Source organism: Podarcis muralis, chromosome 3, assembly GCF_964188315.1.
Source record: "Podarcis muralis chromosome 3, rPodMur119.hap1.1, whole genome shotgun sequence".
In the NCBI taxonomy this organism is placed as follows: Eukaryota; Metazoa; Chordata; class Lepidosauria; order Squamata; family Lacertidae; genus Podarcis; species Podarcis muralis.
The window spans coordinates 99551135-99623223 of NC_135657.1; the positions used below are offsets into that span (position 1 = coordinate 99551135).

General features: G+C 42.4%; 2 protein-coding genes across 3 annotated transcripts in view; both read left to right on the plus strand.

The window, feature by feature from the left end:
- The window catches only part of MCPH1 (microcephalin 1), a 105847-nt gene extending 105296 nt beyond the window's left edge, over window positions 1-551 (plus strand). The window contains exon 15 of the mRNA XM_077925341.1: window positions 141-551. Coding sequence (XP_077781467.1) covers window positions 141-187 — 47 coding nt within the window. The 3' untranslated portion in view covers window positions 188-551. The remainder of the gene's footprint in view (window positions 1-140) is intronic.
- A 19951-nt stretch (window positions 552-20502) lies between these two features.
- AGPAT5 (1-acylglycerol-3-phosphate O-acyltransferase 5) lies at window positions 20503-50457 on the plus strand. 2 transcript variants are annotated; one of them, XM_028722380.2, is made up of 9 exons: window positions 20503-20620; window positions 20915-21156; window positions 24459-24528; window positions 25718-25833; window positions 33018-33107; window positions 34306-34396; window positions 40270-40431; window positions 45667-45790; window positions 46702-50457. In XM_028722380.2, the coding sequence occupies exons 2-9, from the start codon at window positions 20938-20940 to the stop codon at window positions 46925-46927; spliced, it is 1098 nt and encodes a 365-aa protein (XP_028578213.2). In that variant the 5' UTR covers window positions 20503-20620; window positions 20915-20937; the 3' UTR covers window positions 46928-50457. The 2 variants fall into 2 exon arrangements, with proteins under 2 accessions (XP_028578213.2, XP_028578215.2); XM_028722382.2 differs by having other exon boundaries at window positions 20569-20586.
- The last annotated feature ends 21632 nt before the right edge of the window (window positions 50458-72089 follow it).

Sequence of the window (72089 nt, forward strand, 5' to 3'; positions counted from 1 at the left end):
GCTGCAAATAGATACTTTTGTTTATGAAACCAAAGCCTATAAAACATGAAGACGGGGTAGATGAATTTCTAACTTTGCCAATATTTTTGCTCTTTATGCATATAAAATTTTATTTGCTCCTTTCATACAAATGGCAATAGAAGACTCTCTGCAAACGAGGAACCACCTTTTACAGACAAGCATATGAACCCCTTTATTAGGAAACTTGCTGCCAAGACAGCAATATATCATGGACTGAAATAGAAATAAATAAAAAGTGGCATGTGAACACATGGTTCCCAGTAAAGAGCAGAATATGATATCAAAAATTATTCTTAAAAGTTTGTGTATCATGATCTCCTAGCCCTCTCATAAATGTTTTATGCACAAAAACCTGTCATCACTAATTTATGTAACCCAACATACCAAATTGATTTTCTCATAAGTTGTCTTGAAATGAAATTTCAAGTCATGTACAGTGCAACCTCCTGGGACAGATGCTCATTTTTATTAGGTGCATATGTAACAGACTTTACAGTGGGAGAATAATAAAGATATTTACAACAAACGTATTTAAATGACGGAGACTGGTCGTCTTTGCTTTAAAAAGACATTTTCTACTCACTCGATAGCTCTGTCAGGTTTTATGCATGCAGCTTCTTTGTTAAGCAGCTCTGATTTTAGCCAAATGCAGGAACATTTGACAAATTGGGAGTCACCAGAGTTTACACTGTTGGCACATGAGTGAAGAGCTTTTCTAATATATATGCAGTGGTACCTCGGGTTAAGAACTTAATTCGTTCTGGAGGTCCGTTCTTAACCTGAAACTGTTCTTAACCCGAGGTACCACTTTAGCTAATGGGGCCTGCCGTGCAGCCGCCGTGTGATTTCTGTTCTCATCCTAAAGCAAAGTTCTTAACCTGAGGTACTGTTTCTGGATTCGTGGAGTCTGTAACCTGAAGCGTCTGTAACCTGAAACATCTGTAACCCAAGGTACCACTGTATATAATTGCAAAGATACTCAGAGATCCTTACAAATAAAAATGCAGACTCCAAATGCAGGGGTACGCATTTGGAGTCTGTCTACATGGCCAGGAGAAGGAAACTTTCATCACTCACCTTGCCTTAAGAAGACCATTATTTCCAAGTACCTATTTCCATTTTCTCGCCATTAAACTACTATTTGGGTTCATGAAGTTCAATAGGCTATATAAGAAGTGCACTAAAATATGGCTGCAACACAATCTTGATACCAAAAATAAAACTCTCATTTTTTTCTGTTCAAAGCAATTATTATTATTACTAATTTCATAATAATAATAATACCTTTATTGTCATTGTACAACCTGTGTGCAATGAAATTAAACAAGCCTCCCCCCCCCCCAACACTCAATCTCTTATCAAACAACACACCACCTCGCAAGTCAATTTCGCTATGTTATTTTTCGTTCAACAGCCTAACAGCCCGCGGATAGAAGCTATTTTTTAGCCTGTTGGTACGGCTGATTATACTTCATTATATCTCATTTCTATACTGCTTTATATTTTAAGGAAACAAAGCTCAAAGAAAGCTACATTAAAATATCAAATAAAGCCATCCAGAACAAAACAGTACAGAAGAAAGTCAAATATAAAGTATAAATTGGGACTCTCCTGAAATAAACTTCTATATAGGTATCTCCTAACAAGCATATGTAGGATGTCAGACATAAGAGGAAATGCTACTTCTCTGCAGAAGGGATTGTTTTATTGTTTCTTAAATAAATGGCACTGTTTCCTGACCTTTTAATTCCCCATAACTGTTTTCCATAAAATATCACAAGAAGCAGAAGGTATTAATACTTAACCTTCCACCTAATCGGGCTTCCTGAACTGAAACAACTGTTCTGGGAAGACAGTGTGCTGAATGCCTCAATCCATACATTGTACTGAGGTCCTTTTCATCATAAAGAATAACTTCCTGCCATCTACAGCAGCCAGTAATAATGATAATGAGCTTGCCTGGGGATGTTTGATGGCAAGGCTGAAAACTAATAAGGGGGTGGAGCTGTCATCTCATTTGTGGCGCAGGGCTTTTCCATTCTAGAGGCCCCCAGGCAGCACATATCATGGATAACAAGCTAGTAAATGACTCTTTTACTAAAGTAGGAGGAATCTACAGCCTCTTCCCTGGGGCACAGATTTGTTTAGGTATGTATGCTCCCTTTTTCTTGTCGCGTTCTGGCCAAACCTTTGAAGCGATGGTTTCTACAGTAAAAATATTACTTGAGACTGCTGCTATTGGCCTTTTGCTGTGTTATTTGGGGATTCCAAAATAATATTACCATTATATTTGGGGTCAGGAATAATACCGGCACCCAGTGTATGGCTAAGCATTTTTACATGCAAAACATCTGAACTGGAGGTAAGTTTCCAGGTGCATTTTGCAACGATTCTGGCATGGTCCCACCTTGTTCCGTTGGCAACAGTGTTCTCCTATATACCTGTCTGCAGGTGCCTTGGGATAAATTATTGGAATGAGATGTCTTCCATCCACACTCACATGTATGTATACAGGGACTGCTCCTTATGGAATTGATTTGTCTTTATAGTGATTTCCTATGCCCATGTAGCTTCAATTTAAAATGAATCCGGAAATGCTTATGAAGATAAAGTCTGGAAAGCATAAACAGATGTGCTGCCTGATCGCTCTCTGCTTTAGCCACCACGCTGCAAGCCTCTGCAATGCGCTGGAACAGTTAATGTGGCACCCTAGGCAAATCAAAAGGGGCAGAGCAGTATCTGAGCTGTATAAGTAGTTGCTGAAATCATTATGACAGGGGGAACTTAAAAAAAAAAACAAAAAAACTCCCCAGCTCCAGATTAGAAAATAGCATGAAAAGCTTTCAGGCAATATGGAAAAAACAGTGGTCCAGGATATGACTTTTATAGCCTTCATTCATTAAAGAAAACACATTGCGTGTACACGTGCATCACTTTCCATCCTGTGACCAGGCAGTCCTGTGTCAGTAGGAGCTTAAACTTGATATTCATATCAAGGAAGTTCTCCCACCTTTGTCCAGGCCATTTCCTCCCTGTTTGTAATCCATTTCAGCTGGGGTGCGTTTGATATTTAGATGTAAATATCCTGTGTCCTGTATCACGCAGTGGCATGAATGATATCATATTTTGAAAGTATGTAAACATCAAAAATTCCTCAATTGACTCATCACAAAATGAGCTCATTACTTTCTGTTTTCTGCATAATTTTGTTGCTGTGAATGAGCCTTGCTGGGATAAGCCGTTTACATTAGAACGTTGCTCAGATTTTCCTGGCTACCTCTGAGACATCTATAGCCGTATGAACCTAAATCAGTTTCCACATGACAATGTTGAAAAGTGAAAGGCCCATCCAATATAATGAAATAATTAAGAATTCCCTTATTGCATAGCTATTTAAAATTCCCAATCGTTGCAATTCATAATGTGCTTATCCAGCACATTTCAAGCATTTAAAAGAGCAGGTACTATCTCAGTAATCCTTACAGCAGCCTTGTAAATGATTTCAGTATCCTGCACATTACAGAGGGAAGGCTAAATGTGAGGAAATTTGGACTTTCAAAAACCCCCACAGTAGACTCATGACAAATAGGAATCAAGCCATGAGTTTCCTTGTTCACATTCTTAGTTGCAAAGCTTTTACTAGTTTAAAGGGGGAAACCTTGTCAGGTGTCCAATGACCATAGCTGTCAAGTGTCCCTTATTTGAAGGGACAGTCCCTTATTCCAGCGCCATGTCCCGCTGCTGTCCCTTATTGATGGATGTCCCTTAAATGATGTCCCTTAAATTTCAAAGGAAGCAGCTCCTCTCCCTCCCTCCCTGCCAGCCAGGGAGGAGGGAAGCTCCAACTGTGTTGCTTGGCTGTGTTGCTCACCCAATAAGAAGTCTAAGAACGACTGGGGGGTGGAGCTTGCATGCCGTTTGTGTGGCTAGTTACTGCAAGCTGAGGGGTTTTTTGAATGCTGGGCGCCATTTTGTTGCACGTGCTGCTGCAAACTTTGCAGTGCAAAGCCAGGCCGGGGAGGCATCTTCAGTTGTGGCTGCATAGGCCTTGTGGTGCATGTGATTCATATTCTATTCAGTTGAACCTCTGGTTACAAAGTTGGTTGGACAGTGTTCTCGAAGCTACCAGCATGAGTTTGACCAGACTGCAGGAGGACAGGAAGACTGGAATGCCTGGAACAGGTGAGGCTGCAGGTCCCTTATTTTGGCTGCTGGTCCCTTATTTTCAAGGCTGCTGGTCCCTTATTTTCAAATCTGTAAGTTGACAGCTATGCCAATGATGCCAGCTCCTGATGTTGAACCTGAACATGCAGTCATACCCATTAAAAATGGGTCCTACTAAGGATCACTAGTTTAGAACCTAGTGTTTCTCTAGAGCACAGAGAACAGAAGAAGGTGTGTCAGACCAGCAACTAGTAGGTCTTCGAATAAACTCACTCATCACTGCACAGAGCTTATGCACTGGAACAGAAAGAAGTGCTTTGGTGAGATACCTCCATACTGGCTGTGCAAGTCCACCCTTATAGACAGGCTTCCCCCTCCTTGTCTTACAACAGCTCGTTTTAATTGTACACAAAGATTGTCAGTTGCGGAGCTGGAGGGCAAAATGCTGCTGTTTTTATGGCAGAGGATTTATATTTTCTCTGACATTGCCCAGGCAACACACACCCAATTACAAGGAAAATCAGAGTCTGGGAAGCAATGATGTTGTTTTGTTCCCAGTAAATTCCATATCTTATTTACAGTCTTTCTTTTTTTTTTTTTTAATGATGTTTCAGATATTTTGATATCCAGTGTAAAAAGTATCACAATGCTTGATGACAGAAAGCAAGACAATTGGACTTTCCGAAGGAAAAAAGCTCTTTAGAGTTCCCCCTGATATAACGTTTGTTTACACAGGTCCCTTCCACAGAAACAAATGCCACCCATACTCAGGGAAATAGCACTCGTGATATCTTTCTACGTTGGTCATCCATAGTCCAGACAAGTAAGCCAAGGGCACTTTCCCATTCACTGATATATGAAAACTAGGAGCTAAATGGCACCTTCAACCTAGGTTATGGGCGCAACAACGGAATGTCTAGGTGCACTTTTTTTATAACAATAATACAAAGCTGAAAATGAACTGCAGCTAAAATATTATGTTCATTTTTCACATGGTCTAGTCCTTCCTCTGCTCACCCCCCTAATACTCTTAAGACAGTCTCTTCTCCAGTCTTCAGAGAGTAGCTGGAAGTGAGGAGGCAGAAAAAAGTCCTCCTTTCCTTCCACTCTGCCATTTTAATCTGAAATCTTAGGCGCAGTATTGCGCCCGAAGCTCAGAAACTGCTCGCGCTAATGAAATGTCCTGTCGCAAAATGCGCCCAGAACAATGGGAGTTTTGAACACTGATGTGGGTGCGCCACTCGGTGAACAGTAACTGAGTGTGTGAACTGAGTCCTGAAAACACTTCAGGTGATATGAAAATGGTGGCGGTGGTGTTAGATCTGTGATAGTGTATTCACACATGAAAGCCCCCACCTGGTGCTGAAGATAAATTTGTAAACATGCCTCAGTTTTGCACTACCAGTGGTACTTCGCCAAAAAATGCAAGAGGCATTAGCTGTGTTTATGGTCCCTTACAGAAAATTAATGACAGCAGAGGTAAAAACCCATTGGAGGTTGAATGTGTAGACCGTGCTATTTCCATGCGCTTTGCGTAAATGCAAAAAGTACTTTCCATATACTGTTTGTTAGAAGTAGTGCAAATGCTACACTCATCTATAGAATTACAAATGAGAGAAATGGGAAAACGATGGTGCTGGAAATCTGCCAGTCATCTATGAATGGTGGCTGCATCGTGTTTATGAAGTAACCTAATCAATTGTATTTTACACCCTGCCTTTCCTCTAAGGAGCTCAAAGCAGCGTTCTCTTACTGCCGCTGTACCCTCATGGCAACCTGGTCACATAGGTCAGATGGAGAGAAAGGACCCAACCCAAGAATAACCTTGGGTGCAAACTTCAAGAATGAATAGGAATTTGATCCTGGTTCCCCTGAGTCCTAGTCTTGGACTTCAAGCACTTCAGATGTTACAGCAGCAGTGGGATCTCCTTTTATGTGGTATTGAGATACAGTGGTACCTCTGGTTAAGAACTTAATTCATTCTGGAGGTCCGTTCTTAACCTGAAACTGTTCTTAACCTGAGGTATCACTTTAGCTAATGGGGCCTCCCGCAGCTGCTGCACCGCCAGCCGCGCAATTTCTGTTCTCATCCTGAAGCAAAGTTCTTAACCTGAGGTACTATTTCTGGGTTAGCGGAGTCTGTAACCTGAAGCGTCTGTAACCTGAGGTACCACTGTACACTATATCTGGCCTCACATGGGTAGGTCCAATCATGCAGATCTTTCCAACCTGGTCATTGACCAAGGTCCTAAAAAGATGGTTCCATGCACAAGAAGGATTCATTTAAAAGGCGCTGTGGGTGAAGTACACAGAAAAGCAACTTCCACACTCCTCCTTTAACATATTGAACTGATAGGAGCGCATCCGTTCCCCGTTATCCTGCCATCCCCTTTCCAAGTTGCTGGAATCCGAGGAATCAGCTGTATCTCAAGTTGGATCTTATACCGTACACAGACTCCAGAATCTTGGAGCTGGTTCTTTGTGTGTGCTGTATTACAGCTTTTAGTCAAGCTAAGTGAGTGTTTTATAAGGGCTTTTTTGTTCTTGTAGTTTCCACATGGCTATCTTAATATCTTCTGGAAGGTTATCACTTGTTAAGTGACTGATAAAAGCACATAAATGATTTTGGCTACATCTTTTTAACCAAAATAACCGCTATAAATAGGCAGATAATGTCTGGGATCTCCACAGCCTAAGTGCTATAAATAGTTCTTAACATTTTCCCACTTCATGCTTTTGAAAAGAACATTCTCCACTTCCTTTCTTCAAGAACCCTGGGGAATTATACTAGAGCACCACTGCTCAAATATATATATATATTTGGAGAGTTACAAAAACATGGTTAACGAACTTGATAACAGCCACTACAAAATCCATTGAAGGAGGTCAAGTACACTGAGTTAGCGCTGTTCAAGTCATCATTCATACTAAACTGTCTAACCCAATTATTTGTCTTCAGCTTGGTTGAAGAATAATGTTACTTTCTAACCTTTCATTTAGGGATTTCAGCCATAGGAATATGGAATGCAATTGATGTTCTTTAAGAATTAAAACAAACCATCTAGACCACTAAAGATCTTCTCTTTAGAATGCCCTTCCTGGTGGCATCAGCCTGATTTCAGCAATAAATAACTCAGGTAGGAAAGATGGGCTGTACAATATTATTTGCGTTTTCTGTACAGTAGTTGGCCCTGAAAACAGACTCCATAGGTGCAGTCAAAATGCCTGATCGATAAAAAACTAGCAGCTGCCTAAGTTCTAGCACACCCTGCTGGCTGAGACATTAAGAAAAAAGCTGCAACAGATGTAAAACTGGGTTAAGGAACTTTGGGCAGGTTTTTCAGGTTTCGTTAGCATTCAGAAATGCATGTTGAGTCATTGTATTGCCATGTGTTATAAACATGGCCCATGTTTTGCATTCAGACGTTCCCAGCTTCACCTCCAGCAGGTGTTGTGAAAGACCTTTGGCTGAGGTCTCATGCTGAGGCCCCATACATTTAAAGCACTCTTAAGCCACTTCCACAGTCATGGCTTCCCCCAGAGCATCCTAGAAACTGTACTTTGTTAAGGGTGCTTAGGGGTCTCAGCAACTCTCAGCACCCTTAACAAACTACAGTTCGCAGGATTCTCTGTGGCTGGCCAAGCGGTGCCAGAGTGCTTTGCATATATGGTGTGGATGTGACTTTGACCCTGGACATCTGCTGCCAGTCAAAGTAGACAGTACAAGGCTAAACAAATAATTGGACGTGGCGTAAGTCCAACTTCCTCTGATAAGCCATCCCTGACAGTGCTTAAATGAATGTCGCTGCAAGAGCAACAGCAGCTACAGAGGTGCTAGAGGTGGCAGAAAGCAAGCAGTGGAGACAAGCAGGAAATAGACACACAAGACTGAAATAGCCCACAGATTCCCATTTTCAACTCATAATAGGGGTAGTGTGGGATTGAATGATGGGGAACCGGGAATAGACCAGAGTGTGACAAGAACTCCAGATTTCCACACACACCGCCAATACTGATGGACCTTGTAATAAAAAATTTAAGGTCTTATATTTGTTCATAAATGTACCAACCAAGCACGTACATAGATATGTGGACCACATGTCTGGAGCAGCACAGAAGACCATCCTGCACCCATTTTGACTCCCCAACTGACCAAATGTTTTCTCTGCAAGGAGGGAGGGGGTGAGGGAACCTTCCCATTGTCTCAGGAGTTGGGTAATCACCATCTCAAAGGAATGGGCAGACTACCAGGAAAGGCAATCAGATAAGGCATTATCAGATAATCTGGCAGACAGGAAAAACAACAACATTCAAATTTCTGTTGTAGACCACCTTTTCTGTGATGTAGGTATGATGTTTGTGGGGGGTGGTCACCCCTTCTGTGATGTATGTATGATGTATGGAGGGGTGGTTTTGAGCTCCAGGGCAGGGAATTTAAAATGGGCAGGCACGCCTTTGTTCTGGGTCCTCCGTCCTCCTGCGTGTGAGGGGAACACCCTGTTGCAACAGCTTTAATAAAGATCAGGCTTACTAACTGCTTTGCTTCTCAATATTCTCTGGTTGGCCTCTTTTATTTTCTCCTACTGATAGGGAACCCACTTAAGGACTCTATATGGGCTCTTGGATACCCTATAAGGGAAGAAGGGCAGATTTTGTTTACAACAACCTTTTCATTGAAAAGAAAAAGCAGTGATACCAACTGAACATTCCTCAGAAGCTTCTTTGCCTTAAGGTCCATGTCAAAAGCAGTCCAGCTTTTTCAACTGTGGGTATGTCATGCTTCTCATACTCCCCTTTTGGTGCAGCCCTATGCATCAAGAGAAATGTAAAAAGACTTGTATCTCCTGGTTTTCATTCCTTGTTCACCTGTATGCACTTGTTTGCTTCCCCACCCCACCCCACCCCACGCTTTGTAAATAAAATTACTTTTGGTTCAGTCTTTGTTTAGGCCGACTCAGCCAGGACTCCATCACAGTCACTGCAACTTGTTCTATGTCAGTGGCTTGGAAAATTACCCTGAATGGTTTAATGAAGAAGCATCTGCAAATGCCATGCTTTGTCGTCACACATAATATAGCTGCTGGAGGTGTTCTGTGCCTTGCATCTGTGAAATAATCTGGGAGGTGAAGAAGGCAAGGTTCAGTTCAGTTCCTATCCCACCTTGTTTCCAAAGATATCAAGGTCGTGTCCATGGTTTCCCCTCTTTTATTTAATCCCCATAACGATCCTGTGAGGTAGGTTAACCTGAGAGGCAGTGATTGGGCCTAATTCAATCAGTGAGCTTCATGGCCAAGAGGGGATTCAAACTCATGTCTCCCAGGGCCCTGTAAAGGGACCCCTGACCATTAGGTCCAGTCGCGAACGACTCTGGGGTTGCGGCGCTCATCTCGCTTTACTGGCTGAGGGAGCCAGTGTACCGCTTCCGGGTCATGTGGCCAGAATGACTAAGCCGCTTCTGGTGAACCAGAGCAGAACACGGAAACACCGTTTACCTTCCCGCCGGAGTGGTACCTATTTATCTACTTGCACTTTGACGTGCTTTCGAGCTGCTAGGTTGGCAGGAGCAGGGACCAAGCAATGGGAACTCACCCCATCACGGGGATTCGAACCACCGACCTTCTGAACTGCAAGTCCTAGGCTCTGTGGTTTAACTCACAGCGCGACCCACATCCCTTGCGCCCAGGGCCTAGTAAAATACTCTAAACACTACACCACATTGGCTGTCATGTAAATACAACCTGAACCATACTCTGCCCAATTCTGGTTCTGTAATGTACACAAAGTCCAAATTTGGGAATACAGCATTTTTCTTTGTCAAAGTTGGGATGTTGGAGGGCTAAGGATCTGATACAAAATTATCCGCAACCCTCCTAACTAGACCCCTCCAAGATTCATATGGCCAAGAAAGATTAGTCATGATATTGTTCCCTGTCATAGTCTTCATACGGTAACCCCGTTATATCATCCATCTAGGATAGCAGAAGGCATAGCTTGAAAACGCAGCTCAGTAAAAGCAAATCAAAGTGAAGCTGGCCAGGGATTTGATGGGTAACTGGTTCTAAAATGGACCCTTTTTAGAAGGGGAAACCAAGGAGGCTAAATTATAATAATTTAAAAGCCTCCTGAGAACTGGTGCTAATTTAAATATAACTTATTACCACTTCGTCCATTTTTAGCACTGCATTTTGATCCAAGTATGAAGCAAATATATATTAAACCATTTATCTAATCTTGGACAAATGATTTATTGTCCATTGGTACATTGGAATGAAGTACAGTGGTGCCTCGCAAGACGAAATTAATCCGTTCCGCGAGTCTCTTCGTCTTGCGGTTTTTTCGTCTTGTGAAGCACGGCTATTAGCGGCTTAGCGGCTATTAATGGCTTAGCGGCTATGAACAGCTTAGCGGCTTTAAGAAAAAGGAAACAAACTCGCAAGAACTTGCAAGATGTTTCGTCTTGCGAAGCAAGCCCATAGGGAAATTCGTCTTGCGAAGCACCTCAAAAAACAAAAAACCCTTTCGTCTAGCGAGTTTTTCGTCTTGCGAGGCATTCGTCTTGCTGGGCACCACTGTACTGTTACTAATATTCTGGTAAAAGGTGGCTCATGGCTGCATGAGAGCTGAATTGCCGATCAAGCTTATGATCAATCTAACTGTTTGCTGAAGCTTTCAAATTCAAGGATGAGCAAACATGCTATTAAAAGCAACGTATTAAACCCTTAATGCTGGCTTTGCTGAAGAAATGGCATGATTTGGCAGTTGTCCTATAATAGCAAAAGGATTATTCAGACATATATAATTATTTGGATCAAAATGGGAAACTACAAATAGCAAAAAGAAGCGGGCAAACAGCCAGATGTGGGAATGGACCTGAAAGAGAAGTCTCAGTAAAAATTAAAATGTGGCTTATTGTAAAAGCAAAAGAAGTTGCAACTTACAGTACATATTAATAACAAGCTGGATCACGCTTAGTGTAGACTCATTGAAATTGCAAGTAGCATAAGTTCAGTTGATTTCAATGGGTCTGCTTTAAGGATTTAATAACATTTCCATACAGATTAATATTTTAAAATTCTCTAAACGCTGTAAACACTAAGTCTAGATGCTTTTTATGTTAGAGGAAATTATGAAATGGTGTCGTATCTCAATATCATGCAGTCCTATTCTTGCACACATTTAAATACAGTGGTACCTTGGGTTAAGTACTTAATTCGTTCCGGAGGTCCATTCTTAACCTGAAGCTGTTCTTAAACTGAAGCACCACTTCAGCTAATGGGGCCTCCTGCTGCTGCTGCGCTGCCAGAGCACGAGTTCTGTTCTCATCCTGAAGCAAAGTTCTTAACCTGAAGCACTATTTCTGGGTTGGCGGAGTCTGTAACCTGAAGCGTATGTAACCCGAGGTACCACTGTATTATATTATTTTTGAAATTTGTTAGAGGTCTTTTTTGCCTAGAGGGTGCCCAATTAAGCCTAGAAGATGTCCAATTAGTATAGAAACATATTAGCAGGAACAAATAGTCTCCACACACAAAAATAATAAACATAGCATTGAGTTTTTCGCATCATTTTACATAATCTTGGGGTTTTTGCGGAGACTGTATTAAATTTTATTCAATCATTATTTTTTAAAAAAAGGAAAATATAGAAGTTGCTCTAATTTGCCTCTGTGTATTTCAGTGTTGAGCAGCATACTTATTCTAATATGACATTTACCAGTCTCTTTTAAGACCTTACAACAATGTAAAGTATTACATGCAGTAACGTCAGAAATCATAGTTTTTCAACTTCCCATCCACATCTTGGCTCACATTGCTTGCCTAAATAACCTTAATTCAGCCCTGAGAAAACATATCCAAATAGCAAATATGTGTCCTAAAAATAAAATAAAACCAAGTTGGCATTGATGGGCTAGGCTGTACTTTCATGATGACTCAAGGCAGGTTACCCTAACTCGGTAGTTTTTAAACCGTGATAAACTGAAAAGAGCACAGCTACCCTGTCTAAGGATCACAAATAGCTGAGCAGTATGGCATGCTTTAAAAGCTAGCCATTCCAAATCAGCTGTTTCTGGCACTAATAATAGCTGGCCTGGGACCCTAGGGGCTCTGCCCCATGCCCCCCACTGCTGTGAGCATGCTCTTTATTAGAGGAGAATGACAGGCAGATCCAGCTCAGGCTGAATCTGACATCATGACCTCATGGGAGGTCAAAACAAAGCATCAGTAGGTCTGGCACAATTCGTGAATGTGTGCAGTGCAGGTGTGAGATGCTCACATCTGAATAATCCATGTAGACTTCGTTGTTGCTTTTTAATGTGCCGTATTTTTCGCTCTATAGGACGCACTTTTTCCCCTCCAAAAATGAAGGAGAAATGTGTGTACGTCCTATGGAGCGAATGCAGGTGCGCACCAACTCCTCTCGCTCTCCAGGCTTCAGGAAGCTATCAGCAAGCCTTCGGAGTGCGGCGGGAGTTCCCGCCGGGCTCCGAAGGCTTGCGGATAGCAGCCTGCAGCCTGAAGCCTGGGGAGCACAGCGCTGCGCACCCTGGGCTTCGGCCAGCTAAATAAATAAATAAAAATTTCTTTATTTCCCCCCCTAAAAACTAGGTGTGCCCTATGGTCTGGTGCGCCCTATGGAGCGAAAATTACGGTACTTATATCCTGCTGTATTTTAAAAGAAAAAAAAATCAACTTACAACATAAAACAAAAATCAGTAAACTGCTTACAAATGGTGTAAAACTATGCCTAAAGTCTGTCTAAAATGTTTGAGGGTTCCTTTTCCTCTTAAAATCTGATAACTCCCCCTGTTTTGGTGTATTTATCCAACCACTGTTGTATTTATCCAACCACTGTTTCTATGTTTTTATTAACGGGCAGAGCAGACACTTGGTTATGAGCTATCGGACAGTAGACTCTTAACTGAGTGGGGAAACCATTAAGATATCGGAGATGATCTGCCAAAAAAGCTGAAAAACATTTTCATGTATGCAACAACGGCCGCAAGAGTTTTAATAGCACAAGGATGGAAGGCTGAAGAAACCCCAACTAAAGAATCATGGCAAGAAAAATTGATGGACTATGCAGAACTGGCAAAACTGACATACAAGCTACGGGACAAGGATAACTGTGACTTTAAAGATGAATGGGAACCCTTTACAAAGTATTTGAAGACGCAACAAAGCGAACTGGACTCCTTGGCTGGTTTTGAATAAACATTCACAAACTTTTTGCTAACAATCAGCTAAATAGTTTGAGGATCTATACAACTGTGTAACATGCAGAAAACAGCATTTTTAGAGAAATCAAAGACTGGAACTGAGGGAGGTCGGGGGGTGGGTGGGTTCTGTGGGGGGAGGGAGGGGGGGGGGAGGAAAAATGGGGGGAAATAAGGATGATATGTTTCTGGATAATATGTTTTGTTTTAATTTTGAATAAAAAAGTTATAATTAAAAAAAAAGATATCGGAGATGAAACAAATGTCTCTGAAAATTGGGATGATGGTCTTGAGCGAAGTGTGGTTGCAGGGGAAATGTTTTCTGAACGGGTGTCAGAAAATACACTGCATGTTTTGCAGAAGTAGTAAAATTATGAAGCTAGCAGAATGCTTGATGCACGATGTCCCTGGGGTAGCAAGTAAGCAATCAGTACAAGCTGTATTTTACACTTTGTGAAAGAATTAGCGAGTTCAGTTCCAAAATATTATTGGAGTGGGAGAAAAGAAATTTATAGTGGCAAAGATTCAATAAATATTAAATGTTCAGCTAGTTCATATAAAGGTTTTCAGAAACTGTGACTCTCCGGCTGGAAAGTAAATGTAAATAAAGGTGACAGATGTGCAAATATATAATAGCCTAAATTAATACTGTTACTGTTTGCTTAAAAGAAATTACATTTGTTGGTTGACTAGTCATCAGCATATGATGAATCTATTTCTTATTAGATTATACCACAGTGATATTTTAAAGTATTTTTCTGTTTTCTGCTTTGTTTTCATCTGAACGTGAATGGGTAGAGGTTGAAAGAGCTTCCTAAAGCACTTTAAACAGGGCCTTTGAGCCATAAATTGAACTTCACCAATTTCCTTTATGACACCAGAATAAATTACAATTTTATGCTCTCATCCTCCCTGCAACTTTTCCTGAAGATTGTTTATATATTGATGGGAATCATGCAGCAAACATATGGGGTTCTATCCCAGCAAGCAGCATTCCCTAAATCACTATCCATAGAAAATTCCTCAGAATATACAGGTAAAAAAGCATATTTGTTGCTGTATCTTTTCTACAGTGTTGCTGTATTTTCTTTGGGCACGCCAGAGAAATGTAAACTTCTCATTACTGCTATTCAACAGATAAAGTGGAGTCACCCCAAAAAAGTTTTCCATGATCCACAAAGCTGTTTTTCTTTTTTGGTATGCAAATATTTGTTCTTCAGAGGTGATCCTCTTTCATAGAGCTCCTCAGATGGCACTTCTCCAACATTTTTTTTGTCTGATCTCCCCTCTTTGGGTAGAATTCAGTAGGCTGGTTTGTTACTGATTTTATTTTAATTTCCAAGCTTTACACTACATGCTGATGACTGGTAGCCACGTGAATGAAGTAATGACATCAAAAATGTTAAGAGGTGGCATGAAATAATATCTGTGGCAGTCCTAACTTCAGTAAAAAAAAAATACTCTTAGGTGGGTACAACAATCCATAAAACAAAACTACAAAAAAATGTCAGCAGAAGTGTGGGAAAGTTCAGGGAGGCAGGAGAGGATATATTGTTTAATAATATCCTCCCTAACTTGCGTTAGCAAGTTATATAACTTAGTTTTACATTCCCCTTTTAAACGCACAGCAGTTAGCTTGTTGCAAGCTTGTTTAAGCTTATCAATATTAGATTCCTGTTCATTTCTCCTTTTATCCCTCTGAAAAGAATAGACACAACACAACCTTGTGTAAAGTATACAGTGGTACCTCAGGTTAAGTACTTAATTCATTCCGGAGGTCCGTTCTTAACCTGTTACTCTTAACCTGAAACTGTTCTTAACCTGAAGCACCTCTTTAGCTAATGGGGCCTCCTGCTGCTGCTGCGCCGCCGGAGCACGATTTCTGTTCTCATCCTGAAGCAAAGTTCTTAACCTGAAGCACTATTTCTGGGTTAGCGGAGTCTGTAACCTGAAGCGTATGTAACCTGAAGCATATGTAACCTGAGGTACCACTGTATATAAAAGAAATTTACTCACACATTCAGTTCACAGATGGATCTCTGAAGGCACTTCGTTATGGAATATATACATGTGGAATCTATCCCATATGGGAATAGTCCCTTTGTCCTCTGTTGGCTGAAAGCCAACACAGCACCTCTAGCTAAAAAGCTGTTGCTCCTACAATGGACAAAATGAAATAGACGGTGTGTACAGCGTGCCTGTCCTTTTGTGTTACCTGGGTAGGTAAAGTCACACCCACCTCTAGTCACATGCAAAAGGAAGTATGTCCCAGTCAGGAGGAAAGTTTTCTACTGACTGGACCAAACATTCCCTGCAAGTTCACTCTAGGAAAACAAGGAATGCTGTACTTGACTGCTATCTATTTATCACATCCCACATGAAGTAGAATAAAACAGCAGGCTAAAAACAAGACTGCTGTTTTACAAAAAGATGTAACTCAGTGGCAGAGCATCTGTCATCACCAGAAAGGACTGGGAGGGACCTTGTCTGAAACCCTGGACAGCCATTGTCAGTCAATGGACAACACTGAGCTAGGTGGACCAGTGGTCTCTCTCCATATGTTCCCATGCCTGGGTCTGGGCCAAAAGGAAGACAGGCTTATTGGGAACGGCATTCCATTCCTTTTTGCCGTAGCCAAGAAAGACGGTATCGAGAAGTAGCAACAGGTACTACTTCATGCAACATATAGTCAAACTATGAAACTCACTCCACCACAAGGCACGGATGGCCAACAATTTAAAAGAGGACTAGACGATTTCATGGAGAGGGGTATCAATGGCTGCTAGCCCTGGTGTCTCTGCTCTGCCTGCACAGATGGAGACAGAAATGCTTCCGAATACAGTGGTACCTCAGGAATTATTTTTATAATGAAATGATTTTAGAATGTTGTACTGTTTTATTGTTGTTAGCCGCCCTGAGCCTGGCTTCGGCTGGGGAGGGCGGGATATAAATAAAATTTATTATTATTATTATTATTATTATTATTATTATTATTATTATTACCTCAGGTTAAGTACTTAATTCGTTCCAGAGGTCCGTACTTAACCTGAAACTGTTCTTAACCTGAAGCACCACTTTAGCTAATGGGGCCTCCCGCTGCTGCTGCACCGCCAGCTGCGCAATTTCTGTTCTCATCCTGAAGCAAAGTTCTTAACCTGAGGTACTATTTCTGGGTTAGTGGAGTCTGTAACCTGAAGCGTATGTAACCTGAGGTACCACTGTACCAGTTGCTGGAAACCATGGAAGGGGAGAGTGCTCTTGCGCTCATGCCCACAGGTTCTTGCAGGAAATGATGGAGCTCCTGGTACCCATTTCAAACATGAACAGATGCTTCGAATTTTCCTCCTAATTCCACACCTGAAATCACATTTTCTGGTCTTCATGGTAGTCTGGTATTTTAGATTTCCCCACAGCTTGGAACAATATAATAACAGTAACAACAACAATAATTTTATTATTTATACCCCGCTCATCTGGCTGGGTTTCCCCAGCCACTCTGGGTGGCCTCCAGAAGAATACAAAAACATAATAAAACGTCAAATGTTTAAAAACTTCCCGAAGCACCTGTGTCCCTGGCAAGAGATAAGAAAACAGCCACATGTGCTGAACCTTGAGTCAGTCCCTTTTATAGGAGCATAGCATTTTGAATACAGGCTTGCTCTTTTGAGACAAAGAAGGACAAAAAGTGCTGGGGCATAGTAGAATTGTTCCTTTTTGTTACCATCTCTATACAGTAGCCTAAAGTACAGTATGTGCTTCTAAACATTACACCATAAACAGAGTGCATTCCCAGAGCAGCTTCCCATGCTTGGTCCAGCAATGAATGTTGGATAATATATTTTTTTTTAAAAAACAACCCTATATGCCAGAATACAGTTGCTGGAGTGGAAAGGAGGCAAAGCAGAATGCTTTATCTGTTGAGTTTCTGCCTGTCTCTCAGCTTGTTAATGGCACTGTAAATGCTGTGGGTTAACCCACAGAGCCTAGGACTTGCTGATCAGACGGTTGGCAGTTCAAATCCCCACGACGGGGTGAGCTCCCATTGCTCGGTCCCAGCTCCTGCCAACCTAGCAGTTTGAAAGCACGAAGTGCAAGTAAATAAATAGGTACCGCTCCAGCGGGAAGGTAAACGGCATTTCCGTGCGCTGCTCTGGTTCGCCAGAAGCAGCTTAGTCATGCTGGCCACATGACCCGGAAGCTGTACACCGGCTCCCTCGGCCAATAAAGCGAGATGAGCGCCGCAACCCCAGAGTCGGTCATGACTGGACCGAATGGTCAGGGGTCCCTTTACCTTTTTAAACCTGCCAGAAAATGAAACAGAGGAAACCTAAGTTCAAACTCCTGCCAAGTTATGGATCTGCATTATTGATACCTTGGATCACCATGTGCAAATCTCTCTCCTACCTCGCATGACTGGAGGGGGAAAAATACTTACAGTTGGTATTGTAATTTATCTTGAGCTCTTATGAGGGAAAATAAAAGGTAAGGAACTTATGAGAGAGAAATGCCACACTGGTCTATTATAGCAAGGCAAAAAGTGGCACCGTGGTACAATTGCTTCTAGAAGCTTCCGTGTACACGAGGGATGAGTGACCCGTAGTGTCCCAAATACTGCTGGGCTACATCTCCCATCACCCTCAGCATTGGCCAGTGAGATTTTGAATGCCAACCCCATCCCTGGCCTACACAACTGAGACTATCACAGCTACTACAATCCAAACAACTGTCTGTCAGCAGTGTCCTTGTCAGGACATTTCCTGAATTTTTCTCTTGCATGACTGATTCATTTATCTTATGCAGCGCTTCCACAAAAGACTGCAGGACAGTGCATTTGAGTGTTTCCCCAATTTAGCCTCATAGCCTTGTTGATGTGTAGATCCTTCACACCACTTTGCTATCCGGTCCTTTTAACTTGAGGTGACAGGGTCTGAACATGGGACCTTTTGTTTCCAAAGTATGTGCTTTACTATTATCCCTCCCCAACATTACCCATTAAGTTTTATGGCCAAGTGCGAACTTAAAAACACAGGTCTCCTCTGTAGAAAAAACAACATTCTGTCCACAGCAAATGGTTTTTGCAAGTGCCCGGCCAAATGAGACATCTATGTGAGCTTTACAGCACCATTAGTGTTTGCAATACCAACTTACAGTCCATGGATAGTAAGCACATAATAAAGTCCCTTATCATTTCTTGAATTTATATCCTGATCTATTCTGTGGACTCAGTGCAGCTTATAGCTGCCCCCCCCTCTCTATATATAATATTTATTAAATTTTCAATTATACATCTCAAAATAAACATTTTACATACTGTTAAATATCCAACAGGGACGCAGGTGGCGCTGTGGGTAAAACCACAGTGCCTAGGACTTGCTGATCGCATGGTCGGTGGTTCGAATCCCCACAGCGGGGTGAGCTCCCGTCGTTCGGTCCCAGCTCCTGCCCACCTAGCAGTTCAGAAGCACCCTTAAGTGCAAGTAGATAAATAGGTACCGCTTTATAGCGGGAAGGTAAACGGCGTTTCCGTGTGCTGCGCTGGTGCTGGCTCGCCAGCTGCAGCTTCAACACGCTGGCCACATGACCCAGAAGTGTCTTCGGACGGCGCCAGCTCACGGCCTCTTGAGCGAGATGAGCACGCAACCCTAGAGTCGGACACGACTGGCCCGTACGGGCAGGGGTACCTTTACCTTTACCTTTTAAAATATCCAACAACCTCCCTCCTTCTCCTTCCATGGTTTATTCTGTTTGTCTTTTGTTCCTGCAATATTTTACTATAACCATTTTATTCAGTTCTCCACTTTTACATCACTCAAGATTAACGACACTGTTGATTTTATCTTAATAAAACTTGACTTCCTTCCCTCTCTTTCTGCGGTTCCTTAAATATATATATTTTTAATATCTTCCGCATAACTTAATTTGCTCATTTATTCATCTACTTTAAATAAATACTCATAAAAATGCAGGTTATTACAATAATCCTGCCAATGTTCTTTTCCGTTTACAATTCATATGTCAATATTCCATAAACCATTTCCATTCTTTTATTGAATGGTGGTATATAGAAGCACTGTTAACGAAGCAGCAACTAACAAAATAATAATAATAATAATAATAATAATAATAATAATAATCTAAACCCAGGACTGGATTTAGGTTTGATGAGGCCCTAAGCTACTGAAGGTAATGGGGCCCTTTATATGTCCAGCTGTCCTCTGTCAACAACAAATTGTCACTGCTTTTGTGTTGAATATATGCTATATGGTAACTTATGAACCTATAGGGACGCGGGTGGCGCTGTGGGTAAAAGCCTCAGCGCCTAGGGCTTGCCGATCGAAAGGTCGGCGGTTCGAATCCCCGCAGCGGGGTGCTCTCCCGTTGTTCGGTCCCAGCGCCTGCCAACCTAGCAGTTCGAAAGCACTCCCGGGTGCAAGTAGATAACTAGGGACCGCTTACTAGCGGGAAGGTAAACGGCGTTTCCGTGTGCTGCGCTGGCTCGCCAGAGCAGCGATGTCACACTGGCCACGTGACCTGGAAGTGTCTCCGGACAGCGCTGGCCCCCGGCCTCTTGAGTGAGATGGGCGCACAACCCTAGAGTCTGGCAAGACTGGCCCGTACGGGCAGGGGTACCTTTACCTTATGAACCTAATAGGTATCTAAAGCCATTTGCACATGAAGAATGTAGGCACCCTATATATAGAAATGAGCAAACCAGTGATATTTTAGGGAGCAGGTGGAGCCCATTGCTTACATCCCAGGAGCCTACACAACACAAAGCACTGTTGCTGTATGTAAGTTTTTACTTTATTTGTTTTCTATCTTATATTTTGGAAGTGTACATCCAGTTTTGTTTTCTTTTAAAAAGTTTGGGGCCCCCAAAAGAGTGGGGCCCTAAGCTATAGCTTGATTAGCTTATAAGTAAATCCGGCGCGCTTAACAGCAAAAAAAGACTAACGAATTAACGCGGCGTTTGGAATCTGCAAAACATTGACAGGGAGAGCAATTAAAAAAGATAATGAGCGCCTTTACGCGCGCCTTTCCCCTCCCGGGCACGAGAAGCGAGAGCGAGGCGGGGAAAGGCTCGCCTCCTCCGGGCAGGCGGGCGGAGCAAGCCTTGGCCAACCCCCGGAAGTCTCCGGCGAAGGGGAGGCGGAGCTGCCTCGTCGCCGGCGCCCTTCTCCTCCTCGGTGCGCGGCCAAGAGGCACTGGGGTGGCGGGCAGGTGAGGGCGTCGCGTGCGCTTCCCGAGCCGGAGGAGGAGCTGCCGGTGCCGGCTGCTCCTTGCTTCTCCGCTGCGCCCTCCCACGCTGCTTCCTGCCTGGGCCACCCGCGGGCCATGCGGCCGAGCTGCGGAGCCCTCCTCTTCCTCCTCGGCGGCGCCTGCAGGCTGCGAGGCGTGAGAAGAGGCGCCGCCTCCTCCTCCTCCTCCTTCATGTGCTAGCAGCGTCGCGAAGCCCAGGAGCCGGATCTTCATTTCTTCTTCTTCTTTCTTTCTTTCTCCCTCCCTTTTTTAAAGTCAGCCCAACTCTGGCCGGAAAGATGCTGCTGTCGCTGGTGCTGCACACCTACTCCATGCGCTACGTGCTGCCCACCGCCCTGATGATGGGCACCGCGCCCACCTACGTGCTGGCCTGGGGCGCCTGGCGCCTGCTCTCCACGCTGCTCCCCGCGCGCGTTTACCACGAGGTGGACGACCGGCTCTACACCCTCTACCAGAGCATGGTGCTCTTCTTCTTCGAGAACTACACCGGCGTGCAGGTCAGGGCGGCTGCTGCTGGGGGCGGGGGGGGGGGGGCTGGCGGAGGCGCCACGCCTCCTTAGAGGGGGCCGGGGAGATAGGAACCCACCCCCTCGTCACCTTTCTCCCCCTACCTCTCCACCACCTCGCATCTCTGGATGCCAAGGCGGAGAGGGACTCGGGCAACTTGGCTACAGGTGGGCGAGGCTGCGCGCAGGTGAGCGAGCGGAGGCAGGGGCTGCGCCTTCCTAGCAGTGCGCTCTCTCTCTCTCTCTCCCTTCCCAGCAGAGACGGGGGTTGCCCCCTCGGTTTGCTCACCTTTCCAGGCTCTGGGTGGCCTCGCAGGTGGGAGCCATCCTTCCCAGGCAGCGCTGGGGCTCTGCCTACTTCCTCCACCTAAGTTGTGCACAGCACAGTTAAGGTTGCGCATAGCAAGCCTAATTTGCACTGGGGAACCAGCAGAGTTTCATTCTGGGAGGGTGGAGGGAAAGGGACCCTTCTTGGTAGTCGCATCCGTCCTGTGGAACACTTTCCCACCAGATGTCAAGGAAATAAACAACTACAGTGGTACCTCAGGTTACAGACGCTTCAGGTTACAGACGCTTCAGGTTACAGACTCCGCTAACCCAGAAATAGTACCTCGGGTTAAGAACTTTGCTTCAGGATGAGAACAGAAATCGTGCTCCGGCGGCATGGCAGCAGCAGGAGGCCCCATTAGCTAAAGTAGTGCTTCAGGTTAAGAACAGTTTCAGGTTAAGAACGGACATCCAGAACAAATTAAGTACTTAACCCGAGGTACCACTGTATCTGACTTTCAGAGGGCATCTGAAGGCGTATAGGGAAGCTTTTAATGTTTGGTGTTTTTTTGTTGGGAGCTGCCTGGAGTGGCTGGGCTAACCCAGTCAGATGGGCGGCACATAAATAACAAAGGTGGCACAGTTGGTCTAGTCTTCCTTGTAACTGTGGCTCCCAGAAAGAGGTGATCTACCAGAGGCAGTGGCTGCTCCTACCAGTGTCTGCCTCCTCATCATAGCTTATCTGCCATACCCCTTTGAGTGGCACGTTCAGTCCGATGCACCCAGCCTTTGCTGCTGTCCATTGTGACGGTGCACTTCTGCCATTCCTTTCTGGCTAGTACATCACTCGGAGGGTGAGTGATCGAGGAAGAGAGGTAGCTGTCAGGAACAGCCCTGCCTCGACTTGCTCTCTGTGGGTGGTAGAGCAGGGAGGAATCTCTGCCTGTTGAACCCAGTCCCAGGTTGCACAACCTAGAGAGGCTGGCAAGCGAGCAGGTGGGAAATGAGCAGAGGTAGCAAGGAGCAACAGTCAGCTCTTCCTTCCCACCTCCATGCCTGGGCTGGGCTCCACTCTCAGCACAGAGAGAGGGCAGTTGAATGAGGTTTGCTGGTGCTCTTTTGCAAAGGCCACTGTTTACCCACGTTGGTAGGTGAGCAGGTGAACAAACAGTATCTGTATTGGCAACCTTTGCCTTTTTCCAGCAAGACCTCCACCTCTCTAGGGTTAAAGGGGAGGAGCAGACTCTTCCACCCCAGCAGAGTCCGAGCCCTCCAAGATTAAATCCTGCCAACCTTGGCTTTTAAAAATGAGAGATTTGACAGGGTATCTTTAGGGCAGGTGCATGTAGTTTCGTTGGAGATCTGGAAGTGATAACTTTTTTTGGCTGCCGAAACATCTGAGGGCCGAATCTCAAGGATCGCCTCTCCCCATATAAACCGACAAGGACCCTGCAATCATCACCTGAGGCCCTTTATTTGTGTCCCTCCATGAGAAGCCCAAAGCGTAACAACATGAGAATGGGCCTTTTCTGCAGTGTCTCCCTGCTTGTGGAAGCTCGCCTGGCACTTTCATTATATATCTTTAGACGCCAGGGGAAAACATTCCTCTTCCCCCAGGCCTTTGGCTAATTAAACATCTAATTAAATCTAAGGCCTCTTAAATTGGGCTGGGGCCCAGGGATATTGTTTCTGGTTTTGTTTTGTTTGTTTGTTTGTTTTTGTAAATCGCCTTGTGATCTACGGATGAAGGGCAGTATATAAATTTAAGAAATACATAAAAATAAAATAATAATACAAGACGTTTAAACAAACAAGCAAACAAAAATCTTTTGAGATGAATGCTAAATGGGATGGCAGTATCCTGATCTTTGGACATGCCAGTTTGGAAGCCAGTTCCAAGGAAGCTTGTAGTTGGCCAATTGTATTTAGGCAAATGTTTTCAAGATCAACTGTTCATTTCAGCACTGTTGCCAGCAAGCAGATGTTTCAAACTAAGGGTACCAAACTGATGTTAGATGGTCCTTTCATTGAGTATGCTTGACTAAACCTAGTCATCCAGAGGTCAAAGACTTCTGCATCCTGTTAACCTTTTCAGTTTTGTGCTTAAAGTACTTTCATCGCTTTCTCTACATTCATGAGCTAATGTTTTCCTGTTTCCTCCCCTGCCACTTCTATCTTTATGATGATAGTAAAATAAAAACCCAACCCTCTCTCACTTGTATACCTTACCTCAATCAGGTTGTGTTAAGAAAAATATATTTTACATATTTGGATCGTGTTTGCTTTATAAATATGCATACATGTATGCTACTAATTCCACAGGAAGATTGGGAGAGTGTGCTAAAGGGGTTTTCATCTTTTAAAAGGGATTTCAAAGATGGAAGCTGGGTCTCTGTTTAAAGCATAATACATGCCCTCACGTGAAATAATTCCATTATTTTCACATGTTGGTTCTTGAACGTATCAGGTACTGATTGTTGTATAGAAACACTTAAGACAATGTCTGCTTCCATCTTTTTACTGTTGCATGGGTATTGCATATGACTTTTACTGTAATTGTATTTTTATTTTTTTTTTGGTAAGCTGCTTTGAGATTCACTGGAATAAATAGCAGCTTAGAAATACTATGAATCAAATCAGTATTAAGACTTTACCTGAACCGCACTAGCATGAACATGTCATGATTTTGCAAGATAAACTTTTTCTCTCTCCTCTCATCGTAAAAGAATGATTGCATGTAAGAGTACACTTTTATAAGCCAATTTAGTTGTACATCCCTTCAGTTTCATAGTCTCAGGTGAACGCATAAGTTATACATGGTCATTCTGACTTCAGTAAAGTGCTACATAAAGTCATGGGTCGATTAATTTGGGGCATCAAGGTGAAAGATAGGGAAAAGGTAGTCCTGTCATAATGTGGGAATTGTTAAATCTTCCCTCTCAAGAGTTTAAATAAAATAAAGTTTGATCCTAGCTTTTGTTGGTGTTCTTCAGGCTGTTAAATCAAGTACCCTTTTTCTTTCCTAGATAATTCTGTATGGCGATCTGCCAAAAAATAAGGAGAATGTGGTATATATATCAAATCATCAGTGTACAGGTTTGTATGCAATTTCCTTACCTGTAAGTGTTTTTTAATTAAATAATTATTAAAAGCAAAAACAAAAAGTGTCAATATAACCACTGAGAAGGAAATTCTCTAGATTTAGATACTTGGGATTGCATGTTAAGATTAAATAAACAAAAATACATGGTATGATCCTGATAGATGAGCAAGATAATGGGGCTTTTAAGCTGTTTCTTTGCAAAACAGCCCCCACGTGCTTCCTAACAAGGTGCCTCGAATTTGGAAGTGCTTTTGAACCAACACAAACTGTTGTATCCAATGGCGGCTCTTGCACAAAGCAAGACACCCATTGGTTTTTTTCCCCAGTCCTGCTCATGGCAGCCCACTGAAATGCCACCCCTAAACTTGGGAGGAACCAATGGAAGAAGGTATTGTAACGCTCAAGAGGGATGCAGTAGGATTGGTGAAAAATGGGGGGGTTCTGCCTTTCATGAGCAAAAGTGATTTCCACTGGAAACCTGCGTTCAGTGTTCAGTTTTAATTGTGTGCTACTCATTTTTTTGCCAAGTGTCTAATATCTGTTTTGAACTTGGCTGATTGGCTTCATGAATTATATTACCCAACTTTTCCGTGTATAAGACAATTTTTTAAATTATAAATTAATGTTTGAGCGATTCTCAGCAATCCCCCCCCCCCCCCAAGAAAAGCTCAGCAACTCACAACTCTTTTGTAAATTTGGACTTCCCAAAAATAGGGGTTGTCTTATACATGGTGGCGCGTTATACACAGAAAAATGTGGTAAATACTGGAACCCTGGGGGGTGATTTCAAGAAGTCCCATTACTTTTAGTTCTTCTGATTCTGGTTTTAAGGGCACATTACTTAACATGAAGGTGTACTTCTGGTTTCTTATCTGTTGAGTCAGCGTTTCTCACCAGATCCTTCAAGATATGCATCTATTCTGTGTTGGCAGGAGATTAAAAGTTATGTAGTGGTATTGTGCAAACAGTACAAGCTTTGTTTAAAAAATGAAGAAATGCGTGCTAAAATACTAAAGGGTAATGGGGGAATATGATTGTGGAAAGAACTTACCTTGCATTGCCACGGACCGCAGTTCATTTTTCATGTTCATAAGCACCAGACGAGCATTAAATAATGTTGGGAAGGATTTTGACATTAGCCTAGGGACATAAATGTTTGAGTTTTGTTTGTTTGTTTTGCAGTTGACTGGATTATAGCAGATATGTTGGCCGTCAGGCAAAATGCTCTGGGACATGTTCGATATGTTTTGAAAGACGGGTTAAAGTGGCTTCCTTTATACGGGTGGTATTTTTCTCAGGTAAATCCTAATCCTTTCTCCACGTCACATGAAATAACTAGTACTTTCTGCTAAATTTTGATATGCCTCAATCCTGAGCATATTTACTTGGAAGTAAATCCCATTTATTTCAGTAAAACTTAGTCCCAAGTACTGTAAGGCATGCTTGAAGTCATGTCCATGCAATGATTCTGTCTTGATAATGTGTTTTTGTATCATATTTGAAACAGAATAGTGAAACTTCAACTCTTTCTAGTTAGGAGATTTTATCTGGTAGGGTTAGGAGGGTATCTTTGGCTCTCCAGTCAGGTGTTAAGCAAACTAAAAGTAACTCACTGAACTTGGGACAAGGCCCGCTAAGATGCAAAAACCACGTGTCTGTGTCCTACACAATTAACAGTGTAATTCTGGCATTTATTTATTTATTAGAAGTAAGGGACATGGAGTTCTCAGGTAAGTGGGTCCAGGATGAACCCTAAGACAATTTCGTGTATACTGAATTGAGTCCCACTGAATTCAGTGGTGTTGACTTCTTAGTAACCATGTATAGGATTGCACTTGAAACATTTATCCTTTAGTTAAATTACTTACATATTTCAATCTGGCTTTAATCACATTTAAATTTGGGTTTGGGTTTGACTCAATGCATGGATTGTGTTTATTTATGGGATAATATCCTTGCTGTTGCACATATTCATAACATGTTAGCAAAATTGGGTTGTGTTTCCAAAGAAAGCAAGAATAATTTGATAGATGTCTGCATATGCTAAAATTCACTGAATTGTGGCTTTTATGTCTTTGTCACCGTGAAGTTTCTGATTAAAAAAAAAACCAAGTAGCCCTTTTATGTCAATGACTTGATTTAGATATGTTCTTATATTTTCTTATTCTCTTTCCTTTTTGCTTTTTTGCTCCTCTAGTTGAGCTTCATATGGATTTTATCCTAGTAGGCTATCAGGGTGATCTAGTGAGCTGTGTTCCATTAGACACAATAGTTGAAATTCAGAAGATCTTTGGGAGACAAGGGGTAGTGTTTCTCACTAGGTGAGTGTGGTTCCATATCTAAACTCGTGCCATATATTTTAAGCAGAGAGAGATAAGAGCTATAATGACAGTTTCCCACTTCTCTGCATATGGTCCCATAATTCACATCTTGTGTCCCGAAAGTCACAAGATGTTGGTTCGCAGATGCAAAAAACACAAGCTGCATAGCACATACCTCCATTTTTTGAACGCCACTCTATACAATCACTTTAAATGAATGAACCCCTTCTATATTTGGAGTAAATCTGGAGTTGCTTTCTGCTGCCAGGTGGGGATGAGGGGTAGAATTTTCATACATTAGTTTCTTGTAGGTTCCCCTTTGTCATTCATTCAGACTAGGGCTGCCATACATCTGGACATTACCGGGATTTCAAATGCGGAATTGATGTCTGGAGGAGGGGGGGATTTCCGAAAGGCGGCGGTTTGTCAGTCGGAAAAAAACCCTTTGAAATATGGCAACTCTAGTTCAGACCGGGTAGTGACTGATCTTCCATGGGTGTGCTGCTATAGAAAATATTAATTATCAGGGTGAGTTGTGTTTTGCCAAATGCAATGTATGAAATGGCCACCATAAGAATCACTTCAATGTATGAAATGGCCACCATAAGAATCACTGCTTCTGTGTGAAGGCCACTCAAAAACTTGGGAGTAGATCCCTGGAGGGATCCAGCCTGATCTATGTGGTCAGTAAACTGGGATTATTCATATGGTCACCCTGGTGGTAAGTAACCGTACACATGTTACAGTTCCCCCATGGAAACATTTTTTTGGTTGCCTTCTCTTAAGAACCACAATGTTTGACTCAGACCTACAAGTTTGGTGCATGGAAAATAGGTTCCCCCTGGAGGAAGCTTTCAATTGTTCTTCATGGCTGTTGCTTCTGTGGTAAAATCTCACCCTACGTGCTCATAAACAATATGTGACTGCTCATTGAGTGTGTCACCGTGTGGATTGAAAAGCTTGAGAAATAAGATTGGCTGTTTTTCCCCATAGCAATAAGTTTAAAAACAAAACAAAAAACTTCTTACGGGCATAAGAAAATTGACTCCTCTGTATGACAAGCGCTGCAGAGAATGATTTTGCAAATCATTCCCACATGGTTGTTAGTTGGTATGCACCAGCATTTGATCTAGTAGGTGCACTGAGAGAAAAATGGACCTTTGGTACCTCATGGTAAACAATATGGCATGAACTGCAGTCATTTACTTGCAGGTTTACAAATCAGGCCTTGAGTTGAACCAGTGAAGTTGTTTTCCTTTGGCATAGGGACAAGGAAGGACAGCATTGTTTTTACATTGCCTCTTTTCCCTTGTTTCTCAATACAGGTGCTGCAATCCTGTCCAATTTATCTGTTTCACTCCAGAGATATTGAGCGATTTGCAGATTTTTTAAAATCTTGCAATAAAATCCAAAAATTAAATAGTCCCACAAATCCTCGAACTGCTTTAATAGTTCATAGGTTTTTCCCAAAGAATCCCAAGAACCGTAGTTTTAGGTCCTCACAGACCTAAAATTCCCAGCATCCAAACTACAGCTCCGAGGATATGGTTCCCCACCTTTTCTTGTCCATGCCCCACACCTAAGCATCTCTAAAATCCCCCCCCCAGTGACATATAATTCTTATTATTTAAAAAGTGAACTCCTGTTTACGTGGAGGAAGCTAAAAGGCCATTAACTTGGTCTAGCTCATTATCAAATTGCCCCCCTTGAAAATTAAACTGCCCCCCTATGGGGCCTGTGCCCCACGTTGGGAACCACGGCTTTAGAGGAATTCATGTGCTTTAAATGTATGGTGTGGTTGTGACCTCAGGAAGTGGTTTTCAGGACAGCCCGTGGCTATGTATTTTTCATCCTCAGGCTGAGACCACATTGTCCTCCTCCTCCTTGCTCTGTAGCCGTGTGATAACAGATTATTTCATCAGAATAATGCTCTTGTTGTTTTCTGGAAGGGAAGATGCAGCAAATTAGCAACGCAAGAAGAGCCCTCCTGGATCAGTCCGAAGGCCTGTTTAGTCCAGAATTCAGTTTCCCACAGGAAACAACCAGCAGCTGTTGGTTTTCTTGCCAGTGGCTATCACCAGACTGAAAATGCCCATTCCTGGAGCTCCCTCTCCTCCTGGAAGCAACCCCCTTCCTCCTGACAAGTGACTAGGTCCAGGTGGTTCTTCACCTGTCTTGTGCAACCACAGTAGATAATTCTACTTGCTGTCATTTTAGGATAGGTATTTGGTTTACTCCCCATAGTTGTTCAAGATCATTCATCCGCCGTTTTCCCAGTTAACTTCCAAAAAATACTAGTCTGCCGAGCAGTCTTATTCCCATGGATGATGAGGTGATAAAAAGCTGGGTTTTCCTTTAGATCAGCTGTTCTCAACCTGTGGGTCCCCAGATTTTGTTGGATTACAACTCCCATCATCCCTGAGCTCTGGCCTTGCTAGCTAGGGGTGATGGGAGTTGTAGTTCAACAACATCTGGCTGAGAAAGGCTGTTTTATATCATGGGTTGTGGATGCTTTTCATGCTGTAAATATGAGAATTCAGTGGACACCTTGGCCAACATTCAGTGTCGCAAATCACAGTCTGCAAATTATGGCTCTTAAAGGTATTTAAGGGGAAATTCTATTGATAAGGATATGCAAAGTATATGGAGTCAGTTGGCAGGTATTCTTTTTTTTTAATTCTCCCTGACATGCCAAATGGTACAAAAACAAAACAAAAAACCACTTCCTCCTCTTCCTGTTGATACTGTGTTGGTGATGTCACTCGCGCTCCACTAAAACTTTCCAGTGACAATTAATTACAGAATTGTGATGGAATGCATATTTCCTACCTCAGATAAACATCCTGTTGTGGAATATATGTGTGTAGGATCTGAGTATGTAGAAAGCAGAACACAACTTTTAAGGAAAACATGCTAGTAAACACATCTGTATGCTTCCTCCCCAAGCACAAAACACACTCTTAAAGCATTAGAGAATAAATATGAAAAAGCTAATATGGTATTTATCAGCTTCTTGGAAATGTATTCCAACACTCTATTGATTCTCAGTTTAATGTTGATTCCCAGAAAAGTCCTACATACACAACACAGTGCCGTGAAGTGAACATGTATGTAGATAAAAAGTAATAGCTTAAAATGTGGCAGAAAAATATCACCTGATCCACCTGACTCTATAGAAAACTGATCTCTCAGTTGTAAACATTTTTACTTGGAAGGAAGGCCTGGGGATTTCAGTGGAATTTAGAACTTGAAAACATGTAGTAACTTCATCAGAGGTGATGGTTTTAACATTTGTCCTTTGTGAGATACGTTATAGCTCCCTGTAATTATTTTGTTTCAACCCTCTACTTCTTGTTATTACATGCTTTACCCTATAGCTGGTCAAGCCCATTCATAATAAGTTTCCTATATTAAAAGTTAGGGTTGTGTTTGGCAAAGTCATAGAGTAAATCAATGGACATGATAAACTTAAGTCCTTTGATTTCAGTGGGTCTGCTCTGAGTTTGACTTAATCAGATACAATCCAGTATTGTATGTGTGCCTGATTCTTTTCTCTTGAGTAGGCATTGCACACTGAGCCAGCTGTCTTTGTTTTGCAGACAAGGGCTGCTGAATGCTTTGAAGCAGTTGGCCAAGGTTGAAATTAGGGGATAAAGCGATTAAACATTAGCAGCTTTTCGTCTTAATTGATTGTAATAATCATTTTATTACTTGTATGTGACACTTGAGGTCTGCTATAATCCTGGCAATCTCTGTTATATTCTCTACATCAGCCTTTCTCAATCTTGGGTCCCCAAATGTTGTTGGACTGCAACTCCCATCATTCCTAGCTAGCAGAACCAGTGACGATTGGAGTTGCAGTCCAACAATATTTGGCAACCCAAAATTGGGAAAAGCTATTACGTACTAATCAGGCCGCATCTATGCCCAGTTCTGGGTGCTGTAATTTTAAGGAAGACATTGACAGATTGCAGCATGGTGACCAAGATGTTGTGGGATAAGAATTGCAATATATTTGAGGAACAATTGAAAGAATTGAGTATATTCAACCTAGAGAAGACTACAGCGAGTCGTGATGGCTGTCTTCAGATACCTGAAGGGCTATCATGCAGAAGATAGAACAGTTTTGTTCTCTGTTGCACCAGAGTACTGTACCAGCAGGCTGGGGAATAGAATCCTTGAATGCCATACTTGAAATGTAACTCTTTTCTTTTTTTTTGTTAACTTGGCACAATAGGACATTTTATTAATTAACTGTTATGCATGGATGTGTTCATGAATTCATTACAACTGCTTCTTTTAAGTCAAGGCATCTGGTATTAACTGAAGCCATCGGCCTTTCCCTTTCCTTCTCTCTCCTCTCCATTTTGCGCTTGGGGAACCAGTTCAAGAATTAGCCAATATATCTGCAGTTCTGAAAATGGGTTGCATTCAACGTAGCACTAAATAGTGCTTTGCACAAATAGAACAGCTTCTTCTTATTCCCCCCCCCCCCAATGCCTCACCCCTAAAACTGTTCTGGATTCCCCCCCACCCAACCTTCCAGAGCAGATTTCAGAGAGGATAGCCCAGGCTGGGGATGGAAGGTGGAGTCCCATTGCACACTCATAAGTTATTGCACACTCTTGCCTTTATTTAGTTGCTTACTGCCCACTGGTTTAAAATACTTTTAGCTTCTATAGTGCCCCCTTTTTTGGTTTTATTTCATTGTAAGCATGTCTATAAACATAAATGTGGGCGTGTTCAAAGGTGGGTTGCTTGGTTTAACAGCATTTTGTAGTGTGACTATGCGTACATCTAGCTCAGGAGTCGGCAACCTAAGGCCCATGGGCCACAAGCGGCCCATGGGGGTCATTTAACCGGCCCATGGACCCCCGCCACCTGCTTGCTTGGCTCCCGTGTGCCACGCTAAACTGGTGCGGAGCAGAGCAGGGACCGCCTTCCACAACACTGGCCGGCTTCCCATTGGCTGCAGGAAGCTCCTGCAGCCAATGGGAAGCTGCGTACACCTCCTCTGTGCCAGAAGGAGTGCCGGAAATAGTTTTTGCACATGTGTGCGCACACTCCAGCCCACCGCGGTGTCTGTGGGACCGTGAACTGGCCCAAGCCACAAAAACTTTGCCGGCCCCTGATCTAGCTGATATTATTTGCTTTGTATTCCGTTGGAGGAGGGGGAAATATCATACTTAAATAACTTTTTCTTGGAATGTTTGGTTAGTCTCCATATAGAATTGGCTGTGCTTTTAGAACACTGTAACCTAGGTGTAGTTGATGAAGCTACTTGAAAGTGTGCTCCCATTTACGCTCCATCTGCACTCTACATTTAAAGTAGTATTACAGTCATACCTCTAGTTGCGTTAGGAGTGCTGAGAGTTCCTAGGAAACCCCCATTCCCCCTCACAGAACCACATTTCCCATAGTTCCCTGGGAGGAGGGATTGGCTGTGAAGCCCCTCTGAGAATTGCAGTTCTGTGAGGGGACTCGGGGTCTCCTAGCAACTCTCAGCACCTTTAACAAACTACACATCCCAGGATTCCTTGAGGCAAGCCATGACTGTTAAAGTGCAGATGCAGCATTAGACAAAGCAAAGCTGAGGAGTTTAGCAAGTTGACTTGTGCTAGACTTATTTGTCCATCTGGCCCAATATCAACTATTTTGACTGGTAACAGCCCTCCATGATTTCACTCTGGTAATGGATCCTTTAAACTGAACCTGCCAGGGATTGAACCTGGGATTTTCTGTATGTTAATTATCCATAGGCCTTCACCTTAGCAAATGGCGACACAGCCTTTCTGCTTATCCCTCAGCTCCCTGTCAGTGTCCCAGCTCTTCTATTACTTTCCCGATTTCTCTGCTTTCTCTCTCTGGAACACCCTGTCTTATTCAGGAGAGACTGAATATCACAAATGAATTTTAGCTCTTTAATATCCTTGCTACAGTTTCACCTGTTGGTTCCAGTTTAAGCTGTTGTGTTCATATGGGCAGAAATGTGAAAGAGTTTAGCATTAAGTGTAATAACAAGGGTCTTTTTAGAGGGACCTTATTTCTATCTATTTTAAGAAATTGGCATTTCTAATTTCATGTTTTTAGAGCATTGAAAATCTGTGTACTTTGTTTCATAAACTATTGTCATCAGTATATTTTCTTTCTTTCTTTGCTAGCATGGAGGAGTCTATGTGAAACGAAGTGCCAAATTTAATGAAAGGAAAATGAGGAACAAGTTGCAAGCCCAGATAAAGGCTGGAACTCCAGTAAGATTATATATTTCCCGTGTGTGTGTGTGTGTGTGTGTGTGTGTTTTCGTGTGTGTGTTTTCGTGTGTGTTTTCTAACTGCCATGAGAATGAAAGTGACAAGAATGCTTGTCTCATATGTTGCCTCAGATGCATGACTCACCTTTCTTCCCCCTGCTGAACAGATGAGTGGCTGGATTGGGTTGTTTGTTTGTCCATTGGTTGGTTGGTTTATACGCCATGTGCATGCCAAAATGGCTTCCAGCATGGAGGAGTCTTATGTTTGCCTTACACACTTTCGTTTTCTGTGAATGGATGTCTTCCACGTGGTTAGTAGATAGCACTGTACCCTCCCAGAAAACTCTTGGTGTCAGAATATAAAACCTATTTCTGCAGTATCAACTTTCTCTGAATTAGGACTGGTGGCTGTTGCTGTTTTTGCAAATTAAATAATGACGCTTCTATTGATCAGCTAATATGAAGTTTCATATAGGCTAAAAAAGGAGGTGATTGCTGTCATAACTCCCAATAGAGTGTCATGTGGATTCTCAGTGTTACAGCTTATCTGGAACCTTGTAACCGAGTGTTCATCATACCCACCAAAGCATCAGTTTTTGCATGTTGGGATCAGGAAGAAATCAGCAGCATTCCTTCCTTCCTTCCTTGTCAGCTGAGTGTCATACAAAGGATAGCATGTTCTCTTTGCTTGCCAATGCCTATAGCTGTCACACACCAAACAAGGTTTGCTAGCCAGGGCTGTTAGGTTAATTTGTTCTAGTTGAGAAGGCAGCTTGTATTTCTTGGCCTTTGTATTATTTAAAGTTGCAGTACATTCAGTTGCAGCTGGTTAGGGATCTCTGGACAGGATATAAAGAGAGAGAGATTTGCTCACTAAACTGTGTTGGTTTACTTTCTCTGACTTGAACCATTTAGTATGTTCTTACACACAATTTTTGTTGCTTCTGCTGCTTAATTTTTCCTTGAAAATTCAGATTCCTTGAATATCAAGATTGCTCATCTTAACTGAAAACGACTGTTATTGCATATCTTTATAAACATGTCCTCTGTGTTTTATCCAATCCTTTTCTCCCCTCCCCATTGCGCACACACATACTGTGCACACATACTTTGCTGTCATACTGTAGCTTAGATATCATGTTGCGATGCTTCCTTTAAAAAAAAAATTGTGCATATAATTTTTTTTTTTAATTCCACAGATGTATCTTGTGATTTTTCCAGAGGGAACACGGTACAACCCAGAACTACCAAAAACCATTGCAGATAGTCAATCATATGCTGATAAGGCAGGTAAGGTGAACTTCAAAGAATTTTGGGAAGCAGGGAACTTCGAACAGATAACATTCACTGTTGCGTAGACGCAGCCCTACAGTTTAAGGATCACCAAGGAGAAAGGGACATTAGTTGAAAAAGAGTGAGGCTTGACCATAGGTGGGTGCTGAATATACACATAAAAGTGTGTGGTCTTAGTGTTTGTTCCTTTTCATTGGTACTGCAGGTAGCGCTAATGTTTAAAGTATAGTCAAACAAGGAAACTTTTCTCAAGTATGTCCTTTGAGAGATTCATTGCAGGCAAAGTGTGCTAATAAATATTGTGCCCACACGCTTCCTCTGCCATGAGCTTTGCAGAGTACGCAATGTCATTGGAAGCCAATTGAAGTCTGAATGCTGTCTGTCTTTCTGGACATGAAGGAAAGAATGGCTTGAAAGCTACAACTAGTGTTTATTGTAGTAAACAATAATAAACGCATAGATTACTATATACAGTGGTACCTCTGGTTACGTACTTAATTCGTTCCGGAGGTCCGTTCTTAACCTGAAACTGTTCTTAACCTGAAGCACCACTTTAGCTAATGGGGCCTCGCACTGCTGCTGCACGATTTCTGTTCCCATCCTGAAGCAAAGTTCTTAACCCGTGGTACTATTTCTGGGTGAGCGGAGTCTGTAACCTGAAGCGTTATGTAACCTGAAGCGTATGTAACCCAACGTACCACAGATACAGAGTATTAACAGCATGTACACTCTCTCAGCAAACTGCCATTAACCAATCCCTCACGCTATAACCACCACAGACAGAAAGACTCTCTCAGAACGCAGGCATATACATATAGCTGCTGTTACAGTATAACACTGATTGGCTGAGCGCTCTGGCAAGAATATCTCACATGTCCGTGTGCGCACATATATATATATTTGAGTCAGTATTTTAAAAATGGCAACTAATCCAACGGGCAGGATTCACCTAACAGGACCTTCTAGCAGAAGCCCTGTTCAAGGACTTCCCCTTGTGGAATGGGGCTTCCCCCGCTGCACCCCCTGAAATTTGCTCAGGAGGAGACTTGCTCCACCTCGCAAGCTGAAGTTCTTACACAGACGAAACATTTATCATAGCGCAGCATTGAATTACACCCAAAGAACTTAGAGTAAACATTTTAAAATGCAATTTGCCAGGCATTTTTGGGTGACCAGGCTCCTTTTTTAGAAGCTTTAATACACTGAATATTTCCACACTTCTGAATATTGTTAACAGTTTTCGATGCTTTCGTTGAGATTCCTGCATTGCAAAGGGTTAGAATCCCTTCCAGTTCTGCAACTCTGTGATATATTAATATTATTATTTGCTGCACTTATTAGTCACCTACTTAATGAAAAGTAAACTCAGATGAATATAAACTGGACCAGGCTTTCCTGTAACAAATTCATGCACTTTGGTAGTTCAGAAAACAAGGTTCAACTTTCCAGGCAACAGACCTGCTACTTGACGTCTTTGTACGCTGAGTACATAAAGGTTTAGCTGCAAGTTCTGATAATCATGTATCGGTTTCAAGAATCACCATCTAGTTGGCAAGGCAAGAGGCCAGGCTCTCTTATCTTTTAAATTTTTCTGCAGTTGTAACATTCAGCCTAACAGTTCAAGCTTTGTACTACAGAGCTTCATTGCTCTTCGCTTAGAATTTATTTTCAAGTGGAAAGAAATTGGAGCAACAGTGGCTGGTTATCGGACTTCCTTTCCTAGTCTAAACACAATAAAGCATTCAGAAACTTTTAATTGCTACAGAATTACTGCTGCTAGCGTTTTGGCTGGGTTTAGGCTTTGAGAACATACTAAACCATTTTTTTGTCCTGCATTGAATGCTAATTGGCTTCTGGGCTGAAATCAAGGTGCTAATTTGTCTTTTTAAAGCCAACTGCATTGCGACCTGGATACCTTGGGTGTCTCATTTTTCTGCTTTGTTTTGTCTTGAACACACTGTTCAGGATCTGAGTTCTTGCCGCAGGTTCCACTGGCCTTGTTTTAATGATATGTACTACGTTAATGACTGGCACTTGTTTGAATTTGTTCTCTTCTTACGTTTTACTATTACGTGTTCTTATGTGAGCCACCTTGAATCCACCTTGTGGGAAAGAACCATTTTTAATACATAGGCAAATCTGGTGGTTCACAAGGCTACATCACAGACGAAATAACATTGGGAATAAATATGAATATCAAGGTAAAACTTATTCAAACAGAAGCAAATAAACAACAGAATGTTTTGAGAGCCTCCATTTAGAACACCAAAAATTAAATGCTTAGTTCTCAACAACATGTTTGGTAATCTTGCCAGTTACTACGAAGCCACAGAGCTCTGTTAAAATTCACAGACAGCTTTCTGGGTCATGTGGTCAGCATGACTAAACCGCTTCTGGCGCGATGGGACACGGTGACAGAAACCAGAGCGCACGGAAATGCCATTTACCTTCCTGCAACAGCAGTACCTATTTATCTACTTGCACTGGTGTGCTTTCGAACTGCTAGGTTGGCAGGAGCTGGGACAAAGCAACGGGAGCTCACCCCGTCGCGGGGATTCGAACCGCCGACCTTCCGATCGGCAAGCCCAAGAAGCTCGGTGGTTTAGGCCACAGCACCACTCGTGTCCCTTACAAGTATTATTTAGCAACATGGCAAGACTCAGTATTTAGGCTTGGGGGGGGGGTGATATCTACTTGTTTCCACCCACCAAGCACCCTTCAGAGCAGACATGGGGGGTTGCAGGTGCAGGAGAGGAAAGGGAATTCCTGTCACACAATTGGACATGGGTTCCTAAAATAATAAGCAGATGTTCATGGTAGTCAGTGCTTACTGCCAAATCAGGCTTGTAATTTGACTAGCACTTTGTGACGCATGTCCAGAACAGCAGTCCCATTCTTGCATCATACATCTTAAAGGCCACAAGGGATTCAGATATGTATGTGCTAAAGTTGCAAACCTGTTCTTTTCAAATGAGGTACATATTTTTCCTTGGTTAAGCTGACCATTCACCTTCCTAGCCATTTTCACCTGTGGGTTTTTTGTGTTATTTTGTGGATGTTTTATCGAAAGCTTGGAGCAATATTAGCTGAACTGAACGCTTGGTAATAAAAACAATTGCTGTCATAACACTGCGTCCAGCACACATGGGCTGGAACGACATCTCAGCAACACAAACACCCTGGCACTTTTGATACAAAATTCACGTGCTAAAAAGCTGTGTTAGGTTTCAAAATATTTGCATAGTCTTGTATTGAATAAGCAAACATTTCTGGAATGGCTGCGATGGACCTGACATCAGTGTTGTCCTTGGTTGTAACAAGTGTTGAAGGAATACGGTTTGGTGGAAGCAGTAAAAAGAGAAAAAGGGAAATATTCTTTGCAGGAAAGTTGGCTAAGAGATTCAGCACATTCCTGATGGTGTAGAAAATGAACTGTCTTTAACTACTCTGTAAATGGAGGATTTGAAGCAACCCTCTTTTATTCCAGTTGCATTGTATGTAGTAGAATCATTGGAGCACTGAGCTGTAACCTAATATATCATGCTCACAGTCATGTTGTCAGATTCTATTTTTTACACAAAATAAGGGCAGGACTGAGACCTCCCTATTATTTTAATATTGATTTTGGATGGTGGCATTTTGTTAACAGCAGGATACTGGAATTTCAGTTAATGTTTCCAAAAATAAAAGCAGACTGTCTCTTCTTTAACTAAGGAACTCTTGTCTTGCTTTAGTTCACATTTTAAATTATTTTGTTTTCCTTTTGTTGAACAGGTTTAATTCCTCTCAGTTGCATTATGTTGTTTTATGTTTCAATGTTGTGCTATAGTTCTAAACATGTTATGTATTCTGCCGTGAACTCCATTTGCCAATGAAGATGGCACCTCATAATTTTTTTAAGGAATGTGATTGTGAGATTCATTGTAAGATCTTTTTGTACAAGGACTTGCAACTTACCAAAAGTAAATCTCTTTATTATAAATGCATAATAGGAATTTAGAGCTTTTCCGCTGCATATTAATATGGTTTAAATAATCTGAGAGTAACATATGAACCATAGATTTGCTTGGGAGCAAAACTTAACCAAATAGGGCAAAATCTTTGAGGGCATGTAACTTAATTTAGGATGAAATGAGCCAACTGATATATCAGTAAAGCCCACACAACCATCAGGACTCATCTGGGCTTCTCCTTGAGCTACTCAGTTGAACCTGGTTGCGGAAAACGGATGGAAGCAGTTGAATAGCCAATGTCCACAGCAGCTCTCTTTGGACGTGAAAGTAGTTATGCGTAAGGATTAGGGCAAACCTTGACATTAGTAAGCCCTAACTTACAGACTACAATTTATCTAGTGTTCCCCATAGGCTGAAAGTTTATAAAAGGCAGACTTCAAATACTGACCTCTTAAGACTTGAGGAATACATGAACATATTGTGCAAGCTGGGAATACTGTTATTTTCCCATGGCTTTCTAGTGGGGGGGAATATTAAGGTCATCATTTTTATCTATGCAGTACGATGTACCACGGATATGTGTGCTTGACAATCTTTGATATTCTTTCACCTAGAATTCAATTTGCTTAAGATGCTTGCTCTTGAAATTTGATCTAAGCAGTGGTTTTCATTTTGTTTTTCTGTGCGGGTTCTTTTGGTGCTTAGCTAGCGATCCTTGATGAGATCAGTGGTAGCAGACAGGCTTCAATGAAACAACGACTTGGTTGCCACAACCAATTTTTCCACCTTTGGTATGCAGAACAGTGTTGAATACATTTATGTGTGGAATAAGTAAGACGCTGTGCGTCTTAGGATGCTATTGCTGAGGCCCAGCAGGCCTGGCCTCACCCTCCATGAACTCTGTGTCTAACCTAGAACATGTCCCAGAATCCTCTGCAGTGCCTAGCGATTCTGTGACAAATTGTATTCGGGTTCCCAGGCAAACAGTTCCTTGAGGCAGAAAGTTTCAATACACCGGCCTTGTTCACATATAACTTGAATCCAAGCCATGATTTAGTGTGAACGAGCAACTTCCAAGAAAGAGATTGTGGTTACTTTGCCCCCCTTTTGGCCTGTCCCTGTTTGCTGCTCCTTTTGTCTTAGCATATTATCTGGATCTGAACTTGTGGTTGAGCTCTCTGAAACCAAATATGAGTTCTAAACTGTAGGGCAAACCTTGGTTACAGCTCGTGGTTCGTCTTGAGAGGGCTAAACCATGAGCCCAGCTTCAGACGATACAGAAGCCAAACCATGTCATGTCCTAGAGCAGGGATGGCCAACAGTTCGATCGCAATCTACTGGTAGATCCCCGGGAGGTTTTGGTAAATCGCGGTTGATTGCTGGTTCCCTTTCCTCAGCTGTGGTAAAATAGAATTGGGCCCCACCCCCTCGCCCCGCCCTCCATTGTTGCACGATCTCCAGAACGAAAGACAGAGCTTTTGCAGTGATGCTGATGGTTTCCTTAGTGATCTTTTGGTGAGCAACTTTCCTCCTAAGAAAGCTCAGCAACCTTTCCCTGAATCCCTAAAAAAACAGAACTTTCTTCCCTAAAAAAAAGCTCAACAACACTTTGACCTGAACCCCTCCCTGAAAGGGGTAGATCACTGCCAGTTTTTTATTTTGTGAGTAGATCACAGTCTCTTAGGAGTTGGCCATCCCTGTCCTAGATCACAATGACTGGAGGAAGCTGCTGCAAAATTGGCTTTGGGAGTCCACATGATGTTATGTGCGGACTGGACCCCTAATTTAATGTGACCTGCAAACTAGAGACAAACAGGAGTTAATATGTAACCCTATCATTATACTCTGGAGGCTTCAGTTCTCCAGGAGAAAAAGCCACTTTTAATACATTTTCAGTATACTTTTTCTCTTGCTTAGGACTTGCTGTATTAAAACATGTACTGACTCCACGGGTGAAGGCTACTCACGTTGCAATTGATTCGATGAGGACCTACTTAGATGCAGTTTATGACATTACGGTAGCATATGAAGGTACTGTGGACCAGAAAGGACAAAGGAAAGTGGCTCCATCCATGACAGGTGAGTAGGTGACGTTGAATTAAATTAAGCAAGAATGGGGAGTCTGTTTTGGACAGCGGGTTGGACCGAATTGTGGCCAACCCTCCACAAGCCATATTTGACAGGTGGGCGGGGCCTAGTATACAGGGATGTGAACAAAGCACTTGTGGAAGGTTTGGGCCAATGATGTATCTCAACTCTTGCCCATCATAGTTTTTAAAAACCAGCCAGAAGAGGTTGGTTGGGTTGGTCTAGAAGTTAAACGCTTCTGCGATAAGGTAAAAAAATTTTGGGAATCAATTTAAAATGAACTCAAAAAAAAAATTTAGATATACTTTCCCCAAAAGACCGGAAGCGTGTCTATTAGGCTTAATAGGAACAGAAATTAAAATAGAAGATCAAAATTTGTTCATGTATGCTACAGCTGCCGCAAGGACCCTTCTGGCCCAAAGATGGAAAGCACAAGATATACCAACTATTCAGGAGTGGCAGGCGAAGTTGACAGAATATGCAGAACTTGCCAAACTGTCAGGGAGGATCCGGGACCAGGGAGATCAAAGATACCAAAATAACTGGAGTAAATTTATTGAATATTTAAAGAAGAATTGTAAAGAGGTCAAGACACTAGCAGGATTGACATAATACCTCCAATGTATAATAGTACTGATATGAGAATGATGTGCGTGATGGAAAGAGGATAAATATACCAGTTGTGGGGAGGGAGCGGGGTCGCGACTCGGCAGAGTCAAAGGGAATGTAGGGTGCTATTACAATTTGTTGGAAAAGAATATGTAAGGAAAACAATAAAAATTCACTTGGGGGGGGGGGAATAGAAGTTAAACGCTTCTGTGCCAGCTGCCTTAAAGGAGGCGGTGGTGTAAGCCCTCAAGAGGACAATCCTGAGGTTTGTGACAACTACTGCCCAGTTGCTAATATCCCCTTCTTGGGCAAGCAAACTTGAGATGGTTGTGACTGTTCACCTTCATTCAGTGCTTGGGGGGAAACTGATTACCAGGTGTCTGAATCATCTTCATGAGAGGTTTTTTAGTGCAGACTGGGTGGCAACACATTTCTTGCAATCAGAAAATGGGTGACCTCTGAGGTTCTCTGACCAGGTATTTTAAGTTCATGTAGGCTTTTCTGCTCGTAATTTTTAGCTGTCTCAAAATGGGTTTTATGAAGATTTCGACTTAATCTTTTGTTGTGATTATTCTCATCCATGGGGATGAAGGACGGTCCAAAATATTTTTTAATATACTTTAATATACTTCTTGTTCAGGAGACTGGTGGGAAGTCACACGCTCTCCCTGTTCTGATGTTAATTTTGGTACTTAATGTCCATCCCATTATTCCTGACTAGAAAGTAATGTCGGGTCCATTTACCTCAGACCTGGGGGACTTTGGCCCTCCAGGTCTTGTTGAATTGCAGCTCCCATCAGCAAACATGGCCAGTGGTAGTACAAGAACCTTTGAAGGGCCAGCGTTTCCCCACATCTGATTTATCTGAAGCTTACCCCCTTTTTCATTGTGGGTGATCATGGGGTGGTTCGCAGCATCTTTCAATGTGGCAGTGATTGCAGCATCTACCCTAACCTTGGGAGATTAAGCCCTCTTTAAAGAACTGTGGATATCTGTCCCTATCTCCTGGGTCACTTCTCTGTCTCAAAATACTAGAAACTTCGAAATCATCCCTCTTTCCTATTGCACTCTGCCTTTGGCATACTTGCAAGATCTGACCTAGTGTTCATTAATTTTGGAAAACAGCCCTTCAATCACTGTTTTAGATTAAAACCTACATGTCAACTCTTGGCCTGTGATGAAATCGGGTGCAGGGGCTACCAATATATTTAATAATATCACCTCTTTTGTCAAAACAAACGGGTGACTTCAGTCATTTTGTGGGTACTCCTAGGCGGGATTTTTCCTGTTTCAAAAATTGTAATGCATTTAAGCTAGTTTATATTTTAGTATTAGTCTTTTAATGTATCACACAAAACAAAAACCCATTTGACAAGACTCAAACTGCTACTTGTCTCTGAGCCTGTAACCTTTTGGATAGTTTTGTACTTTGCTTTCTTTTTATCCTTCTTTGGAGATAATGGATGAAGAACACTGTGTCACATTACGATTCATTCCCATTCCTTGGTACCAGTAGTAGAAACATTGTAGTGCTAATGGTTTTGGTGTTCTTGCCATTTAATCTATCTGAAATTATCTTAGTTTTTCCTCCCGTTTCTCATGATTATGGTACTTCTGCAAGCAAACACAGATGCTCATTGATGTTTAGTTTCTACTCCTTTTATTCCCTATGACTGAAAGCCATCCTAGAAATAGTTCCTTTCAAGTTGGTTGCGCTTTTGTTCCCATGAGAATTTGCCTAACACATTCTAATCAGTTTCTGATTCACAGCAAGAAAGTTGTCCCTAATCAAAAGCTTGAGGGGTAATGTATGGTTCTTAATTATGTTGCTTCTTGCAGAGGGAGTGTTTTGTTTTATTCCTCCTTCCAAGAATAGCCTTTTGGCAACTTTGGAAGAATTAAGCAACCCATCAAATGCTGGCATTTCAAGCCAATATTCCTGAAGTTGGATGTAATTTGTACTTAATGAATTGTTGCAATGGGGTTTGGTTTTTTTAGCTTAATTACATAAGCCTTTGGGGAGTTGAGCCGATGTGAAATTAAGGGTCATGGGACTACGCAACCTTTAGTGGCTCTTATGATAGAATCCAGCTGTTCCTCCACAAAAACAGGAATGCCATAAATTGTTCTTATCCACTGGTAAGCCAAAGTAGTTACAGTGACATTGTGTCTTTTGAAAAAAGAATGAATTAGTCTCGCTAAGATGAACTGCGTACAATTAAAATAGTTCCTTGGTCAACTGGATATAATCAAGAGTTTCGTTCTCGCAACTGCATTGACTATTCGTTTTTTTAAAATTAGAATGGTATTAAGGCTAAGGGTAACATAGTATGCAGAAGTGAGAGTGGCAGTTTCTCCCACAGTGGTTTCCACACTTTGGACGAAGAGCTGGAGGACTGCCATGAGGCAGTTTTGATTTTATGTTGCGCCTTCCTTTTTGCTTTATTTTATTTTTTAATCATATTTATTGAAGTTTCCAAAAAATCCAAAACATAAAAAGGAAAAAAGCATTTAAAACCTTATTTTCATTAACATCTTTCCAGGACTTCCCCACCCCTCCCCCTCTTGTATTCCATTTCCATTAGATTAGTTCCACAAGTTTTTACCCCAAATTTAAAACTTATTATATTTAACCCAATATTCAATTTAGTTCATCTTATATAATCACTTTCCCTTAAAAATCCACCTTCTTTCAACATTAAATTTCCCCCCCCCCTAAGAACGACCCCAATTCCCTTCCACGAATTCCCCTTTTTAATACACACAAAAATTAAAAGAAATTTAAAAAAAAGATTCAAAATATAATTTTACACCCTTTGGATTCCAAATCTCCCTCCCCCCTTTCCCAGTATCGATCCCCAATGTCCATCAGTCTAACTGCTATCAGCTCCATTTGCCGGTTTTCTTGGTAATCTTTAGCTTCAAACACCCAATCTTAAAAAAGCTCTATCTCAAGAAAGTCCATTTTTCTTCCATCCAGACCTCTATATTTAAGAGTAAAACTCAAATTCTGTTTCTTAATCCTTTTAAGTCTGAATGTCCTTTTTGCTTTATCCCATGAGTACAGCACTGACACGGTTGAAACGGCGACCCAAGATATAATGCATTTCAAGGATTTGCAGGGCAAATCGGCACTTGGATGGCGAAGAGCTAAATGAGATTGCTTTGCATCGCTTGCGCCTGCCCAGGACCCTAAAATAACCTCAGCTAGGGCAAAGGCAACATGCACCTCTTGTAATGATAGATGCTCCTGACCTGCCAGTGTGTGGCAGAAGTATGGAGAGGCACATACCTCAAATACTCGTGCGAGTTAAAAGGGAAGGAGTGCAGAAGTCCCCAGTGTCCACTTTTCTTCCATGTTGCATTCTAAATAAAATCAGAAGGATGCAAATTATTATTTATATTGTTCCTGCAGAATGGTATTTTGTGATTAATGGACATCTAAAACACACAAACCATCAACAAAAGTGAAACTAAGGTCATGGTTTAAAATCCTTTCAGCTGTGCCTAGTGCTCTTGGTATCAGAATTCACTTAACGATACATACTACGGTTCTCGTGTTCCGTTTTCTGCATTCCTGAATTTCATTGCGACTTACAAGTCATATCTTGTTCCTGCTGGCTCTGAACTTTAACCCTGTGGGATTATTCGTGATTCTCTCCTCCCTTCCCTGCCGCCCGAAATACTACTCAAGATCAAATGGATTTAGTAGCTTTCATATGTGCACCTGAAGTTGGGTTTTTAGTTTGTGTGTGTTGATTTTCACAACTCCTATACTGAACTGTAAACCATTAGGCACCTGGTTGGCTGCTGTGGGAACAAAATATTGGACTTGATGGGCATGATCCAGATGTGCTCTTCTTATGTTCCTAACAGTTTCATATATTTGTGCAAGTTTTAGAAGAAGGTGGTGATTTTGACTTCAATAACCAAAGAAAGAGAGAGAATGTATGTGTCCACTTCAGTGGCACTTATGAAAGTAACACTCCTACCCTCTATTTTTTAGATTGGAAAAGTATTTTAAAAGGGAAAAAATGCCGTATTTTTTGCTGTCACTTTTTCCCTCCTAAAAAGTAAGGGGAAAGGTGTGTGCGTCTTATGGAGCGAATGCAGGCTGCGCAGCTATCTCAGAAGCCAGAACAGCAAGAGGGATTGCTGCTTTCACTACATAGTGATCCCTCTTGCTGTTCTGGCTTCTGAGATTCAGAATATTTTTTTTCTTGTTTTCCTCCTCCAAAAAACTAGGTGCGTCTTGTGATCTGGTGCGTCTTATAGAGCGAAAAATACGGTATATTTCATACATTATCTAAGGTTTAAGTAGACATTAATGTCTCTGAACATGGATGGAAACAGTGGTGTTATACTCTGCCTTGTGAGAGTACTTACCTTGAAAAGCAACCTAAAAAAAAGTTTTTTTAAATAAAAAAAAATATAAAACGAATTGTGATCTTGTTACTCAAAGTTCCGACCTTGGAGTAATTTTCAAAAGCCTGTTTCTTTTAAAGAATGCTGAATAACACTGCACAATTACTGGACTTGGCTTTAATTTTACTGAACGACAGTGGAGTTGCTGCTGATGGGACAAGTGTATTCATGATGCTCTTTTGGGTTTTGTAGACTTCCTTTGTAAGGAGTGTCCAAGAATCCATATTTATGTTGATCGCATTGCACTCAAAGATATTCCTGAAGAACAGATGTATATGAGAAGGTGGCTTCACGAACGTTTTGAAATCAAGGATAAGTAAGTAAATACAGTGATGTGACACTGCTTCTGGAGCAGCATTAATACGGCTTGAAAGTTCCACAGAACTCAACAAAATCTTAACTGGTTATTGCATACCATCAGTGAAGGGTTGGATCCAGATTTTGCCTTCCATGGTTGGAAAGGCACCTTCTGGAAAAGCTTCTGATCCAGCAAAGGGGTGCTGCTGGTGGAGAAGGTAGAGACCTCTTTTGCCTGTTCATCTAGCACCCCCTATTACGCTCTTCTGAAAGGTTGGAGAACCTTCCGGAACAAGAAAGAGGTGGTGCTCTATGCTACGGGAGGAGTAGGGAAAGTAGACTTTGCTTTCATTCAGGGGGTACTTCTGCTGGTGGGAACAAAGTTTGGATCCAATCTAAAATGTTTCCCACAGACCTTTTGCTTATATTTTATAAATGTGTGGATGCCCACGAGTTAATATAGCCAATGTGGACAAGGAGTTGGATTTGGATATGGGAAGCAGAGCTTCAAATCTTGGTTCCTATAGTAAGCTTCTTTGTGGCTATGAGTCTGCTCACCTTCTCTCAGGTTAAATTTACTTCCATGGGTGTTTCGGAGTATAAAATTCTCAAGCACCAAAAACTACAAAGCACAATGTTTTTAGAGCATACATTTTAGGATAGAGATAAACTGATGAATAGTGAATTATCTTTGCTTGCTATTCCAGGCTGGATTTACATGACCATTTGCTACATAGCCTACCTGGGCAAAGCCAGGCTGTTCTCCTCACTTGAGTCTAAAAGTGTCCAATTCACATAATGAAGTTTGCCAGTGCAACAGCTACCTCTGCCCATTACTATTTGCACATGATCACTTGTGTGACATTTGTGTTCATCACCAAACTATGATAAGCCTGTTACCTTTTTTTTTTATCCTTTCTTTGCTCCTAGGTTGCTAATAGAATTTTATGATGCAAAAGATTCTAAAAGAAGGAACAAGTTCCCTGGGAAATGTGTCCGTTCCAAACTAAGTCTCAAGAAAACTTTGCCATCTTTGCTGTTTTTAAGTGGGCTGACTGTCGGTATGCTGCTGACAGAATCTGGACGAAAACTGTACGTGAAAACATGGCTCTATGGAACTTTGCTTGGCTGTCTGTGGGTCAGCGTTAAAGCATAAGGTTCTGCACCTACAACCAGTGACATTATTCTCCTGTCTTGCACATCACATCAAACTCTTTCCTGAATTTATAAAATGTAAATAAAGCCTTATTCATGGAACATTGGATGAATTGAGACTTGTGCCCTAAATCTGCCATGGTCAGTGTGGAGAACATGTATATGTAATTATGCTCCTGATTCCCCCCCCCCCCCCCAGAAAAAGCAACAGAGAGCCAGAATTATAATGCATTTTCCCTCCATGATGGATATCTATCTATCTGCACATGATTTAGTAGAACATGTGATTATAGATAAACAGCTGAAGTGGACCTCTGAATGTATTTACTGATATTACTTTAGGTTTATATATTTATTCCTGACCCACATTCTTTAGTTCACTATGGAAATTATCACAGCTGCGTCACAAACTAAAAACCAAAGCTAATATCTCCCAGCACATTTGTTCCCTTTTTTTTTCCTTTTTAAATTGAGTTTCTCAAATTTACAAAGCAATTGGTAGAACATGAAAAGCTATTTTTTAAGAAAAAATATGGGTAAAAACTCTTCATGTGGAAATTACTTTAACATATGCATGATTTAATTATATAACTAGATGGCTTAGTTTTTGTTTGCAACATGTTTAATTTTATTCTCGAAAAGGCTTGTGTTCTTGATTTAAAACACCCTGTGCTGGTGCATAAATGATTTTATATATACAATATGTTCAACTAGTAAGTCGATAATTGAGGCTGTCTTGGTTGTAACCTACCTAGATTCGCAAAGAGCATATTGGTACATTTCAGCTACACAATTAGTTTAAGTCATAATATGTGTGCCATAAACAGCAGTGCACATTCCAGTTTCCTGTTACCCCAGGACCACTTCACATGGGGTGTTTTGTCCACAAAGAAAACGATCGCTTTTATCAGGAGCAACCATATAGTGTTACTTGTGAATATTTTGCTGTGAATACACCAGTCGGGAAACAAGTGTTGGTGAAACATTGACTTGTGTGAAGTGGTCCCGAGCCATATGGAACCAAATGAATGTGCCTTGCCATGATTGATGCTGCTGTGCAGCTTGGAGTATATTTTATGGTAACAAGGAACATCAATGTGTTCTTGCCAAAATGTAGACTATGTGCCTTTTTAATCTACTGATCTTAAATATAACCTAATATTTCACAGCCTGATCATTTAACACTGTAATTTTGGGGTATTTCCAAAGCTTTTCACAGTTGGCGTGCACTTGAACTTGAAGTATGCAGTTTTGCACTGTAGAATAATAGTGAGAGATGCATATTCTATTAGTATTTAATCCACTCACCAATGTGTTTTGTAAGAGCCAGTGGTTCTTGTTGCTATTTGGTGATATATTGGGAAAATATTTCCTGTTGTCATGGGGCTAATTATTCTGTATCAACTAAGGGAAGGGATTCTATTTCGTATCTATTATTTTGTAAAAACAAAAAAATCAAGATTCCACTATCAAAATGGAAAAAGATTAGAGGCTATTTTTATCTTTCCGAGTTTTTTTCACAAGAAGTTTCTGTTGGCCTTGGAATTGTTTAAGACCCAACATGAACTAAAATGCTTGTCTTAGATTTTTAAAATATTAAATGCGTTTAGCTTCAGCTATGATGAGTAAGAAACACCTTGTTCTTGTGTGTTCTCCTGAAATTGTATAGTATACTTCATTTCAGATGTTCATCTATTTCATTATTCTGCCTTCTGGTTACTAGAGCAGACCTGCTGGTTAATGGAATAATCTATGGAAGAACAATGTGTTGGGTTTGTAGCCTCTGAGAAAGGATATGCCGTCAATCTCTGTGTCCTAGACCTGCGGAATTGCCTTCCAGTTTTACTGTAAAGCTTTTTTTGTTAATGGTTTGCCTATCAAACAGTCCGGAAACCTATGGGTTCAACTCTACAACTAAAACAAGCTGCTTAAATTTAATGAGGCAGAACAATTCTTTGGAAGTTGAACAGAAACATTTCAACTGTTCACAGATTCCAGATTATCTGGGACACAAATCATCTCCTTCGCGAAGCTTTATTTTAAACTTAATATCTTTGGCAAGTTGATGTAGCTTCCCCCATGATTTGTTTATTTAAAAATTGCTATTAATTTGAGGCATTGGCTGCTATTTCAGAACATAAGTAGATATTGACTTATAATTTTTTAAAAGCAGTGTGGCAACCTACTCCTGTTACTATTGTTTCTGAACTTTCAGAGTTTTAATACCTTACTCTATATGGACAGGTCACCACTAACCTTTAATGTAAATTGGGTCAATGAATATAACTTTATTGGATGCCCTGCTGCTACAGCAGTCGAGATACAAGTTTTCATCTGCAGGGTTGTAATTCTGCAAAAACAAAGAACGTGCACACCCTTCAGACTTTCACACTGAATGGCTCTTTTGACATCTGAAGAGGGCCTTTGTAAGAGAACAAAACTAAGGGCAGACAATGTGATTGTCCCTTTGCCTTGCCTGACAGGAATACTAGAACTGAATCGCCTCATTTTGATGGAGCATTTATTTGTGGCAAGGAGTAAGCAAGGCCACATTCCACGTGTAGCCATAGACATACGGGAGTCGCTTCCTCATGGTGTGATCTCATGCTGCAGAGGTTTGTGTGAATCAAGGGACCATCAGATGGGCAACACTAACTGAGCCAGGAGCAAAGTGATTGGGTACGAAAGATGCACATAATTAGCCCCACCCATATGGTGGATTGACCCTCATGTGTGGGGTTACACCATGAGGAAGCAAGTCCCACACAAGTCCCACACTCTTGCAGAGCCAGATGAGTTTTAAAGGCATGGATGCTATTGGCAACTTGGAGTACAATTGGCTTAGTTGCCTGTTCTGCTCTCGATATTCCACTGGATAAATCTTAGTACTTTTGTATTTCACATCTATTTTTTTAAAAAAAAATGGCTGTGAAAGTTTCAAAAGTCACTTTACCTAAAACTCCTGGTTCTAATCTGCTTAAATTCCTTTGAGTATCACAAAGGCATAATTAGAAAGGGGATTGTAAATGTGCAATGAAAATAGGCTCCTTTGAAAATGATTTCCCCCCCTGTCAGCATTACTTGATAATAGTTGTGTTCACCATATTCATTTTGCTAATTGGTGTTTCTGGTTTGGTCTCAGTTGTTCGGAAAGAGTTTCACTCCGTAAATGGTTTCGAATATTGCACATTTGCTGGCTGGTAATAAGTTCAAACTGCAAACTGCATTGCAAAAGCAGTGAGGTAAGAGAGAAGTACCAAAGAGCGGTTTGGTGATTTTGCATTTGTAGAAAGTCTCTATTTTGAATTGGGGTAATTATGTAGTTCACAGAAATGTTTCTTGCAGCTCACATAAATATTTCTTTGGGAAATGAACTGACAGCTTCTCTTGTCAGTTTAAATGTGAAATCTCTCCCTCTCTCATTGAAAGGGTTATGATCTGTGCTTATGTGGAAGAGATACTGTTTGTTCACATTCTGGAAACTTAAAGAGTTGATGCCAGGATTAAATTAAACATACATTCCAGTAGAAACTTCTTTGAAGGATTATTTTATTGATTTTGAATGTGTGTGATCGTAAGTAAATATTGAAACTGGAACAAACTTTCACAAATGATTGCTGTGTCTGGCCCATTCTGTGAAAAGTCAGTCTCAATAGTTACAAGGCGTTGCTTGGTTTTAAAGTGCGCTTTAAGCCTTTAACAAACATGTATATTGCATGGCACGGCTGTGATGTTCCAAGGTATTCCGAATTTCTTCATGGCCACTACATTGGCTCAACTTGGTTTTGTTTGAGTGTTTTCTTTTTGGAGGCATTTATCAACTGTGTTGGCCTGCATAGTGTTCATCATTATCACAATTGCACACATTCCACAATAAAAATGTGAAGATTTACATTGTTTTATTCTGGTTCAGAAAGTGGGGCTTTAACAGAGTTTGGGTGCTCTAGAGCAGTGGATCCCATTTAGGGATCTGGGGACCCCCGAGGGTCCGCAGAACACACTCAGGGGGTCCACGGCACCATCCCCTGCCAGGGACTCACTTTTTTTGTTAATTGCACAGTGAAAGCCACAACCTCACTCCAAATAAGTACTGTTTTTAACTAATTAATCTCTTTAAGCCTAGGATGAAATTTGGACACAGGAGGACTAATTAATAATAACAAATTACTACTACTACTATTAAAAGGGACGCGGGTGGCGCTGTGGGTTAAACCACAGAGCCTAGGGCTTGTCGATCAGAAGGTCGGCAGTTCGAATCCCCGCCACCAGGTGAGCTCCCGTTGCTTGGTCCCTGCTCCTGCCAACCTAGCAGTTCGAAAGCACAAAGTGCAAGTAGATAAATAGGTACCGTTCCAGCAGGAAGGTAAACGGCGTTTCCGTGCACTGCTCTGCTTCGCCAGAAGCGGCTTAGTCATGCTGGCCACATGAAGCTGTACGCCGGCTCCCTCGGCCAATAAAGCAAGATGAGCGCCACAACCCCAGAGTCGGTCATGACTGGACCTAATGGTCAGGGGTCCCTTTACCTTTACCTTACTACTACTATTATTACCAACATTACAAAATTTTTCCTGTTTCCCACTCAATCTTCACGAATACTTTATCAAGCCCTGACCATGCCTTCATCTATGTCCCTGAAGGATCCCTCAGTTAGCAGAACCATATGCTGCAATGTTTTCCTAAGGTGTATCATCTCAGATTACAAGTAAGGAATAGCATGTTTAATTTCTTATATAAAAAGCCTTCTACATACAGAACACTTACAAGTTGGGGACACAATTGCTTTTCTTATTATTCCGTGAAGCAATGGAGACAAGTTTTTCCTGCTGCCTAGGGATAGGCAATTTGTGGTAATTCCACAACTTTCATGGTCTGTTTTTCAGGATACCAAAAACCCTTTGCTTTTTAGGGGCCACCCCAAATCTTCTTCAAACAATTGCTTTGCACAGGTAACTACCATAGAGTTATCAAAATTTCCAAAAGTAGAGAGTCTGTGGTTTGGTTTTCGGAAAAATAAGGGGTCCTCAGTAATTAGCTAATTGGGAGCTACTCTAGAGGCATGAGTTGACTTGCAAAGGAAACATTGCTTATTAGAGCAGGAACCAAAGTAAGAAAGATGAATCTCCCAGAAAGGTTTTGTGTTCAGAATGGAAAGCTCCTTTGAATACATCAATGTAATGTTCCTGGGGCAGCTGGGAGAGAGCGAATAAAATGCTGTGGAAATTTCATTGTATAAAAATCATCAATATTCTGAGGCAAGTGTTTCCCATCTTCAAAGTAAGTCTTTAAAAAAAATGGTTTTGGGCAACCATTTCTACAACATCACCCTTCAAACAGTTACTTCCATCAGAAATGGACGTAGCATTCCTGTCTCCCCGGAACATAGGAAACGTTTTGTAGAGAGCCCCTGAGTAGCTTTGAAAGCTATTTGTACAAAAAGTCAACCACACACAGCAATATCCGCCAACACAGCCAAGTGAAACTGCAGGGGAAATTAAGCAAGGCAGGATTAAATTTCTAGAAGAGTACTTCGCCAGAACACTGCTTTGTATTGTTGGCTTTTACAAAAAAAGGGGGAAGTACTGTGCTATTCAGCTACAAAGAGATTCGAAGCTCTCCAAAGCAGCAGTCTGATTTTGGCACTTCGCTTTAATGCACCTCACATAATAGACACACATATTATTTTTATTTTTATTATTTAAGAACTCCAATTCCTTCACAATGCACCCACACCATGGGAGTGCTGCTACTTGCATTGTGGCAGCACCTGCAAAAAATCTTGCAGTTGTTATGTCAAAACTCCTTAACTGCAAAAGTGGGGAAATGTTATTGGAGAGTAAGCCTTGTCTTTGGATGTTGACCTAGTTTGACACTGGGCTGCCATTTAATTGGAACCTATTAAGAGGACATTGGATTGCCAAGGCTTAAGTTTTGGCAAGATTGTTTTTTTTTTTTTTCTTCTAAAAGGATCAGGCAACCTGGATAAAACAATATATGCTTCAAATGCCTTACAAACTGGATGCGAGTTGACTTGCAAATACAGTGGTGCCTCGCAAGACGAAATTAATTCGTTCCGCAAGTCTCTTCGTCTTGCGAGTTTTTCGTCTTGCGATGCACGGTTTCCCATAGGAATGCATTGAAAATCAATTAATGCGTTCCTAGGGAAACCGCCTTCAGACCAGGTCCGGGGACAGTCTGTCCCCCGACCTCTTCTGAAGGCTGGGGGGGGCGAAAGTCTTTGCCCCCCCCCCCCGCCTGCATTCAAAAGCCCTCCGGGACGCGCTGCGTTTCTCCACTCTCCCGGGAAGGGAGGCAGGGGGGAGCAAAGACTTTTGCCCCCCGCTGGCCTTCAGAAGAGGTCCAGGACCTCTTCTGAAGGCCGGCGGGGGGCGAAAGTCTTTGCTCCCCCCCTGCCTTCAAAAGCTGTCCGCCCAGGCTTCGCGGACCTCTCCGCAAGCAGCGGCAGCGCTGCCCCTGCTTGCGGAGAGTTGCCAGCATGCCGAAGCCTGGGCGCGCCGAGATCAGCGCGCCCAGGCTTCGCGGACCTCTCCGCAAAAAGCGGCAGCGCTGCCGCTGCTTGCGGAGAGATGCCGGCATCCTGAAGCCTGGGCGTGCCGAGATCAGCGCGCCCAGGCTTCGCGGCCCCGCCCCCGGCATCGGGACATGGTCCTGATGGCGGGCGGCGGGGGGAGGCGTTCCCGCCCGTCCACCGGCATTGGGGCATGGTCCTGATGGCGGGCGGCGGTGTCCGACTCTTCGTGACCCCATGGACCAGAGCACAGCAGGCACTCCTGTCTTCCACTGCCTCCCGCAGTTTAGTCAAACTCATGCTGGTTGCTTCGAGAACAATGTCCAACCATCTCGTCCTCTGTCGTCCCCTTCTCCTTGTGTCCTCCATCTTTCCCAACATCAGGGTCTTTTCCAGGGAGTCTTCTCTTCTCATGAGGTGGCCAAAGTATTGGAGCCTCAGCTTCAGGATCTGTCCTTCCAGTGAGCACTCAGGGCTGATTTCCTTCAGAATGGAGAGGTTTGATCTTCTTAAATATTCACCAGATAGCATTCGTACAAGGATTTAAGTAACATTTCCAGAATAGCAAATTCTTTCAGGAAGGGGAGGCTGGTTTTCATTCTTAAATTCTAAGGCCATGGAGGTTATTTCACACTGTTCCTTCCCACCTCCTCGGTCAGCACTAGATTTTCGTCACCTATTTATAGAAGTTATTCCTAAATATTAGATTAGTTGATTGAAAAATATTGATATGGCTCTCCTTCACCCACCTTAGCTTACATATCCAGTAAAATGAATATAGTGGGTCCAATATGTTTCCTAGTCTTTTTTTTGCCCAGTGCAGCAGAACATCAATGTCTTAAATCTACAGTGGTCTACCAGTGTCTTACAACCACAGCCTGGGTTGCTCTTAATTGGGTCAGCAAACTTTTTCAGCAGGGGGCCGGGCTACTGTCCCTCAGACCTTGTGGGGGGCCGGACTATATTTTTTTTGGGGGGGGGACAAATTCCTAGACACCCACAAATAACCCAGAGATGCATTTTAAATAAAAGGATACATTCCACTCATCTAAACACATGCTGATTCTTGGACCATCCGTGAGCCGAATTTAAAAGGCGATTGGGCCAGAATGCGCCTCTGGGCCTTAGTTTGCCTACCCATGCTCTTAATATTTCCTACATAGAACTGGGTGGCTGGGGAGGATCCTATAGAAATAGAGTCATATTAGTATACTGCTCTTCTTCAGTCATTTTAAATCTATTTCATACTTGGCACACATCTGCAGGAGAGTTCTTTTTTCCTTTAGTTTTTGGTTAAAGGAACCAGTCTCCTTCCCGCATTGTCTTCTGCCTCACCGACTGACCTAGCTCCCTTTCCTCCCGGCATATATGTGAATTGGGGGTGTGGATGGCGGGCTCCGTGTGAGTACAAGACCTTTTGTACTCTTGTACACAAATGCATGAGAACTCAGGCTTCTTTAGTGCAGCATTAAATAAATCCAGAAAAGATGTTGGTTATCTCCCACTCCCATGTGTGCACACAACGTTAAATCAGCTCTGGGACAGATCTGGCACCACTTTTATGGCTTGCAAATGGACATAACTTATCAGGGAAGACTAGAAAATCCCTGTTATAAAGATGTAAATTAAGCTTCCATCAGCACGTTTTTTTGTTAATTCCCAATACCTCTTCCCTTGCGAATCCTGAATCTGAAAAGTAGTGATGTGAACAAATTGATACATTTAATCCATTGTCGTTCGCTTCCATTGCGTCTCAAATGTTACTTAATGGCAGATAATTAATTTTTTTTTCCTTTTCATTGTCACGTCTAAAAACAGCCCCACGTTAGGACTGTGGCAGATCTTACAACTTTATTACAACGTGTTCTGAAACAAAATTAATTTGGCTACGGTAAGACTAAAAGCGGCAAACCTGGGAGTAAGCCCCATTTAGCTCAGTGGGGTTTACTTCTGAGTAGGCGTGCGTAGAATTGCACAGACAATAATTTTTCAGCATGCCTTCCAAGTCTTTTTGTAACTAGATATGTGCCCTCAGCTTACTGTCTATGCAACATAAAACTTGCACCAGGGAAAAAACTTCAGTGTCTCCTAGAACATTTGGTGTGAAGTTTGTTTTTGAGTTTAGGTGGGCAACAGGTTGCCTCATTTTAGGCATCCTCCAAATACTTATTTAATCTGCCCACTGGAACAAGTTTTCTTGACTTTCTAACGTTCTTTCTGTTAGGATATTTCCGTTCCACCTTAAAAGGGAGCAGGCTTTGTGAGTCACAGAGTCTGCGTATTTCCTGTTCACAGGAAGTTTATATTTTGTCTATGCTTTCGTTTCTCTCTCTCTGTGCCTGAGACACTGAAGCAGGCAGTCATGTTTTCTTTGTTCTGACCAACGCTGAATAAAATTGTAAATAATGCTCTCCTGCGTGCATCTTTCGCTGTGCATTATCTGTTGATAGAGCATGCAAGAGCTCTGGAATGTGGGAAGCTATTTCTGGGGCTCGTGTCGCTAATTGAATGATACTGCGTGTCTACGGGAGATCGATGGATCGTCCGGAATCGACGTGGGGCTTGAAGGATGATGTCTCCCTGGCAGTATCCCAACACTTTCATCCTTGTTCTATGTAGTATCAGAACAATTGGAAGGGGCAGTATTTTTTTATGATAAATTGCTTATTCTCAGCTGTATGACTTGGGGGGGGGGAGTCCATCCATCTTGCAGTCTGAGAATAAGCTGGCAGGCTTCTTTTATATGCCTATGTGGCACATTAAAACTGGAAAGGAATTCCTTTCCCTTCCCAAATGGTAGATGTATTTGTCTATTGTACTGATATATATACAGTGGTACCTCGGGTTACAGACTCCGCTAACCCAGAAGTAGTACCTCGGGTTAAGAACTTTACCTCAGGATGAGAACAGAAATTGTGCGGCGGCAGCGAGAGGCCCCATTAGCTAAAGTGGCACCTCAGGTTAAGAACAGTTTCAGGTTAAGAACGGACCTCCAGAACGAATTAAGTTCTTAACCCGAGGTATCACTGTATAAATTTTGAGAGTAACCCTATGGAACCCAGCGGGGTTTACTTCTTAATAGACGTGCATAGGATTAGGAAATCTAATCCGAGATAGCCATGGAAAAAACCAAAGCAGGGTGTTATTTATTCTGAATTAATCCATGCTACTTTTGTCCCTAAGGGACGCGGGTGGCGCTGTGGGTAAATCCTCAGTGCCTAGGGCTTGCCGATCGCATAGTCGGCGGTTCGAATCCCCGCGGCGGGGTGACCTCCCGTCGTTCGGTCCCAGCTCCTGCCCACCTAGCAGTTCGAAAGCACCCCTAAAGTGCAAGTAGATAAATAGGTACCGCTTTCTAGCGGGAAGGTAAACGGCGTTTCCGTGTGCTGCGCTGGTGCCAGCTCGCCAGAGCAGCTTCGTCACGCTGGCCACGTGATCCGGAAGTGCCTCCGGACAGCGCTGGCCCCCGGCCTCTTAAGTGAGATGGGCGCACAACCCTAGATCCGGACATGACTGGCCCGTACGGGCAGGGGTACCTTTACCTTTACCTTTACTTTTGTCCCTAGATCCACCCACCATCAGATCTGGCCTACCTACTGCCGAAATGTGACTTATTGCAGATAACCCCAAAGTAAATGCAGCCCTTGATGGGGAGAGGGAGGAGTTGCCCACAAAATGCAAAGCCTAAAGGGGAAAGTTGAGTTCTTTGGTGCATTATCGGGCCAAGAAAACTTGACTGAATGAAAACCTTATTCCCCTCGGTGCCTTTTTGCCCTTCAGAGAAGGCATGCCAAGAAGCTATGTTTAAACCCTGGCTCTTAACACTGCTCAGCTAGGGAGATCAATTGAGCTGTTTTCAATGTCAGTGAGTAACCTGATGTCTCAGCGGGCAACCCGTCAGGGATTGCTGCTGGAAAGAGAGATCATCCTCCAGTTTCTCTTCTCTCTCAGTTGTCACACTCCACTTCTTTTTGGAGCTGCTCCAAAGAAGCAGATGTAATGTGGGAAGCATTGGTTTAACTGGCAAAATGCACATCCTTCACTGTGGAGTCAAAAACGTTTGCTGAAACTGAACTGAAACATCTCATAAACATCAGCTGTCCAAAAGTGCATTTTCAGTGTTGGAAGAGCTTTAATGCCTCCTAAGGGCGTTCCCAGAGTTCCCTTCACGGTTTTCTTCCTATTTGCTATTCATACTTTAACCCATCTTCCCCCAACCTTCCATCAGCTGCAGCAGTCAGGGCTGGATTTAGGTTTGATGAGGCCCTAAGCTACTGAAGGTAACAGGGCCCTTTGTCAACAAGGTGAAGGTGAAGGGTCCTTTGTCGCTGTTTTTTGTGCTGAATATACAGTGGTACCTCGGGTTAAGTACTTAATTCGTTCCAGAGGTCCATTCTCAACCTGAAACTGTTATTAACCTGAAGCACCACTTTAGCTAATGGGGCCTCCTGCTGCTGCCGCACCGCCGGAGCACGATTTCTGTTCTCATCCTGAAGCAAAGTTCTTAACCTGAGGTACTATTTTTGGGTTAGCAGAGTCTGTAACCTGAAGTGTATGTAACCTGAAGCGTATGTAACCCGAGGTACCACTGTATGCTATATGGTAATTTATGGACTTAATAGGTATCTAAAGCCATTTGCACATAACAAAATATGTATTTTATCAAAGTAATTGTTGAGCTGAAATACAATTAAGAAGAAGTATATTAATAGTTAAATACAAATTAGAAGAAGTATATTAATAGTGAAATAATTATTAAGCTCTAACTTAAAATGATATTTTTATTCATAACAAACTTAATAATGCAAACACATTGGCATTTGGCAATAACAAAAGTTCCTTTAGAAACACAATTTACAAAGACTCATAATTTGGGGGGGGGGGCAAGAGAGTGGGGCCCTAAGCTATAGCTTGTTTACCTTATACGTAAATCTGGCACTGCCAATGGAGAGAGATGATGATAGTGTAGACCAGCAACATCTGAAAAGAGCTAAAAGCAGCATCCCTCAACCGTGTGCCTATCAGAGGTCCTACTCGTGAATCATTCCAGCATGTGAGTGGAGCCTCACCAAGTAGGCAGGCCTTTTGATTCCTGCATTGCAAACATTTGGCCCCTTCCAATTCTACAATTCTATGATTCTAATGCTGTGCAGTCTGACTATCCCCCTGGTGGTGATTTCCCCCTGAATAGCGCAAAACTGTAAAATGGAATATCTGTTAATTCGGAGTGATAAGTTGTAGGTTTATGAAATCCTCAACAATTGCATATTTAAGGCAAAACTACCTTGCTAGGGGGACACAGGTGGTGCTGTGGGTTAAACCACAGAGCCTAGGGCTTGCCAATCAGAAGGTCGGCGGTTCAAATCCCTGCGACGGGGTGAGCTCTCGTTGCTCAGTCCCTGCTCCTGCCAACCTAGCAGTTTGAAAGCACGTTAAAGTGAAAGTAGATAAATATGTACCGCTCTGGCGGGAAGGTAAACAGCGTTTCCGTGCACTACTCTGGTTCACCAGAAGCGGCTTAGTCATGCTGGCCACATGACCTGGAAGCTGTACGCCGGCTCCCTCTGCCAATAAAGCAAGATGAGCGCCGCAACCCCAGAGTCAGCCACGACTGGACCTAATGGTCAGGGGTCCCTTTACCTTTACCTTTACCTTTACCGTGCTAGGAGCAAACAGCTGAAGCTACCTTGTCCTGTAGAAGTGGCACGGTGTACTTCAAAACGCTCTTATCTATTTAGGGATTGAATCCATTGGACCCTAGACCCATGGAGAATCTGTGACGGCCCCCATTATTTCATGCAGTCATGGAAAACTGTTTCCGGATTCTCTGTCGGAACAGACATCTGGTGTGCCAAACAGCTGCTAAAAAATAAGTATTGGGGCAAGTGCTGCATTTTTGTTGGGAGTGCTGCAGCAGTGGAAGAAACAGCTACAAAGATTTGTGCTGATTAAAAACACTTCTCAGGGAAAAACTCCTAAGGAGAGTACTCTTTGAAGAGAGAAATAGATGCAGGAGGTGAGAAATAAAGTACCACGTTTCAGGAAGTCTAGGTTTGAAAGTATTTTTTAAAGCATTTTAACGGAGTGGGGTGAAAAAGAGACCTTAGGTGTAAGAAATCACAGAGCTGTTATTCTTAGCACCATCTGGTGGTAAGCTACACATACAAAAAATAAATAAATTCTGAATTCCACAGCCGACACAGCAGAAACATAACTATAAACTATGGTTTTCTTCTTCTTCTTCTTCTTCTTCTTCTTCTTCTTCTTCTTCTTCTTCTTCTTCTTCTTCTTCTCCTTCTCCTTCTTCTCTTCTTTTTCTTTTTGCATGAGAAAGTATGTAGTAGGAAATTATGACATTGGGAACACATATTGAATTGGTCCAACATTGGGAGGTAGTGGTGCCTAGGAATGCTGGTACAGTAGAAGCTGGGAAGACGAACATTGAATATTGAAGGGTTCATCACTTAGCTCACAGGAAGATGATGCCACAAATTAAATTAGGGTGAATAAGTGTTGCCATAGAAGTACAGCTCATCCATAGCCTTGACACACATTACATTTACTTCTGGTAGATAGGGTTTTAACGAATGAAGAATCACCAGTTTATCTGAATGAGAAGGAAATGCATGCAGTCACCCTGGATCACATAGATATACAATGCTATCTCGGGTTACATACGCTTCAGGTTACATACGCTTCAGGTTACACACTCCGCTAACCCAGAAATAGTACCTCGGGTTAAGAACTTTGCTTCAGGATGAGAACAGAAATCCCACAGCGGTGGCGCGGTGGCAGCGGAAGGCCCCATTAGCTAAAGTGGTGCTTCAGGTTAAGAACAGTTTCAGGTTAAGAACAGACCTCCAGAACGAATTAAGTACTTAACCCGAGGTACCACTGTATAGATACTGTATACAAATACCCACCTTGAACTAGGGAATTCCACTGAATGTTCCCCACAGGGCTGGCTCTACCATTGGGTAGAGTGTGGTGTTGATGGTCAGGGCTGTGTGCCATGCGACCTGCCTTCTCCTTCCTCAGCTAGTCTGCCTCCCTCAGCTGTATTAGGGCAGGGGTGTCCAACCAGTAGATCGCAATCTACCGGTAGATCCCTGGCTGATCCTGGTAGATCACGGGATCCTTATCGTGTACAAAAAGTTACGGGGGGGGGGGAGCTAAAAATCTCTGCGCAATCCTCCCCTGCGCAATCAAAATAGGGATAAAATTATTAAAATACAATGATTTGTGATCTTGCCTATGCGGGATGATGCCTCAATATGAAACTGAAATGGCCAGCAAAGAATAGATTTATACGATAGAATAAAAGCAGTTTGACTAAGGGGTCATTTTGAGTGGTCCAAAAACTGGATTTTGCAGTAAGAGTTAGCCACTTGGCTGAACTCTGCAGATGATAAGGTGAGCTGACTAACCTTTAAGTTACTGTGCACACGTGGTGAATGTGAAGATATCTGAGCTGACAGAAAAAGCTGGTGGTGTTTTGCTGCTAGTACCTAGTCATTCATATATTTTGGGACACCCTCCAGATCTCAGATTATAGATTGCCAGTTATCGTGCATTCTGTAGAGAGAAATTGTACCATTCTAAGTTTAATTCTTGCTTGCCTTTGGGGACATTGAGGTTAGGGTCCAGCCAATATTAGCCATGTTTAGGTCCCTCATTGTTAAAGAGGCGGAGACAAACATGCCCAACGGGATATTAAGTGGTCAGCAGGGCTGGGTAGGGTCCTTTGTTTAAAGCTGCTCAAGCAAATTGCTGTGTCTGCACAAAGTTTATGTTCAGCAGGATACAGTTGCCTCTGGTGTCGATAGTGGACGTTTCACTCTCCACACAGAGCAGCCTTTGCCAACCTGGTGCCCTCCAGAACTTTTGGACTTCAACTATCAGCTGGGCTGGTGGGATGCTGTAGACCAAAAACATCTGGAGGGCAAAGGCTGTTGACACCTCCAGCAGCTAAGAGCATATTTGGAACAGGGCGAACTGTGGTCAAAAGCAGGAAGCGTATGAAAAGCGGGAACCATTCTTCGAAGAATGTCCCTGGATGATAAATCTAGGATAGTTTGTTTATGGAAAGACTTTCGGCCTGTATTAGGTTCAGTGTTGGACTATGCTGGAAAAGAAGAGCTCAAGTAACATGAGATCCCTAAAAATAGATGGCTTGCAGAAGAATTAAGTGCACTTACTGTGCCCTCTGACATACACAAACACTGCTTATCTTCATTTCCTTATCTTGTCTGTTTGACACCTCATTTGATTACATATTTATTCATTTGGCTCCACAATCCACCTCCTGACAGTTCAGTACTGATACTGTTCGCAGCCTGAGGGAAGGTTATTTCTGTTTAAGAGAGCAGGGGGTGGGGGTGGGTTTCTGTTTTTGAAAAAAAGAAAAGAAGTAGGCAGATTCTCAGTAAACAACAAGCACAGCAATTATTTTAGACGGGTACCAGCCTAGTTTTGCTGGGCTTTTGGTACTGCCCTTACTTTTTCCTGTATGGATTCAGGGACTTCAAAATGTGCTCTTCTGAGGCAAGACTTGGGACAGGGGCATACCTGAGGGTGCTTATTGGTGAAAGCAATGTATATTTCAGGAAGCAGCTTGCAAAAATCTATATTAGGTGTGCATTATGAGAAATGTTCACAAAACTTCATACACATTTCTGTGTAGTTTTTTTTTAAAGACTCAAAACTGCTGCAGAAATTGACTGAACTGAAATAAAGATTGCAGTTCTCTCCTTGTTTGCAGTGCCCAAGAAGATGTGTAAACCATTTTGAGTGGGGTTTTTTAATACAATCAAGCAGTAGTATATAAACTTTATGAAATAAATAAAATAAAAGTGCCAATTTGCTGCTTTGGGTGTTATTCGTTTCACTATAAACATTCAGTATTCACATCACCACTTACTCTGCTGCTTATATCCAGAGCAGTCTAATCCCAAGATTTTTTGTGAGGGACATGGTCAAATGTTTCTAGAGCTGCAGAATTCTGATTAGAGTTGTCAGCTTTCTTTTCTGCCTGAAAAAGGCTATCCAGCCTCTTTTTCTCACAGCAGCCAATCAAAGGCCCATGAAAAGTGCACAAGCAGAACCTGAACACAAAATACTTATCCCTCATGCCGTTTCAAGCAACTGGCGTTCAGATGCATTGCTCAGGTAAGAGATGAGCCAGATTTCAATGTGCACCAATGTGCACTCGATCCGTTTAGGAAGGAAAATATGAGCAGTGTTATCCTTGTTCTACCTCTTTGGTACAGCAAAGAAGCCATTCAAATTCCCTCCAGCCCAGGCAGCTGATCAAACACCGTGTTGTTGAACTGCAGATATAACATAAACTTTGACCCTGGCATGGCACACAAACAACGGTGAAGAATATCGCACCTGTGGCATCCAAAGCACCAGAAAACTATACAAGACATGTGTTGTGGGAAACGGAGGAGCCAGCACAAGGAAAAGCCATATAGTTCTGTCCCGGTAGACTGCCACACAGCAGATCCAGGAAGTATTTATGCATTATGTGACCACAATTAGCAGCGTAATTAGGCACAGCCGGCTACACCAACTTGTCTGTGCTGTAAGCAGACGGGGAGCTGTTACTCTCTCTCTCTCTGCATAATGCAGATGAGGAACTGTTGCAGATTTCAGAACTCGCTCAAACATGCACACATGGGATTAATTTCTCTTTGTTAAAAGTCAATTTGGAGCGTGAGCACTTTTGCTTGAAGCAGAGTCCATTAGTCCAGCCTAATCGCAAGGTTTTGTGCAAACAAGGACTAGGGATTTTTACACCCTCTCAACCAAGGCTGTAGGTCTTAAAGGCTGGGTAAAGGGAAAGATAAAGGGACCCCGATCATTAGGTCCAGTCGTGGCCGACTCTGGGGTTGCGGCGCTCATCTCGCTTTACTGGCCTAGGGAGCCGGCGTACAGCTTCCGGGTCATGACTAAGCCGCTTCTGGCAAACCAGAGCAGCGCACGGAAACACCGTTTACCTTCCCGCTGGAGCGGTACCTATTTATCTACTTGCACTTTGACGTGCTTCCGAAGTGCTAGGTTGGCAGGAGCAGGGATCGAGTAACGGGAGCTCACCCAGTTGCGGGGATTCAAACCACTGACCTTGTGATCAGCAAGTCCTAGGCTCTGTGGTTTAACCCACAGCGCCACCTGCATCCCATTAAAGGCTGGGTAGGAAGAAGCAATTCAGCAGCTGTAGTTTTTGTGATAGAGGTAGAAAAGACTCTACAGCCTGAAAGAAAGAGATAATGCGCATACAGTGGTACCTCGGGTTACATACGCTTCAGGTTACAGACTCTGCTAACCCAGAAATAGTGCTTCAGGTTAAGAACTTTGCTTCAGGATAAGAACAGGAATCGGGCTCCGGCGGCGCAGCAGCCGCAGGAGGCCCCATTAGCTAAAGTGGTGCTTCAGGTTAAGAACAGTTTCAGGTTAAGTACGGACCTCCGGAACAAATTAAGTACTTAACCCGAGGTACCACTGTACTTTTGTAACCTAAGAAAAATTATTTTTTAAAACGTGATGCATTTGGGGGAACTTTCTGCTGACTGGGGCCCTGGATTTCTGCTCTGTCCTTTAGACTGTACCAACAAATGAAAGACCTTTTATTGGGAAGTGAAACTGTTGCACGTAAGCTGTCAGGAGTTGCACTGGGATGACATCCTGGGTGTCTGGTTCCACCTCTGTATTACTGTGAGAGTCATGATACTCATGATGTGTCATTAGAGACCTTGCAGATGATTCAGCTGAAGTTTTGGCTTCCTGAGCAGATGAACCCTGATGCAAATGTTACCATAGTGCAGAGCTTTCCAAACTGTGCATCGCAACACGTTAGTGTGTCAGCAGCATTGTGTAGGTGTGTTGCACAAACGCTCCCTGCGCTCTTCCAGGGAGGGGCTGGAGAGGGGTTAGTTTAACCTCTGGTTTGCTAATAAAACCAAATTACTGTGTTGCAAAATGATGCAAAACTGAATTACTGTGATGCGAAATGATGCATGCCCAAAAAGTGTGTCACCAACTTGAGAAGTTTGGAAAGCTCTGCCATAGTGTATTCGCAGAGCTATGCAAATAAAAAATGGTGTTGCAGTTGTTGTTGTTAGCTCAAACTTTATTGACAATCTTATACAACAAATATAATGTATATCTTCTCAACTAGACAAGAATATAAACCGTATAAACAAAAAGCATATACAAGTAATACTCCATTTGTTTACAGACATTAAACTTATTTTATATTTTTACTATTTTCTTATCTATATATTAACCTAAATTTAAAAAATGTAGTTGGACTTCCTATCATTTCCCGATGTGTATTTTCTTTCTGATGTTGAATGTACCTTACATTATTAGCTTATCCTTTGTTATGTTTTCTAATACATTCTTACAACAGTTTGTACCTTTTGATTTCTTTGGTTTGTGTTTCATTAGACAAGGGTCAATCAACTGCTGCCATAGACAATATACCACTATTATGATTTTGTATATATCTCTTATATTTTTCCTATTTTTGTGTAAACACTTGCCTTGTATTGCCTCTCAAGCTGTTTGTCAGTCGCGCCATTTCTGCACATTCCTGTAACTTGCTTTGCCATTCCATTATAGCTGGAACATTTGTTTTAATCCTGTTATTAATCCATACCCAGAGGCAACTACATAGCACTTAGGGAAGAAGAAAGTTTGAGCCAAACTTTAGGACAAGGTGGAGGTTAAAGAATGCATTTTGAAACAGACGAATTTAATTAACAAAATGTTTGAGAGCAGAGAGGTACAGTGGTACCTCGGGTTAAGTATTTAATTTGTTCCGGAGGTTCGTACTTAACCTGAAACTGTTCTTAACCTGAAGCACCACTTTAGCTAATGGGGCCTCCCGCTGCCACTGCGCCGCCGGAGCACAATTTCTGTTCTCATCCTGAAGCAAAGTTCTTAACCCAAGGTAATATTTCTGGGTTAGTGGAGTCTATAACCTGAAGCGTATGTAACCTGAAGCGTATGTAACTCAAGGTACCACTGTATATGCCGATGTCCGCCCCGTCCGCCCCCCAGTTCCAGCCCAGATCTGCAAGATCTGTACTGTAGCGGGAAAGTTGACAAGGTCAGTAACAGTAGATAGGGAACTGATGCCACAGACACCAATCTGACCTCTACATAGTCATTAGCACTAGTGGAATCGTTTCCCCAAGACCCATGCAAATTCCTCCCTCAGGTACCATTTACTAATGAGATCTTCAAAACCAAATCTCACCCACACGTATCAAATATGGACGCAAGGCCCAGAATGGAGACAAAAGTTCCCAGACAGCCTGCTGCGGAATATATCTCTGTGTAAATAAATCAAAGGGCTGTTTTTTAAAAACCATCAAACTGTCAGCAGGAGCTAGTTGTTTATTTTTAAATGCAGTATATTTTACAGATACCCTGTTGCACTGAGACAAGAGATCTTGTTTTATGAATGTCTCTCGGTGGTGGGGATATGGAAATCTTGAATTATAATCTCATCTCACTGAGGCCTGCTTGAGTTTCCGCGAAGACCGTTAGCAGGAAAATCTCTCAACAATGTCCTGAAAAGGGCTTAGTAATTTCTTTGGAAATTCATCCCATAGGGGATTTAGACTAGACAATACAGAGACATACATATATTGCCTCTGTCATGAACTCAAATTGGTTACAAATTCCATCTGCATGATCCACGGCATCTATTGACACTTCCTTGGTAACTTTTTTCATCTGTTGTACGTATACTGCTTGAAGATTTTTAAATGCTAAATTAACGTTTTAAATTTCATTAAGAAACATTTATTTTCTTCAACTTTAAAAGTTGTTAAATGAGTAAATTTAAGTGCATTTCTAAACCTCATAATACTTAAATGCATTAGTCTTTAAGGTTCTATGAAGCTCTTGGTATATCAGGATCCGCCCTGCCCCTGCACAGTATTGTTGCAGATTTGTGGGTGCCCTGCCCCACCTGGGTTTCTGCCCCCCCCCCCCTAGATTCCTGGGTGTTGAGGTTTAATCAGTGTTTAGACAATTAAGGTGAGCTAACTGACGTTGAAATTAGCAGTGTAAAAATGCCAGTTTTCCTGTTCAGGGGATCCGCTGATAGAGGTGCCAGTAAGAAACAAAGGTCATTGAGAGAGATTGACAATGCAAATATTGTCCTTTCCCTGCCAGCCGTGAGTAGTGGGCAGAGACAAAAGAGTTGGGAGGGGAAGGCTGCTGGGGTTACAGGGGGCATGATGTTACCACAAGAAAATAGTGTCCTTTTGCACGAGGTTTTTGGAAGGAGCAAGAAGGATGGAGGGGGCAGAAGTTCATGTGGGCTGGCTGGGATAGACTAAACACAGAGACCATGGAGCGTGGCTGGCTTCTACTTTGGACTGAAGCTATGGGAGAAGCAACAAGAGACACTCATGGAGTATAGTTCTGCACTCCCTCCATCAAGGTGTACATATGTGTAAATAGAACCATAAATCTTAAAGACACTGCAGTCTCCTCTGCCTATTTCCCCTGCCCAAAGGGGAAACACAAGGCCTGGCTAAGTGCCAAGACTACTGGGGTGGCCTGTAGAATTTCTTGCCAGTTTCATTCTCTCCCACACATGGAGAGAGATTCTTTCACTTCAAGATGGCCAACTGATGTGATCGGGCAGGTCTGCTGCCTTGAAGGGAGGGGCGCTTCCTGTTCATTCTGCTGAGTTCTGTTCTGATGCCACCACTACATTAAAAAAATCAGTTATGATGGGGAAACTGCTCCTTAGGAAACTGCCTGCAGTGGATGATCCAAACCCAGGGTGCAAATGTACAATATTAGTAACTGTAATACTTATTGCCCCCCTCACCACTCATCAAATTATTGATCTATTTACGGGGAAGAGAATGGTTTGCAGCCGCATCAGAGTGCTGGGCTTCTCCTGACTCAGCACTGTTGAGATAGATAGATAGATAGATAGATAGATAGATAGATAGATAGATGATAGAATGCCACTGACACCAAAATCTGAGGTTGGGGCAGGAAAAAAAATGCTTTGCATGGACAGTTTGAACCCCCAGTCTGAGGCTTAACTACACCTGCTCTACAGTATAATACTAGAATTAAAGTTACAGATAGGTAGCCGTGTTGGTCTGCCATAGTCAAAACAAAAAAAATCCTTCCAGTAGCACCTTAAAGACCAACTAAGTTAGTTCTTGGTATGAGCTTTCGTGTGCATGCACACTTGCATGCACACGAAAGCTCATACCAAGAACTAACTTAGTTGGTCTTTAAGGTGCTACTGGAAGGATTTTTTTTGTTTTGACTAGAATTAAAGTCTGTTCTGAAGTCCTGGAGAAGATAGGCAGCCACTCTAAATGTCCCTGTGTTCAGGCAAGAACTTGAAAAAAAGCTAATAATTGGATGCAGGTTTTCTGGTGATAAGCATCCGTTTCCAATAGATCCCCCCCCCCCCAAAAAAAAAAACTATTTTCAAGGAAGGGGCATCCATTTTAGGACAGTTAAAAGCTTTAGGATTTGGTTTTAGAATGTTAAGAGGGATTATTTTTCAAGTTCCCCTTTTTGTGCCAAGGATTATATTAATAAATCAGATCAGCGGATGATGAGAACTCTTTTCCTTTCTCTTTTGTTTAGACCATTGCCCTAATCTTAAGTGTATAACTGTACTGGAAAGCTGGAAGGTCTCCAGCCCTTCCTCCTTAGACCACTTCCGCTGCCGCTCATTCGCTCAAGCCACGATATTTGGCTTGGGCCAAATTCCAGCTGAAATACATGACATGAAAAGCACCAACTGTCTCTCAAAAAGCAAACACTGTTCCAGATTTAAACTTGAACTGTAAAACGGGAATGTCGGAGAAATAGCCAAGGGAATTAACAGTAGTTGGGATAGGGGAACTACTTCCCTCCCACAACCCTCATACTGCTGAAAACAAGGGAAGATTTGATGCATTAAACGGCTTTTCTTACCTACTTAACATTTGTTTTCTTTTCCAGGTCTCTCTGCAGACTAATGAGGGGAAAGTATCTGTTTGCACAAAAACTGAGCACCCTGGAACTTAGAAGTGTGTTTGAGGCTGCAGCCTCTGCGAATCAAGCTCTTATTATTTTCCATCTTGATTCCACAGCTGAGACACGCATCATTCTATGCATTCTTCACGTATTGGAAAGAAAGACATGATAGTTGCAGTACAACCCCATAAATCTCCTCTGATTTCAATTCTGAGTCTATGAACTCCAGCAAAATTCTCATGAGAAAACAGTATCTGTCTATAAAAACTCCTGAACTCCCCATGGGAATTGGCTGGTTTAGAAGGGTTCAGGGGTTGAGGGCTGTGGCTTATTTGCAAAGATTTTCTCAGTAAATACATCATGGCAACACAGGATAACAACCACAGCACTCCGCGCGAGGAATGTCCACCCTTCTTTTTATAATGCATGAACTTTTGAGCCTTCCGACTGAAAAACAAACTTTGAGCAACTGGATTAAATGCAAGCATATCCTTTCAGTAGGAGACGCTCAAATTATTGGTCAGGGATTTGCTTCCTGTTACAAGAGAGCCTAATTTCACTTTGCGATAAACCAGATTATGAGAACGGATTTGTCAGCCAGATTTGTTTGGCTAAGACATGACTTATAGCAATTCTGTCAGCAGTGCTTATAGTTCTTTCAGAAGGGCGACGCTTCCATCAGCCATCCTGCGGTGACTCTCTTTCTGCCATGAAATGCACAGCCGGTCCTAACAAGGCATGGAACACATTAACTGGATTCTGTAAGGTGCCCTAGGAATCATTATGATCAGTTCTATTGGGGAAGCCCTAGACTGACACCACAGCAAGCATGATCACAGGTTCATAAGAGTTGGAACGGACACTGGAGGTTGTTTAGTTCAACAGTTGGTAGAGTGTGAGACTCTTGATCTCAGGGTCTCTTCCAACTCTATAATTCTATGAAACCCTGTGCTCAGTGGGGGATTTGCAATGCAGGATGAAACGACAGCATCCTTAACAGAAGGCCACCCTTTGTTTTTGTTGTTTAGTCGTCTTAATCGTGTTCGACTCTCCGTGACCCCATGAACCAGAGCATGCCTTGGAAACTCTCGCTTTCTTCTCAAAACTTCTCCTTTTTTATGTCCTTGGAGCTTTCCTGGCAAAATACTGGAGTGGTTTGCCAGTTCCTTTTCCAGGTGGATCACATTTACAGTGGTACCTTGGGTTACATACGCTTCAGGTTACATACGCTTCAGGTTACAGACTCCGCTAACCCAGAAATAGTACCTCGGGTTAAGAACTTTGCTTCAGGATGAGAACAGAAATCGTGCTCCGGCGGCAAGGCAGCAGCAGGAGGCCCCATTAGGTAAAGTGGTGCTTCAGGTTAAGAACAGTTTCAGGTTCAGAACGGACCTCCGGAACGAATTAAGTACTTAACCCAAGGTACGACTGTAGTCTAAACTCTCAGCTATGACCTGTCCGTCTTGGGTGGCCCTGCATGGCATAGCTCATAGCTTCTCTAAGTTATTCAAGCCCCTTCGCCATGACAGGGCAGTGATCCATGAAGGGGGGGCTCCACCCTTAGCCAGGGACTAATTCCATTTGCTGCTCTTAAACTACGCGATGTGACATGACACAACCAGTCAAATACAACATTTCCTGTTTGCCCAGAGTGGACACGCAAGGGAATGTTGCTCCAGCCGGGAGGACTTCCTGTCAAACCTGGTCTGGAGCATCCTCCCCCTGCATGTGACTAGATAGATGGGCATGGCCCTGGCAGACCCTATAAAGGGGCTAGTCATGCAGCCATCTTCCTCTTGACTCTCTCACTCTCTTGACTATCTTGATGCCTTTTGCTGTGTGCTGGCTCTCAGCCAGCAGCACATGGGCTCATTCCTCACAAGAGGATGAACTCACACCTTTCTCTGCAGCTGTAACTAAAATCGAAAGCCCGCCTTCAGGATCATACTGTGAACTGAATGTAAGTAAACCTTATCATTACTTTCTAAAGGAAGACTGTCATGTCGTTATTGTTTTTAAGAGGGGACTAAAGGGGAAATCTGGGACGTGGGTGGCGCTGTGGGTTAAACCACAGAGCCTAGGACTTGCCGATCAGAAGGTTGGCGGTTCGAATCCCCGCGACAAGGTGTGCTCCCATTGCTCGGTCCCTGCTCCTGCCAACCTAGCAGTTCGAAAGCACGTCAAAGTGCAAGTAGATAAATAGGTACCGCTCCGGCAGGAAGGTAAACGGCGTTTCCGTGCGCTGCTCTGGTTTGCCAGAAGCGGCTTAGTCATGCTGACCACATGACCTGGAAGCTGTACACCAGCTCCCTCAGCCAATAAAGCGAGATGAGCGCCGCAACCCCAGAGTCGGCCACGACTGGACCTAATGGTCAGGGGTCTCTTTCCCTTACTAAAGGGAAAATTTACCAGGAACAATCCAATCTGGACAAGCCAGGCTGGATTGCTCAGTTTATATGGTTCCAATGAATCCATCAACTTGCTTCTGGGAATGGGCTCTGCTATTAGCTCACTTGCATGTGTGAGGAAGGATACTATTTAATCAATATATCCTATCTTACTATCCTCAACATTCCCACACAAACACCTGACTAGCACTGTTGTAGGCAAGGAGGTGCACATTTTGTGTGTGTGTAACCTCTCATATGTCACACACACGCGTGACAATGCGTGTGTGACACAGGAGGCTGAGGGCTCTGGAGGAGTCGGCCACTGGACCTGCATTGCGTGTTGCGCGCGTGACTTCACACATGCGTGACGCACTAAGATTGATGTGTGGGTTGGACTGCATCTCTTTGTTCCGAAAGGATGTTTGCAACAACACTGGGATGTAAAATTATTTGTTTTCTGCTTAAAGTTCAGTCTTATGTAATCCAAGGAATAACAGAGCCTCCTTTCTTTGACCAAAGTAACACCTTCACATCTTTGTGTCCCTGTTAATAAGATTTGTTTAGTCTCACGGATAAGAGACTGGCATCACATTTCAAAAAGCCGCTCCTAAGTACAAATCTTATTATTAAAAAGATTTACCTTTATCTTATTATTAAAAAATTCTTTGTCTCTTTCTGATCTTCTGATCTTAGCCCAGAACATTTAATCAAAGTCTAAGACCTGGATTACAAGGATAATTCGGAAATATTCAAGAAATCTTTTTTGGGGGGTGGGGAAGAGAGGGAGATGCAAGGTATTAGTAACCCATATTGCGCTGCACTGGAAACTCACAGAAATACAGGAGGCAAATATGATGTTCACTTTAATAATAGTTTTATTATTTATAAAGGGCAGTCATATAGGTAATGCCCTTTTAAAATGTGTTGGGGGGGTTATTGGGTTGTTTTTATTTTGATTATGTATTCTGTGGTTTTATATTCTGATATTTTTCTGCCCTGAGACCTGCATGTATAGGGCAGTATAGAAGAAATAATAATAATAATAATAATAATAATAATAATAATAATAATAATGGTGACCAAATTCATTTGCTGCTTCTCCAGAGGGTGAGACCTAAAACAATGGATTCACATTACGAGAAAGAGGATTTCCATCTATGTTATACTCAAAGTAGACTCACTGAAATTAATGGACCAAAGTTAGAAATCTGCAGAGCCTCAAATTAGTG

Excerpts from the sequence above, each read along its gene's own strand:
- AGPAT5 (XM_028722380.2), top strand. The coding sequence starts at position 20,938 with ATGCTGCTGTCGCTGGTGCTGCACACCTACTCCATGCGCTACGTGCTG. Across the intron at positions 25,834-33,017 it reads ACGGGTGGTATTTTTCTCAG|CATGGAGGAGTCTATGTGAA; the intron begins GTAAATCCTAAT and ends TTTCTTTGCTAG. Across the intron at positions 45,791-46,701 it reads CGTTTTGAAATCAAGGATAA|GTTGCTAATAGAATTTTATG; the intron begins GTAAGTAAATAC and ends CTTTGCTCCTAG.